Source organism: Rutilus rutilus (genome assembly GCF_951802725.1).
Source record: "Rutilus rutilus genome assembly, chromosome: 1".
Lineage (NCBI taxonomy): Eukaryota > Metazoa > Chordata > Actinopteri > Cypriniformes > Leuciscidae > Rutilus > Rutilus rutilus.
Genome location: NC_140209.1, coordinates 20,195,788 through 20,267,876, shown reverse-complemented (window position 1 = coordinate 20,267,876; position 72,089 = coordinate 20,195,788). Strand labels below are relative to the sequence as shown.

At 40.0% G+C, this 72,089-nt stretch overlaps 3 protein-coding genes across 3 annotated transcripts; 1 reads left to right on the top strand and 2 right to left on the bottom strand.

The window, feature by feature from the left end:
* Window positions 1–13,358: 13,358 nt before the first annotated feature.
* Window positions 13,359–70,741, top strand: LOC311292699 (uncharacterized protein). The gene is made up of 2 exons (XM_084412480.1): window positions 13,359–13,522; window positions 69,575–70,741. Exons 1-2 carry the CDS (start codon window positions 13,465–13,467, stop codon window positions 70,279–70,281), a joined length of 765 nt encoding a protein of 254 aa, XP_084268606.1. The 5' UTR covers window positions 13,359–13,464; the 3' UTR covers window positions 70,282–70,741.
* On the bottom strand, window positions 25,209–61,827 carry LOC311292084 (uncharacterized protein). The gene is made up of 4 exons (XM_084411543.1): window positions 61,651–61,827; window positions 60,086–60,373; window positions 32,714–34,262; window positions 25,209–25,681 (listed from the first exon to the last, which is right to left on the bottom strand). The coding sequence occupies exons 2-4, from the start codon at window positions 60,243–60,245 to the stop codon at window positions 25,615–25,617; spliced, it is 1,776 nt and encodes a 591-aa protein (XP_084267669.1). The 5' UTR covers window positions 60,246–60,373; window positions 61,651–61,827; the 3' UTR covers window positions 25,209–25,614.
* Window positions 26,764–29,689, bottom strand: LOC311289718 (uncharacterized protein). Its single transcript, XM_084407949.1, has 6 exons — window positions 29,106–29,689; window positions 28,679–28,734; window positions 28,423–28,487; window positions 28,263–28,322; window positions 28,082–28,179; window positions 26,764–27,895 (listed from the first exon to the last, which is right to left on the bottom strand). The coding sequence occupies exons 1-6, from the start codon at window positions 29,110–29,112 to the stop codon at window positions 27,864–27,866; spliced, it is 318 nt and encodes a 105-aa protein (XP_084264075.1). The 5' UTR covers window positions 29,113–29,689; the 3' UTR covers window positions 26,764–27,863.
* Window positions 70,742–72,089: the final 1,348 nt, after the last annotated feature.

Here is a 72,089-nt window from a genome sequence, read left to right as displayed (position 1 = left end):
AGTATTGTATTTGGACACACAGACATCAATAATCAGCTTGTGATTCTCAACAATGGTGACAATAATAAAGCATGTTGCAGTGCATTCTGGGTGCCACCAATCACAACTCATTCATGGCTCCCATCATGCATTGCGGTATGAATAAATTATGATCTGAATTGTCTTAGTAATTTCCTTTTCCTAATTGAATATTCTTTTTGTCACCATTGTTGAGATTCATACACTCATTCTTGATGTCTGTGTGTGCCTTAATGAAAGATTTTTTTTTTTTTATATATCAGAACAACTTTTAAGAAATCATTTAGATTAAATTGAAAAATTTGGAACTTATTCCGTGGAATCACTGTGATGCTGTAATGATCAATATACATTTAAGTCAGAGATTAGGCTCTAAATGAGTTCAGTGATTCAGATAAAACAATTATCATGTCAAATCATAACCAACACCACCTGTTCAGCTTTTCTCTTTGTTCATCTGACAGTTATAACTCAGATACAACAGCCAAACAACATTTAATGTTAACAGTTTAAGTGTCAAGAGCCCAACTAAAGCCAACGCTAATCACCATAATGGCAACTTGAAAAAAGAGATTTTCTCCTTTGATGATTCTGCTTGTTAACATCAGGTGTCTTCAATAATGCTCAATCATCACTCAATCAATCACTAGATTATCTCATTAACTTTAACACTCTTGAGTGTGGAGCCAAATAAACTCCCAGGAGAGTTAATTTAACACTGGAGTTTTTGCTGTGTGGGTGGAATAAATATATGGCAGGACTTTTACTTTCTGACCCCTGGACTTTCCACCTCTGCCTATATTGCTATTTAATCCTAATCTAATTATGACAAACTATATATCGTTGGAAAGTTCTAAGACTCCTAAATAGATATTTAGGACTGTTTTTTTGTTATAAATTATGTAGGAACAGAAATAGATGAATTTATGACAAGAGTGCACCTCAAAAAATCTACATAATAACAGGAGTTCTGACCTTCGTCACAAAAAGTTGACGCACACACTTTTAATAATTGATATGTTGGTTTTTATGCTAAAATTTCATTAGAAAATATATAATCTAGTATTTGTCAATAAAAAATGATAAAATAATATTATCTTCTAAAAAGTATAATATATATATTATCCTCTAAAATATTATATAATTTTTTTTATCGCTTTTTTTTATTATATTACACATTTTAGTAGTTATCATAAATTAGATATCATTTGAAAGCTTACGATCTCAGAATTCATCCTGTGAAAACTGTTTTGAAATTGGACATTGTGTTACCATAGAAACGGTACTCTAAATTATTTTATCAGGCTCCTCCCCTTTTGGGCATCATTATATTTCATAATTTATGATCAAAATATTTTCTAATCTTGACAAAACACATATTGTCAGAAAGGTCTGAGTCTCAAGGTTCCATATTTTGTGACAGAAGTGTTATTTGGACAGAAATTTATTAATTTGTTGTGGTAGAATGCATACAGTAAAATTCAATGGAATTCAATGACACCCGGTGGCTATTTTTGGTAATACGCCTAAACAAAATCTCATGGGAACTTCATTTTTTGTGATATCAACTTCAAATTTGGAACACAACTTGGTTAGATATATGGCTTTGATTTTATAGTAATTTTTTTGTAAAACATATTTTGTAAAATATATATTTTATATAAAATAAAAATATTAAATAAATTATATTTGATTTAATGTAAATTTAAACTTCCATAACTTTTTCAGACTTTAATTTTTGTAAATGCTTTCACTTCAGCAATAATCTGCTATTTTTTACCTTTAAAACAAGACCAAACTTAGGTCTATACTCCAAAGCATTTTTGAATTACAACCATTTAAGCTTGAATAGTGCATTTTAATGTCCATTCTCAAAAAGGGGGGTGACAGCTAAGGGGTTAAAAAAAAACAAAAAACCTTTTAGGCATTGTTTCTGTATTGAGAACTATTCAATATGTATGGAAGTAAAATAATGTCAAATGTTTTTGAAACAAAAAGCCTGTTGAATTGCACTACTTGAAAAAAAAAAATGCACTGCATTAAGCCTGCTTGCATTTTAATGCATTGTATTTTTAGGGCTTTCATTTTTACGGGCTGAAATTCATCATGGTTGAATATTTAAGCTGTGAATATTTCAATTCAAAACATCTCAAACACATTTTCAGTATTAAAAATTCAATAATCCATATTAATCTTTCATATTTCACTTTCAAAATATTTAAACTGTTTAAAAATACAACCTATAATATTCCACAGGCAATTTTCTTTCTCTTTGCAAATTCGCTTCCACAAATTCAGTGGTTCAAATTCGACAGAAAATTCTATGTTGAGTTCCAGGGAAAAAAAACAGCTTAATGGACTAATACAGTGATATAAAAGACCAAGATTGCACCTTATTTGGGAAGTAGGCTGTAGGCTACTGTAGGCTACAGGCAAGCAGAATATGAACTTAACGAATATGAATTTAACGCGCAAAGTTTAATGCTGAGCATTTCCCATTGATATACTGGCATAAAATCAACACTTGATCAATTAATTCTCTCTCTCTCTCTAGTCATCTGTCAGTTGTGCAGTAACCCATAATCTCCTGAATGAAGTTAAAACCCTGATTTTTTAAATCAAGTGCTTGATGCCGATGCGATCAGTGGTGCGGATTCAGTGTTTTCTCGTGTGGCTCGCGCACACGCCCCACTGTCTTCACTCGGACGCGCGCTTCAATTCGTTGCTGATACTCTCTATTCATTCTGGTGAAATCACAAAAACATAATGCAAACAAACGTGTCCCTGCTTGATATACAACCACTGATGAACATAATCGGTTTTGATGAGAAAAAAAAAAAAAAACTATACGAGTGCGGATTAGAATCCAGAACTTCTGACAAGGTTGGTGAAAGCTCTACCACTGGACCATTAAGGTATATGACATATATTAGGCTGCATCTCATTAAACGACAACTTAAACCCCATGTAGCCTACTATTTAAATCGATTGCTGGACATCATAATGTTATTGTACCTAATATTGATATTGCCAATCCGTATATTCACCAGGCCCACCTATTAATGACGTTCTGTATCTGCCACTGACGTAACATAGGAAAGGTAATGTGGAAGTTAAAATGCTAAAATAAATACTGATAACATATTTTGAGAAATTAAGTGTTTTATATATATATATATATATATATATATATATATATATATATATATATATATATATATATATATATATATATATATATATATAAAATATCCCCCGACCCCCCCAGCATTTACCTAAATGTGCGAATGTCCAATGTCCAATGTGAGTTTGGTTTTTTACATACAGTATATAAACTGGACACAGCGACCCCATAGGTTTCAATGGAGAAAAGTGAAGTCAATTAGAAGCACTCACTTCCTGATGGCTGAGCGTACTGCGCAGACTCAAACTGAGCAACCTGTCTGTCTTCTAGTAGCTGTGCCAAGAGAAATCTGAATCATTTCCTTCCGAAACTTGCAGAGACAGAGAGTGTGAGTACACAGCAAAAAGTCCAGTGTTAAATTAACTCTCCTGGGAGTTTATATGGCTCCAGAGTCAGTGTTAAAATATGAGTGTTAAATTAACACTCAAGAGTGTTAAAGTTAATGAGCTCATTAAGTGATTAATTGAGTGATGATTGAACATTATTGAAGACACCTGATGTTAGCAAGCAAATTCACCAAAGGAGAAAATCTAATTTTTTAAGACACCGTTATGGAGATCAGTGTTTGCTTTAGTTGGGCTCTTGACCCATAAACTTGACCCATAAACCCATAAACATTAGATTGTCTTTGGCTGTTGTATCTGAGTTATAACTGCCAGATGAACAAAGAGAAAGTTGATCAGGTTTTGTTGGTTATGTTTTGACATAATCATAATTTCACTTGAATCACTGATCTCATTTGGAGTCTAATTTCTGACTTAAATGTATATTGTTGATTACAGCATCACTGTGATTCTACAGCATACGATCTTTTTTCTAACTAGTCTAAAGGATTTCTTAAAAGTTGTTCTGATAAAACAAAATTTTTCTTTTAGGCACACACAGACATCAAGAATCAGTGTATGAATCTCAACTATGGTGACAAACAGAATATTCAATTAGGAAACGGAAATTAGTAAGACAATTCAGATCATAATTTATTCATACCGCAATGCATGATGGGAGCCATGAATGAGTTTTGATTGGTGGCACCCATAATGCACTGCAACATGCTTTATTATTGTCACCATTGTTGAGATTGACAGGCTGATTAGTGATGTCAGTATGTCTAAATAAAGTATTTTTATAATAACAAATTTTAAGAGATATTTTGGATTATATTGATAATGATAAAAATCATTTGCTCTAGAATCACAGGCTGCTGTAATCAACAAGATAAATCTGACTCTCTAAATGAGAGTTGATATTCAGGTCAAATTATGATTATCAAATCATAACCAACACCACCTGATTTCTCTTGTTCATCTGAGAGTTATAACTCAGATACAACAGCCAAACAAAACTTAAAGTTAATGCTTTATGGGTCAAGAGCCCAACTAAAGCAAACACTGACCACCATAACGGTGTCTTAAAAAATTAGATTTTCTCCTTTGGTGATTCTGCTTGTTAACATCTGGTGTCTTCAATATTGGTCAATTATCACTCAATGAATCACTTAATGAGCTCATTACCTTTAACACTCTTGAGTGTTAATTTAACACTCATATTTTAACACTGACTCTGGAGCCATATAAACTCCCAGGAGAGTTAATTTAACACTGGACTTTTTGCTGTGTAGGAGGTGTCCATGAGCTAGGAGCAGGAGAAACTTTTGCTAAATATTCTGATGAATTATTTTGTCATTTTGCCTCCACGTCCCTAGCCTGACTACGTCAGACTTCCTACTTCCGCTCAATTTAATTTCGCTTCTGTAGTCAGTCTGAGATAGCAGCCTATCTTTCAGTTTTCCAGCGGCCTTCGGACGGCCGGGCCAATCAACGAACAGAGGGCGGGCTGAGAGCTGTGATGTAGACACTGATTGTACCGTGGATGCGTAGATTTACTTCACATAATCTGCAAAAGTCGTTCACAGCCATGTTCACTCCGGTATTTCGCTCGATGGTTTTGTTTTTGCATCATACATGTGTTTACAGTGGAAGTTAGATGCGGCTGAGCATGTGCATAACACACGCCATAACCAAACGTCATGTGATTGGCTTATGGGTAACCAATGATTTTAAACTTCAGACAAGCGCGAGAGAGAAAACACTTCTCTATTATGCCATTCCAGACTCTGTCTACGAAGCAAAGCGAAGTAGCAGAGTTTGGTATTACCAGGCTACCACGTCCCCCCGATTGCCCGCGAGCCTCTCCTCCTGTCTATACGGTAATATCTCTACTGTGCGACAGAGAGTTGCATGGTTATGACGCAAACGTTAGCCTATTTTTATTATATGTCCAGCAGGGGAATCCTGAAGTATTGAGGGAAACCCCAATAGCCTGCATGCAGCACATTGCCGCAATATAAAGTTAAGGCCAGTAAACAAGCAAGAGAAATATATGTCAACCTAAAATGTAACATTGGATCTGTAGGCTACATCCGCATCGGGGGAATAACATTATAATCTCGTTCACAGTAGAGAAAGATGCATGTAGGCTACACAGGAAAAGTAACCGTGAATACACTGAATTTAACATAAAACAGCCATCATAATCACAAATACACTTACATTACTGTAAATGAGTTTTATGAATGAATGGCTTGCTCTAATCTATTAAAATGCTTTAATTATTAATAAGGGCCGTTCAAGAAACACAAGATCAAGTGAATATCACTGCAAGAAAGAACACATATGTTTGCAGTAAAGCGGAGTAGATTGTACATTTTGAAATGATTCAGGTCAAAATTCTGGTAACACTGTTATAAATTGTAAACCATATATAAAATAAATGTAAAATAAAACCGTTAAAATATTTTAATTTAGTTTGACCTGATGTTGACAATCTATATGAAACCTTCCCTTACTGACCTTTTGTTAAAAAAAAAATCTATAAGTGTTTATGTGCTTGAATGTTTCTAACATGGATGTTCTTCAGCATCACGAATGAATGAAGAATAAACACCAACCTCTTTGTTCTTCAGGATCTTCAGTGTGTTTCATTCTGCAGGGTTCTGGATCACTCATGTTCTCACTGTCCTCTTTAATAAACTCAGTCTTTGCAGTCTTTGCAGATTGTGTGTGCAGTTTCTCTCTGCTGTGGATCCTCTTGTGCCGTTTTAAAACGCTCACTGAAATAAAAGTCTTCTCACACTCAAAGCACATGTACTCTCTCACACCAGTATGAATTCTTTGATGTCTTTGTAAATAATACAGCAGTGAAAAGCTCTTTCCACATACAGAACATGAATGTGGCTTCTCCTTCATATGAACTGCCAAGTGTCTCTTCAGGTCTGATGCCTTAGGGAATTTTTTTTCACATTGATCACATGTGAACGGCTTCTCTCCGGTGTGGATCCTCATGTGTTCTTTAAGGGATGATGATCGACTGAAACTATTCCCACATTGATCACATGTGAACGGCTTCTCTCCAGTGTGAACTTTCATGTGAAGCTCAAGAAGATATTTGTATGTGAAACTCTTTCCACATTGATCACACGTGAACAGCTTCTCTCCAGTGTGAACTCTCATGTGAGCTTTAAGGGATGATGATTGTATGAAACTCTTCCCACATTGATCACATGAGAACGGCTTCTCTCCAGTGTGAACTCTCATGTGACGCTCATGATTATGTTTGCTTGTGAAACTCTTTCCACACTGAGTGCAGGTGAAAGATTTCTTGGCTCTTCTTTTCTTTAAAAATGTATTTTTAGTCTCTGAGCGACTCAAAGGCTTTTCTCCAGGTTTGACATGATGTTCCTCCTCCACTTCACTCAGTTCTTCACACTCCTCCTTCACTTCCATCAGTTCTTCACTCTCCTCCTTCACTTCACTCAGTTCTTCACTCTCCTCCTTCACTTTCATCACGTCTGAAATGAAAGAAAAACATTAATTTTCAAATGTTCTAAATTAGTGATCGACCGATATATCGGTCGGCCAATATATCGGGCCGATATTTGCGGGTTTTACGTGTATCGGCATCGGGCGATAGTTTGAGGCTATCCGTATGCATACGGCAGCTGTTACAAACACTGGCCATAGGATTAAATAATGCAGACGTTGTTCCGTGATTCCGTGATCTTTGTGGGAGTTTTATTCAGCGACCTGGCTGAGGTTTGGACATGTGCTTATAAAAGAAGCAAAGAATGCAGTGCACTCGTTTGTCTAGGCGCTCCTATGCCGTGGTGAGATGAAAACATCTCAACTTTCCAGAATGCCGCAAGCGCAGGCAGGTCATGTGACAAAAAACAACTGACCTTTCCATGACAACATCGAAAGCTCGGCCGAACAGCTGATCATAGCTGGACAGGGCAGGTTTTTATTTCTCATCTCCATAAATATATGTAGTCGTAAAGGGCTAGAAATAAATTAATCCTTACTTCCTTGTCATCATGGAGAGCGCAGTTCATGATTGCATAGCAATGATAGATGCCACGGGAGCGCAAGCGCTTGTAGAAAGGAGAAAGCGGTGCGGCCGTGCTTTCCACACGTTTTTAGACGTGATATGTGAACAGTCCCTAATTCATAATAAACTGAGAATCTATTTGGTTTAAAATCGTTTTTGTTTTGTTTAAAATGAACTAGATTGTAAATAGTTGGTTACTTTTAAAATGAAGAAGAAAAGTACAGTTTGCACTTTATTGTGCTGCTTGCTTGTTGCTACTGTATGTAATAATGTAATTATTTTATTTATGCTTAAATATTTATTTTCAGTATTTTAAGCACTGAACTTTTTTTTTACTTGTTCTACCTCATGTTTTTAATATTTGTCAAATATTGTTTTTTTAAGTTCAATAAATGTTCCCTTTTTAAACTGAGACTTGTAACATTTGTTATCATCATTGTGTCATTTCTATGATGTAAATTTAGTGAGCAAAAGCAGTATCGGCTCCAAATTTCGGCCCAAGAAAATCAGCAGCCCGTATCGGTCATCGGCTAAGGCTGATGAAAAAAAATCGGTATCGGCATCGGGACTAAAAAAATCCATATCGGTCGATCCCGAATCTAATTAATCAAATTAATTCAAAGAGAGAAATATGGAGTGAATGGAGATAAAAATGATCCCAGATGCAACAGACAACTACTATAACATATTACAATAATTTAAGACTTTTTATAAATTAATTATGCATTCCTGAAACTTTCCATGAATGAGGTACACTGATCTTCCAGTTATAAAAAAAAAAAAAAACAATTTAGGCAAAAATCCCATGTTTCTGTATTAAGAACTATATATGTTTAATCAATGACACAATTATCTAACATGATATGAACTTTAAAATACACAATACTGCCATGTTTTGAGACCAACATTTAGATTGATATTTAATTATGTTAAAAACTACTAAAAAGTTTAAATTATTAATTTGATCCAGGTCAAAATTCTGGTAACACGGTTACAAATTGTAAACCATATATAAAATAAATGTAAAATAAAACAGTTAACCTTCCTTTACTAACCTTTTGTTAAAAAAAATCTAAAAGTGAAGAAGTGCTTGAATGTTTCTAACATGAATGTTCTTCAGCATCATGAATGAATGAAGAATAAACACCAACCTCTTTGTTCTTCAGGATCTTCAGTGTGTTTCATTCTGCAGGGTTCTGGATCACTCATATTCTCACTGTCTGCTTTAATAAACTCAGTCTTTGCAGATTTCAGCTCTTCCTGATGCTCTGTGCTCGTCTTCACTTGTAGACTGATGGGAATATTCCAGCATTTATTGGATAATTACAGTGGGAGGAGCTTCACTGATGATGAATTACAGTGGGAGGAGCTTCACCGATGATGAATTGTAGTGTGAGGAGCTAGTAAAATCAAAAAATATATAAGTTACTGAGTTTGTTTTTATGCTCGTGGACAACAGAATAAAATAATGTACATATAAATACTGGTAAGAATAACAGCTGAAAGCATAAACAAATAAAATTGACTACATATAGTTACCAACAAATACCATCAGTCTGTTGGCACCAATGAAATACGTTTTAAGTGGCCATTTACAGGAAATCTGAAGACATCAGCATAATAAACGAGGTGAAAACAGGAACTATTGTCATGAAATAAAGAGTGTTTTCAGCAGATCTGTTAATATTGATGAGCCTCAGACTATCAACACTCATTCAACAAGCCATTCAGGATCATCAGCAGATGAAACACTAAATGAATGAATTGCAATAAAGTAATTAAATCATTAACATGTTACAGATTTTTACAGAAACTGACAATGATCATGCTGGAAAAACCCGCATAGACCAGCATAGCTGGTCATACCAGCAAGACCAGCATATGTTGTGTTTTGGTGCTGGTATGCTTGTGACCAGCATCCAATCACCCGCATCTCATGCTGATGACCAGCAAACCAGCACCAGCATTAGATGCTGGTTACAAACATTGGAAACTATGCTGGTCAACAGTAATATATGTTAAGGATGGTAGCCTGTTCACCAGGGTGGAATGCAGGGTCGAACTACATTGCATTTTGGTATGATGAAAATCATGAAAATACAAGCTTACATTAATATACATTAATACACCCCCTCCTTGAACTGCCACCTTAAAGGTGCTCTAAGTGATGTCACGCGTTTTTTTAGGCCAAAATATTTTTTGTCACATACAGCAAACATCTCCTCACCATCCACTAGCTGCCTGTCCCCTGAACACACTGTAAAAAAAACGCAGTCTCTCTAGACACCACAGGCTCCACAAACAGCAACAAAAACAAACTGGGCTAACCAGCACCATGAAAACATAACAAACTGTTCCAGCCAATAACTGACAAGAATGATTTGGGGGTGGGGTTTGGGGGGTTAGTGCGCGGATGAGGAGGAGGGAGGGTCTAGCTAGCCTCCGTTTTGTTTGACAATACTTCGAACGTCAACAAGAAGTGACACCACCAACATCACTTAGAGCACCTTTAACGTGGTGGAGGGGTTTGAGTACCTGAATGAACCTAGGAGCTATGTTGTCCAGGGCTATATGCCCCTGGTAGGGTCTCCCAAGGCAAACAGGTCCTAGGCGATGGGTCAGACTAAGAGTGGTTCAAAAAACCCTTTATGAGTAAAATTAAATCGAGGACCGTGATGTTGGTGCATGGGGCTCTGGAACCACACTCCTTGAGAGGATGGACTCTTCACCACTCTGGAGTTGCTCATGGTGAGAGGCTGCGGGCTGGTGTGGGTTTGCTTATAGCCCCCCAGCTCAGCCGCCATGTGTTGGAGTTCACCCCGGTGAACGAGAGGGTCGTTTCCCTGCGCCTATGGGCCGAACGGCAGTGCAGAGTACCCGGCCTTCTTGGAGTCTCTGGGAGGGGTGCTGGAAAGTGTTCCGACTGGGGACTCCGTCGTTCTACTGGGGGACTTCAACGCCCACGGGCAACGACAGTGACACCTGGAGGGGCGTGATTGGAAGGAACGGACCCCTGATCTGAACCAGAGAGGTGTTCAGTTATTGGACTTCTGTGCTAGTTACAGTTTGTCCATAACAAACACCATGTTCAAGCATAAGGGTGTCCATCAGTGCACGTGACACCAGGACAACCTAGGCCGGAGGTCGATGATCGACTTTGTGGTCGTTTCATCTGACCTGCGGCCGTATGTCTTGGACACTCGGGTGAAGAGAGGGGCGGAGCTGTCAACTGATCACCACCTGGTGGTGAGTTGGATCCGATGGCAGGGGAGAAGGCTGGACAGACTCGGCAGACCCAAACGTACTGTGAGGGTCTGCTGGGAACGTTTGGCCGAGTCTCCTGTCAGAGAGATCCGGCAGAGCTTCGACCGGATCCTGAGGGAGGCTGGAGATATTGAGTCCGAGTGGACCATGTTCTCCACCTCCATTGTCGAAGTGGTCGCTCGGAGCTGTGGCGTAAGGTCTCCGGTGCCTGTCGAGACGGCAATCCCTGAGAATTCCAGCAATTTGTACAAATAGAGAGTATGTAGGCTATACTATATTTGTTGTAGCCATTAAATAACAGCATTTAGTTTCATATTTGTTCAAATATTATAAAATATTATAATGTTATTTTTCCTTCTATGTTGATTATGAAAAGTGAACACCATGATAGGATGCATCGGGAGACATTGAGAGAAAGAAAGAAAAAAGAAAGCTTTGAGGACTTTGAGTTCGCTCCTAAAGTAGCCATCTGCTGTACTTCAGTTATTGCCTTGTAAATACCTGCAAATATTATATTTAATGTATATTTCGCCTGTTTTGGCATTTTTCACCATTTGGAGATTTATGGCATTTATGCAAGTTTGTTTAGTGTTAGAGCTCCCACTAGTGGATTTTTGGTTGTACTGCAGGTAATTTCTGTAACCATAGCCTACATGTTTATTAATATAGATTTTATTGTGTTTTCTGTTTCAGATAACCACACACACACCCACAAACACACCTATTTGTCATATTAATACCTGTAAACCATCATCATATCCATGTACCTGACTCCTCAATAAATTCTCAAAACTGCACCATTGGAGTTGCCTATTCCTTCTGACCGAGGAAGACTCAGTCGACGAGCAATCCATAATCAGCCTCAGACGCAAATTGTCTCATACAGACGTATTTGGTAACATGGTTATCTTGTTTAACCGTGTATTAAAGTGTAAGTTGCAGGTTAACCACCACAACCAATTAATGTGTATAAAGTGCTCAATATGTATATAAAACATTCCTGTCTTAAAATGCGTAACATTTATTGGGCTTTATTCAAAGGTAGCAAGTTTTCACAGTAACTGGGTGATGACGTCATAAGAGGGAGTAGTAACTCATAGCAATCCATACTCTGCTAGATTCCTACTGTTTGTGGCTTGACTTTTCAAAGCCAAAGTCTTTTCGATGTGTTCCCATTTTTATTTTTACCTTTATCTCTGTTGACATTTATCTTTGGCAGATTACGTTGCATTGAAATGTATTGAACAGATACCTCTAAATACTTATTAACCCTTTAATGAGAACTGATCTAATGGTGATCTAATAATTTTATCGCAATTAATGCAGCTGTGATAAAATCAAACAATGTTAGATTCATATGGACATATAATGGTGTAGTTATTTAGTGTCATTCATGTTTTTGTATTATTGATGTTTTATCCATGCCACATTGTGAGCAATAACAGTATTGTCTTTCAATAGAGCAGTTTTACTGGCTTTTGTCATCTGTCCTGACTCAAATAATGTGTTTCTAACAGCAAACACTCAGAATAAAGTGAGATGATCTGCTGATGATCCTGAATGGCTTGTTGAATGAGTGTTGATAGTCTGAGGCTCATCAATATTAACAGATCTGCTGAAAACACTCTTTATTTCATGACAATAGTTCCTGTTTTCACCTCATTTATTATGCTGATGTCTTCAAATCTCCTGTAAATGGCCACTTAAAGCTCATTTCTACAGAGCCCCTAAAGGGAGATGGTGGAAAATATTTGGGATGGGAGGGAAAAAAGTAAAATCTTTTGCATTTCCTCGCAAAACTTCGGCGTTCCCTCTCAAAGCGTTTACGTTCCTAGCAAATATATTCAGTTGTTACACTCATATGTAAATGAGGCCCTATATTGGCCAGCCGCCCCTGCTGTAGTGTGACCAAATTCAGTTTACACATCAGTGGTCTCCTACTGGCCATACTACAACACTTAGTTTGATAAAATGTGCTTTTGCATATTTTATATTATGACATATGACTTTGTAACACACCAAATTCAGTTTACACATCACTGCTGCTGCCTATTTCAGGCCGGGATGGAAATGCTTAAATATGGTGAAGCCCTTAGTCTCATGTTCACTGCTTAAAACACACGTGTGTATTGATTACATTTGAGGTGTAGGCTATACTGTATGTTCGAGACTGGACTCTGGATTTGCTTGGCTTTGTTACTTGGATAATAAAGTTTATTTTCTGGCATCAAAACCCCAAGACTTCAAGAGGGATTTTTAAAGAAGTGACAATATTTGAATGAAGATGGAGGATGATTGTAGGGTTATGAGTTGAATGAGCATCAGTTACTTAATGATAGACAGACAGATATAAATGCTTAGAAGTGTCATTTAGTATAAAAACAAACTCAGTAACTGATATATTTTTGATTTTGGCAGATCAGCTCCTCCCACACCAATTACATCACCAGTGAAGCTCCTCCCACTGCAAGTCATCATCAGTGAAGCTCCTCCCACTATAATTCTCCAATAAATGCTGGAATATTCCCATCAGTCTACAAGTGAAGACGAGCACAGAGCATCAGGAAGAGCTGAAATCTGTAAAGACTGAGTTTATTAAAGAGGACAGTGAGAACATGAGTGATCCAGAACCCTGCAGAATGAAACACACTGAAGATACTGAAGAACAAAGAGGTTGGTGTTTATTCTTCATTCATTCATGATGCTGAAGAACATTCATGTTAGAAACATTCAAGCACTTCTTCACATTTAGATATGCAGTTAAAAAAATTAAATGAGTACAGATTTTCAACAAATGTAAAGGGAGGAGAAACTTTTTTTTTTTTGATTGTCAGCATCAGATTAAACTAAAAATCAGGTCAAATGATCTCCTTTCTTTTACACTCTTCCCATTTGATTCAGATCTTGGGCCAATTGGGTGGACCTTGCATTTAAGATGTGCCTACTTTCTTCTATCACATCAGGGCTCATTTTATGTTGTATTTTGTGTTATATTTCTCTCTTTGAATTATTTTGATGTACTGACAATGAAATTACACCTTTTTTTCTTTCATTTCAGACCCGATGGAAGAGAACGAGGAGATTGAAGAACTGAGTAAAGTGAAGGAGGAGAGTGAAGAACTGAGTGAAGAGAAGGAGGAGAGTGAAGAGAAGCAGGAGAGTGAAGAGCTAAGTGAAGTGAAGGAGGAGAGTGAAGAACTGATGAAAGTGAAGGAGGAGAGTGAAGAACTGAGTGAAGTGAAGGAGGAGAGTGAAGAACTGATGAAAGTGAAGGAGGAGAGTGAAGAGCTAAGTGAAGTGAAGGAGGAGAGTGAAGAACTGAGTGAAGTGAAGGAAGAGAGTGAAGAACTGAGTGAAGTGAAGGAGGAGAGTGAAGAACTGAGTGAAGTGAAGGAGGAGAGTGAAGAACTGAGTGAAGTGAAGGAGGAGAGTGAAGAACTGAGTGAAGTGAAGGAAGAGAGTGAAGAACTGAGTGAAGTGAAGGAGGAGAGTGAAGAACTGAGTGAAGTGAAGGAGGAGAGTGAAGAACTGAGTGAAGTGAAGGAGGAGAGTGAAGAACTGAGTGAAGTGAAGGAGGAGAGTGAAGAACTGATGGAAGTGAAGGAGGAGTGTGAAGAACTGAGTGAAGTGGAGGAGGAACATCATGTCCAACCTGGAGAAAAACCTTTGAGTCGCTCAAAGACTAAAAAGACATTTTTAAAGAAAAGAAAAGCCAAGAAACCTTTCACCTGCACTCAGTGTGGAAAGAGTTTCTCAAGCAAACAAAATCTTGAGATTCACATGAGAATCCACACTGGAGAGAAGCCGTTCACATGTGATCAGTGTGAAAAGAGATTCTCACAAAAAACAGATCTGACCGAACACAAGAGGATCCACACTGGACAGAAGCCGTTCACATGTGATCAGTGTGGAACGACTTTCACACAGTCAGCACATCTTAAAGTACACATGAAAATCCACACCGGAGAGAAGCTGTTCATATGTGATCAGTGTGAAAAGAGATTCTCAACCAAAAGTAGTCTTGAGCTTCACATGAGGATCCACACTGGAGAGAAGCCGTTCTCATGTGATCAGTGTGGAAAAACATATCTTAGGGCATCACACCTGAAGAGACACCTGACAGTTCATACGAAGGAGAAGCCACATTCATGTTCTGTGTGTGGAAAGAGTTTTTCAGAGCGCCACATGTTACATAAACATGAGAAAATACACACAGGTGTGAGAGAGTACATGTGCTTTAAGTGTGAGAAGACTTTTATTTCAGTGGGCATTTTAAAACGGCATGAGAGAATTCACACTGGAGAAAAACCTTACAAGTGTTCACACTGTGACAAGAGATTCAGGCATTCATCAACTCTGAAAACACATGAGAGGATCCACAGCAGAGAGAAACCTTACAAGTGTTCACACTGTGACAAGAGATTCAGTCATTCATCACATCTGAAAACACATGAGAGGATCCACACTGGAGAAAAACCTTACAAGTGTTCACACTGTGACAAGAGATTCAGTCATTCATCACATCTGAAAACACATGAGAAGATCCACACTAGAGAGAAGCCGCACACGTGTAAGACTTGATTTTCCTGCTAAGCTGAGATAAAACTCACCCTGCAATAAAGTAATAAAACGCACCCTGGACAGAAGATCTCAAAGAAAGAGCACAGGACATTGTCTTGTCCAAACTTTTCTCCTTCCTTATCTCTGCATCCCCTTCTCCCTCCTCCCTTCCTTTCTCCCTGATTCAAGTCACTAAAAGTTCACTATGTATCTTGTGAATATATTGTTTTTCCTTTTCATGTTTGGTATCATTTTAAATGTCTCAGTGCGATTGGTAAAATGGTGGTGTTTGAGTCACTTTTCCCCCTGAAAATACTAGTTAATGTTATCGCTTTGGACTGAAACTTAGTGACTTTGTTCACAAATGGTATAACTACTCCTCAAATGTTTTTTTGTTGTTGACAATTTTCTTTCTTTTTTAGAGGGGGTTTTGTCACCTTGTTACACTTGTGGTCTTACTGGTCAAAATGACTGGCCTAGAATAGCTTATAAATCACTTGTTATGCTATATTATCACCTAATATTGGATTCAATCTTTTTGTTAACTTGTTCTCTTTCAATTAGGACTGTTTTTATATTTCTATTTGCATCTGATTAATCATAGGCCTCATTTATTTGAGAGCCAAAAGATGGTAAAATAGAATGGACATCTACACCCCCACAACAGCGGGGAAGACTGCCAGCTTCCATGGTTATCAAGAACATTCCAGGTCCGACACGATTTGCCATCTCAAGAGTCCACGACATACACTCAGCTTTTGAGCTGTATTTACAACCAATAGAGAAGACTATCCTGGATATGATCAATCTGGAGGGAAGCCGTGTGTTTAGTGAGAAATGGAAACCACTTGATCTTATTGATTTTCATGCTTACAATGGATTGCTAATTTTAGCTGAAGTGTACAGATCAAAGGGAGGCAACTGCCAGTTTATGGAGTACAGAGTGTGGAAGGCCAATATTTCACTCAGGGAAGATTCCACATCATTTCTTGGGTCATTTGTTATGATGACCGTGAAACCAGACCCAGTTGACGTTAGAGGGGCAAATTAGCGGCAATCAGAGATGTGTGGGATAAATGGGAAGAAATTCTGCCTCGTCTTTACAACCCTGGGCCACACATTACAGTGGATGAACGCCTTGTACCATTCAGAGGACGCTGTCCTTTTAGCCAGTACATTCCAAAAAAGCGAGCCAGATATGCCATCAAAGTATGGGCAGCCTGTGATTCCAAGTCCAGCTATGCCTGGAAAATGCAGATTTACACAGGCAAGCCATCAGGTGGAGCACCTGAGAGAAACCAGGGGATGCATGTGGTTCTACAAATGAGTGAAGGGCTGCAAGGTCACTGCATAACCTGTGACAACTTCTTTACATCATACAACCTTGGTGTCGAGCTACTCAAGCGAAAACTGACTTTGATTGGAACAGTGAAAAAAAAAAACCTGAGCTACCCAGAGAGATTCTGAACATGGAGGGCAGAAACGTGCATTCGTTTCTCTGAAAATGCATCAGTAGTTTCCTACTGCCCCAAAAGAAACAAGAATGTCCTTGTGATGAGTACAATGCAGAGATGCATCACTGAGCATCCAGAGACGCGCCTGCCCACCTCGATCACCAGCGGCTGCAGCTTTGGTTGAGTCAGTGCAAGCAGGTCGATCTGGAGTCAGACCCACAGAAAATGAAGGATTGAACACAGATGAACACAGATGGTCCATGTTTCACAACCATACAGGAGAGCAGTGAGGCAGATTGCCCGATAAACAGCAATCTTTGTGTGTAGATGTAGATTAGCATTGCTAAACACTCTTTTCCTCAGTCTCCCGAATGAAGATGCAGCCTGCTTGATCCTGTGTTGAATATATACACATATACACATTTTGTATACACACACACATATGTGTGTGTGTATATATAATAAATAGTTGTGTAGTTAGTATATATATATATATATATATATAATTTATTATCTATACTAATTCTTATTCCTACATATAATATTTGTTCATCTATAATAGTCCTGCATAACTGCATAACCATATTCCTTTAGGCAATATCAGTTCAAATGTTTTTTAGCGCAATTTTCCTACGGACAAAATTGCGATTGTTAACTCATGATTTCTGTTCTGTCTGTGCGCACCAATCTTGCACTTCTATCTCCTCCTCAACCAGACCACCTAGAGACTTCGGGTTTTCGGCATTATGTTAAGGAAGGTCTAATCTCGAAAAAAAAAAAAAAAAAAAACATAAAAAGATTTACTATCTCTTAGTGTTGTGATCCCATGACGTCAGAAAATTGCGCTAAAACACTCACTGAGTTTTTATTACTTGTTTTTCTATATGCTTAGTAGTGTTACCTTTCAATTATTTGATATTATCCAATAAAATGGTGACTTTACATGACGGTTCTGACATGAAATGTTTTAGTATTAAAATTGACTACAAGTCCAACACATACTCGAATCCTTGATATTCGGCTGAGGGGAAAAGATCCCTAATGTAGTTCACTGCACAGGATGTGATCAGGATCCTATTCCTTCTTCCCAAATGCCCCCTCGGCAAAAGACTGAACTGCCGTTACGCTGTTAACCTAAACAGTCTGAGAAAAAGATATAACAAGTTAGCCTAGCCTAGCCCAGTCGCCAATTCATAAAATAGACTGTTACATACCTGCTACTTATGGGGCGCGCCGGTGTCTCAGCTCGGACATCCCTTAGAGATAGCATAGCCACCTCCAACACGTCTCTCTCACCGCACAGCATCTGAAATGAACGGTGCATGGTGATGCAGTTTTCGCCGATTAATAAATGTTCCAGGTTGACCTCTCTGCAACAGATCGATTCCGGTGCAGTGTCCATGCTCCGGCAGCGCCCACACCCACACCCACACCCACACCCACACCTCCCCCCAAACGATCCTGTAATGTAGGTGGAGCCTGAAACTGATCGTCCTCCTTGTGATGGTAGTCAGGTACTACTGGCCTGTCCCTCACAGGCTCAAATGCGTAAACCATGCCATTAAAATTACTAATTTTCGTGTGTATAGGACCTGCAGCTGCCTACATATCTTCGCAGGTCATCAAAATTGCCAGCGTTCTTATACTAACAAATGCATTTTTTGTGCTGCTTAAAAAAAAACTATATTGATATTTTTAATACATTTTTTAGAGTAATTTACTTTTAATAGTCATAAACAACGTCTGTATGCATTTCCCCCGATTGCTCTGCTCTCAGGAGTTCTGGAGAAGGTTCGTCAGGACAGAGTGAATGTTCTTTTGGTAGCTCCGTACTGGCCAAGCCGAGTGTGGTTTTCGAACCTAGTATCACTTCTCATTGGCTCTCCACTGGAGCTGCCGGTCAGGAGGGACCTTCTATCTGTCCAGAAATACTCAACCTGTGGGTCTTGCCTCTGAGGTTGTAGAGACCATACTCAACTAGAGCTTTGTCCATGAGGAAGCTATACGCCCTGAAAAGGAGAGTGTTTACCTCTTGGTGTAATCTAAGACAATGGGATCCAGTTAATTGCACTGTTATTTCAATACTTGAGTTCCTGCAAGATCGTTTTGCTTCATGGTTATCTCCTTCCACACTGAAGGTTTATGTTGCTGCCATTGATGCCTTCACCTTTGATTAGATTAGATTAGATTCAACTTTATTGTCATTACACAAGTACAGGTACAAGGCAACGAAATGCAGTTTAGGTCTAACCAGAAGTGCAATAGCAGCAAGTGCAGGATATACAGTGGTTCATAAGTGCAGAACATGGATATGTACTGAATAAATATAGAGTTGAATACTATTATAAACAAAAATTTACAGATAGATTGTCCTATGAATATAATATACAGATAACTATTACTGTGAACAGAGTTTACAGCTAGATATGTACTGAATATAATAATATACAGATGGCTATTACTATAAACAGAATGTTTACAGATAGATATGTACTGAATATAATATACAGATGGCTGTTACTATAAACAGAATTTTACAGATAGATATGTACTATGAATATATATACAGATGGCTGTTACTATAAACAGAATGTGAGCATAATATACAGATGGCTAATACTATAAACAGAATTTAACAAATAGATATATGTATAAGTTAGGCTAATGAGCAGTATAACAATGGATTTAAAGTAGTGCAAATAAAGTTTGGACAGAAGCTATCCGAGTGAAAGTGCAGTGGAAAGTAATTGCATATTACAGTTAAGGTACGATATTGCAATGTATATATAAACAGTCGGTACTGTAAATAAACAGTCGGCAGTGCAAATTGAGCATATTCCAGTCAAGGTAGTAGTGCAAGATGCATATGTAAACAGTTGTTACTGTAATAACAATCAGCAGTGCAAATGAACATTATAGTATTGCAAATAACAAAATGGAGGCAGGTGTGAGGAGGGAGAGCCGAGTCAATCAGTATATGAGGGGAGTGGGATCAATGAGGGTTAGAGTTTAATAAAGAGACAGCTCTGGGGAAAAAACTGTTCTTTAGTCTGCTGGTCCTGGTCCGGAGGCACCTGAAACGCCTGCCGGAGGGCAGGAGAGAAAACAGTCTGTGGGCTGGGTGAGAGGAGTCCTTAAGGATGCTGCGAGCTCGATGCAGACAGCGTTTCCTCTGGATGTGCTCGATGGCAGGTAGTGGAGTCCCAGTGATGCGCTGGGCGGTTTTCACCACCCGCTGCAGTGCCTTGCGCTCTGCAACAGAACAGCTCCCATACCACACTGTAGCACAGTTGGTCAGGATGCTTTCTATTGCACAGCGATAGAAGTTCACCAGGATAGTGGAGGAAAGCTGATTCTTCCTCAGTGTCCTCAGGAAGAAAAGGCGCTGGTGAGCCTTCTTGACCAGGCTGGAGGTGTTGGTTGTCCAGGTCATGTCCGCCGAGATGTGGATCCCCAGGAACTTGAAACTGGAGACACGCTCAACAGCCATTCCATTGATGTGGATGGTGTCGTGTGTGCCTCTTGACACTTTCCTGAAGTCCACGATGAGCTCCTTCGTTTTGGTGGTGTTGAGGAGCTGGTTATTTTCGGTGCACCATGTGGCCAGGTGCTTGATCTCCTCCCTGTAGGCAGTCTCATCGTTGTTGCTGATGAGACCAATCACCGTAGTGTCGTCCGCAAACTTGACGATGGAATTAGATCCGTACACAGGTTTGCAGTCGGAGGTGAAGAGGGAGTAGAGGAACGGGCTTAGCACACAGCCCTGTGGTACACCAGTGTTGAGTGTGATGGATGTGGAGCAGTTGGAGCCTGATCGAACATTCTGGGGTCTGTTGGTCAAGAAGTCCAAAATCCAGTTGCACATGGAGGTGTTGAAGCCCAGGTCTCCAAGTTTGGCTATTAACTTAGTTGGGATGACAGTGTTGAATGCTGAGCTGAAGTCAACAAACAGCATGCGTGCATAAGTGTTCTTATTGTCCAGATGTGTGAGCACAGAGTGCAGTGCCATGGAGACTGCATCCTCTGTGCTCCTATTGCTACGGTAGGCAAACTGGTGTGAGTCCAATGTGGATGGTAGAGAGTCTTTTAGGTGTGCCAGGACCAGCCGCTCAAAGCACTTCATTACGATGGGTGTGAGTGCTACAGGGCGGTAGTCATTAAGGCACTTCGGGCTGGAGTGTTTTGGCACTGGCACAATGGAAGTGCATTTAAAGCATGTTGGTACAGCTGCTTGGGCAAGAGACAGGTTGAAAATGTCTGTAAAAACCCCAGCGAGCTGCTCCGCACATGCCCTGAGTACGCGTCCAGGGATGTTGTCTGGTCCAGCAGCCTTGTGCGCGCTGATCCTGCTCAGTGCATTGCAGACATCTGTGGAGGAGAGTGTGATCGGTGGGTGGTCAGCTGAGGATTTGAGCTTGGTGGCAGTTTCTCTGTTGTCTCTTTCAAAGCGAGCATAAAAGTCATTTAGCTCGTTCAGGAAGTTGACATCAGTGGCTGCGGGGGTGGAGTGAGAGGGTTTGTAGTCACTGATGGCCTGAATGCCCTGCCACATGCGCCGAGGGTCAGCGTTGGAAAAGTGTCCCTCTATCTTAAGCTTGTAGCAGTGCTTGGCCTCTTTGATGCCCCTTTTCAGATTTGCTCTGGATGTACTATAGGCTTGTGCATCTCCTGATCTGAAGGCAGTATTGCGTGTCTTCAATAGGAGTCGCACTTCCCTGTTCATCCATGGCTTCTGATTTGGGTATGTGGTGATCTGCTTCTGGGTTGTAACACTGTCAATGGTAGTGGTGCACGATATATCGGCCGCCGATATAATATCGGCCGATATGGTCATTTTTTTACACATCGGTATCGTTCCGATGTCAAAATATGGCCGATGTGAACAGGCCGATATTTAATGTGTGAAGCTGAAGAGGTTGATGTGAGAGAAATACACATTTCATACAGATGACATAAGCAGAGAACAGTCTGTTTTCTTTCATTTTGAATTGTTCTGTTTAAAAATAGAAGTTTCAAGCTTTCTATATATGTCTCAGGTCTGTGAGGCAGGTAGGTTTCGGTTCATTTATGAGACGCGCTCCAGGTTCACGCGCCGTCGCCTCTGTCCTGATTAAATATTTTCTAGTATATTTACTTTTTATTTATTAAATCCAATTCAATTCGTTAATGAAACATTGATCAAAATTAAGATACAATTAGGTTTTGGTTCATTTATGAGACGCGCTCCAGGTTCACGCGCCGTCGCCTCTGTCCTGATTAAATATTTTCTAGTATATATACTTTTTATTTATTAAATCCAATGCAATTCGTTGATGAAACATTGATCAAAATTAAGATACAATTAATACAAAACGAAATTAAATTTAAAGACAGGCTTTGTGCTTTCTGCTTGAGGTCTCTGTGAAAGTTTTAAAGCAGTTTTTAAGTGCCGAGAGCGCTCACGTCCGTAACATTGTTAATGCAGTCCAGTGCGACTTATGTTTTTTTCCTCCTCATGACACATTTTTGACTGATCGTTTTTTGACTCGTAGATATTTGAATATATTGCTTGATATATGATACCCATTCGAATTTGATTTTTCTCAAAAGTGACAGCGCGTGTGATTTGTGGATTCTGATAAGCGCGAGTGGAGAAACAGGCGTTTATTTATTCATTCTCAGTGTTGAGAAACGTAGCCTTCATGTGTTATTGTGTTAATAATAACTAAAGTAGCCTACCTAATTATGTTACATATTTAGTTTGTATGAAAACTATCGCGTTCGTTACTTATGGATTAAAAAAGTAGGCTACCGGTGCTGCGCGAGCTCTCTCTCACAAACACGGACGCGCGCACATAGAGAGAGAAGATAATTGTAAAATGAAAACGGGCTAAGCAGAAAGCACTATTTTTCATGTGTTATTGTGTTAATAATAACTAAAGTAGCCTACCTAATTATGTTACATATTTAGTTTGTATGAAAACCATCGCGTTCGTTACTTATGGATTAAAAAAGTAGGCTACCGGTGCTGCGCGAGCTCTCTCTCACAAACACGGACGCGCGCACATAGAGAGAGAAGATAATTGTAAAATGAAAACGGGCTAAGTTTAAATTTTGTTCTTGCTTGTTTGTTTTTTTCTGTCAAAATGTCAGAAAGCATTTTGTATTATCCATCCGTGTTTTTAAAATTCGTTAAATGACGGACGTTTTACTGTTAACACAGCCCATATGTCGGATTCGTCTTATAGCCTACTTGTTATTATTTTTAGAATAAGTGATTCGTTATGCTATTATTGGACTCCTGTCTATTCATTGTCAACTGTTTTCTATAAATATGTTTGTATTGGCTAACATTTATTCAGCTGCGTGTCCTGTTTAAAATGTGCAATGTTCAAACGCAAAGACAGTCACAAGAAGCCCTTTTCCCTGTGGTATTTTTTAGAATAATATTTGGATATTGGAATAATAAATGAAGTAGCCTATCTTAATTGTACACATGTTCCTGTTTTTTTTGTTTTTTTTTACTGTTTTCTAAGGGTTTCTTCATTTTAGACAAGTTGACCAGCACACATTATATGCAATGCAATGTGTGTATGTGTGACATATTTTGCACACAGGTAAAGATGCCCAATATCAGTCATTTCTAAAGTAAAAAAAATGTGTTTTGGAAAATAGCTCTTTATTTGATAATCATTAAAATTTGTTTTCTATACAGAGATATCGACATCGGTAAATATCGGTATCGGCCATAACAGCAATATTAATATCGGTTATCGGTATCGGCCACAATTTTCACATCGGTGCATCCCTAGTCAATGGTGGTATTAATATAATCCAGTACAGAGGAGGTGTAGCAGTCAATGTCCGTGTGAGAGCCACTGGTGGCTTGAGAAGCAAACATACTCCAGTCTGTGTGTAGAAACCTTTCCTGGAGTGAGAAATCTGCCCCCGCAGGCCACACCTTGATGGTCTTCACTGATGGCTTCACGCGATTGATCAGAGGTGCATATTTGGGGGTGAGGAACAAAGAAAGGTGATCTGACTGTCCCAAGTGGGGGAGGGGTGTCGCGACGTAAGCTTCAGCCATGTTTGTGTAAACATGGTCTAAGGTTTTGTTTCCTCTGGTGTGACAGGAAACATGCTGGTGAAATTTCGGTAGCACTGACTTTAAGTTTGAATGATTAAAATCACCCGCAACAATAAACGCAGCTTCCGGGTGAACGGTCTGTTGTTTACTGATGGCTGCGTGAAGTTCTTTCATAGCAAACTTGGCATCAGCATCCGGGGGAATATAGGCTGCAGTTATAATAGTGGAAGTGAACTCCCGCGGTAGATAAAACGGTCTACATTTAACCATGAGAAACTCAAGGTTAGCTGAACAATGTCTCCCAACAATAGCAGAGTTTGTGCACCAAGCTTTGTTAATGTAAATGCACAATCCACCACCTCTGGTCTTACCGGAGCCATCTAATGTTCTATCCGCCCGGAATGTATGGCGTCCCGCTAGCTCAATAGCGTTGTCCGGTATTCCGCTGTTTAACCATGTTTCCGTGAAAATTAGAACATTACAGTTCAAAAGTCTCTTGCTGTATGTGATGTTGAGTCGAATCTCCTCCATTTTGTTCAACAGCGACCGTACATTGGCAAGGAAAATGCTGGGTAAAGAGAGCCGGTGTGGTGTTAGCTTTAGCTTAGCTCTTAGTCCTCCGCGCTTCCCCCGCCTTTGTTTACGATCTCGCCGGCGCCTGCGAGCACTTCCGCCCGGCCGGGCAGAGTGCATAGCCTCGGGTGATCTGGCGATCTCAGGAAGGAGTCGAAGGTTGTCCATAAAACTGTCGGAAATTCGCAAACCAATATCCAAAAGCTCACCTTGGGTGTACGATGTTAAGGCACAACTGTTCTGGACGAACAGACCCGAAATGAGCAAGAAAAATACTGCTAAATTACAGAATCTGGAGAGACCGCGAGCCTCGCGATGTACTCGCGCCGCCATCTTGGATCTTTGGCCTCTAGAGCTCATTCTACTCTGGGTACAAGGCCCTAATTTCTGGGGTGTCCTTTCAAGAAGCATTCCAAATCGTATTATGTTATATAGTTTGAAAGTAATCAGTTTTTTATTGTGAATAAAAATTAAATAAATGATTTAAATAATACTTTGACATTTTCTAAGTAGAACTCATTTTTGATATTTCACAACACTGTTATTTACAATAACTTGCTGAAAGAACTATTGTTTAAAATAGATAAAAGGCTTGAGACTTGACTTGGACTTAGCATTTAGGGACCTGTGAACATGTCTGCTGCATATCAAGGGTGAAACAGTTAATAATGTAGACAGACAGCAATCTCATTCAATGTCAGTCATGTGTGGTGAAATATCATTTATTAGGTTTCTAAAAGCTGTATTGATAAAAATGTACAATAACAATGAGTTGGTGATACAATGAGCAATGAATTTTTTGAAGCAAATACATTTTCTGGTGGTCTTTCAGTTCATCGTCTGTAGTGAAGGACTTCCCTGCACTGAAACACACACCGCCGGGTCTTTTCTGCTGTTATATTATAAATTAATCTTCTCCTTTGTGTGAATCTTCAGGTGTTTGTTCAGGTCTGAAGCCCAACGAAACTGTTTACCGCACTGACCACAGTTAAATGGTCTCTCTTTATAATGAGAAGCTGATGTGATTTCAGAGCGAAAGCCTGAGCCGCTTCTTCCCAGTGTGAACTCTCATGTGAATCTTCAGCCTGGAGCTTCTTCATGAGAAGCGTTTTTTACACTGAGGGCAGGAGACAGATTTGTTGGCTTCTGCTTTTCCTTTCTTCTTCACGTCCATCAGGTCTAAAAGAAACATTAAATCAAGTTGGATTTCAAATGAGAGACAAATGTGAAATGAAATGCGAAGCCCAAAGTCAAGATCACTGATGAGGTCAATAGTCATTTTAATCCCATCATATCTGGTCAACAACTGCTGTGCACGATTATGATCTATTTTAATATCATTACAATAATTTGTGTTATAAATCCTTAGTTCGGTCATGAAACTCCAGATGGCGCATGCCTGACATGTAAACTGTAAGCAATCACATCATTTCCAACACCTTTCTAACATTAAAGGAGAACTCCGGTCAAATTTTAACATTGAGCTAATTTTTTTGTAAATTTGGACTTGGAGTGCTGTCAATACAGAGAACAACGACAGAAATCGGTGTTGCCTACACCGTGTTATCCTCTTTGTAAAATTTGCACCCTGTTGACCTTAATGGGGCAAGTTTTAAACCTGCTGTTAGCCTCTTAACATCCCTGATGTGTCATTACAAGTGCACAGCTAATGTGAGTCATTCCTTCAGAGTGCCAGTATACCTGTATTTTCTTCCTGTTTTCTTCCTGTTTGCACAGGTATGTGCGCTGGCTGAAATAACATAATTTTTATTAATATCTTTCACATCTACTACAGTCAGATTCACCTGTGATCACTCTGAAGGAATCACTCACATTAGCTGTGCACTTGTAATGACACAAAGATGTTAAGAGGCTAAAAGCAGGTTTAAAACTTGCCCCATTGAAGTCAAAAGGGGCAAATTTTAAAAAGAGGATAACATGGTGTAGGCAACACCGATTTTTGTCATTGTTCTCTGTATTGACAGCACTCCAAATTTACAAAAAAATGAGCTCAATGTTAAAATTGACCGGAGTTCTCCTTTAACAGAGGAAGAATCTGGAAGCTTCTCGTCTCTGTATTCTTAAGCACCAGAGCAAATACAAAAACATGAACTGCTGTTAGAAAACATGAAAATACTGTTTGACGTTTTATCTTCACCATAATAAGTAATGTCAGAAAGAGAAAGTTGCACAGCGCTGCTTATACTGCTTTGTTTCTGCTTGTTTTGACTACTGTCACCTACATCTAGCCTCCTACACTGTTAGACTTTTCAAGGGTTTTTTACAGTAACTTACTGGCAACACTGTTGCCAGTAAGTTACTGTAATTAAGAGTTACAGTACCAAACCATATTTCAGTTTTGTGTAATACAGTGCATTACTGTAAAAACGAAGCTAATCAGTACAGTGCATTACTGTAAAAACGAAGCTAATCAGTACACTACTGTAATTATTTTTATTTGTACTAAATATAAATTAGATTTGATAATTTTGATATATGATTAATTTTATTTTTATCCTACATAAGTACTACTTTCATACAAACCAATTAGACAAAATTATTACAAAATAATTTTTTTTTATTTAAAACATTTCATATACATCACAAAATAAACATGCCAATGCTGGAAATGATGTGTGAAATTTACACATTAATGGGTGAGTTTAGAGACAACATTTTTTGTGTTAATTTTAACTCATTCATTGTGTTAATGATTTTAACAAAGTAAATATGTCAGAGAGGTTAACACAAAGATGTGTAAACGTGTTAAATTAACACATTATGTGCTGTCCTTCACTGCAAACATTTTTGAAAACATACATAAAACCATAAACAAAACATAAGCATTTGACTAAATGAATGTAGAGTCATTGGTTGTTTAGCTTATACAAGTATTATAATGAAATATCAACCATTACATTCATAAAACTGCAGAATATAAATACATTTTTAAGCATTCAAAAAGGAAATGTCCAACACAGGACAAAACACAGTTCTTTTCACAATACAAGACACATAACCCCACCTTAAAAATAATTTCACTTATTTCCAAAAATTAGTTGGATTCATGTACACTGGTGGCCAAAAGAAGTATTTAAGTGTCGTAATGTTTTTGAAAGAAGTCTCTTTGATGCTCAAGAAACATTTCTTATTATTATCAATGTCTGACTGTCTACTCCATCTTTTCTACAGCATAGGAGTAAAAGTCATCATCAAAATAATCTTTAAAAAGCCAACAGAATGTTTTTGTCCACCTTTGTGAATAAATGAACTTCTCCAAAGATTGGTTCCTGTTCAGAACTTGATTGACAACATCAGAGTGTTCCCTGGTCTGCATGCGTGCCCACAAACACAAATGTACTCAGTCCTTCAGAGGAGATCCCAGTTCCAACACTATGAGAGTGAGAGAGTGAGAGAGAGAAAATATTAGTGTCACATTATTTTTAACCTCCTTTTTTGTTAATTTTTATTATAATTTTCACAAAAACTTAAGAATATATATTTGTAAACAGCTTTTGTCAATAAATAGCATACAAAAGAACTAAATAAAATTATGCCAGATTAAATTTTAATACTTACAAATCCTCAATTCTGTCCAAAAATGCTGAGATCCATAGAAAGAACGACTGAAATCGATGATTTTAGCCCATTTCAGCTTGTCTGCAGTGAAGGAGTACCTGTTTGAGACAAATACACAGTAAGATACATGCAAGAAATCACTGTGTGATGATCGTTCTCCTTCCTACAGTAGTTAACCCACATGTGTGCTGATATTAGGACCTTCCTAGTCAGGTGGAACTGCAATGGTAGAGTCTTCTGGCTAATAAAATATCAAAATAATGCAAAAACATAAACTTAAGTTGTTTAGAATGCTAGATTTGGTATGAATGAATTAGTGAGAGTTTTACTGCAGTGCTTACCTGGATACATTTAATCTGGTGAGACTGAACAAAGACAATGGTCCATCTTCTGATTGGTTCATTTGCTGTGTAATAAAGTTAGACATAAGGCAAAGGTCACTTATTTGATATAAAGTTAGACAATTTTATAGAGATTTTATAAGATATTGTAAGCTACCTAGTCTGCACCAGTGGCTCAAAAGCTATTCTCACATAGCGTATTGCTAATCATTTCAGCAAACTTATCTCAAAATATATCACAAATGGGCTGGCCTACCTCTGGAATCTTGCTAGAAGTCACTGGCGTGAATTGGCGCTTTGTTGCAGTTGCCTCTAAACACAAAAATGGAAGTAAATATTAAATTCCATTAAAAAATATATATAATATGGTATAGTTTGCAACCTAATGCTAAAACTATAAAGGTTCTCATTAGTAGGCCAACATTAGGCTAAACAGAATTTCACATTAGTTTATCCTATAGTTTATTCACATTTATTGTTAATGTAAACGCGTTGCTCGTTGTCATATTTTAACTCGACAATTCAATAATCTAACAAAGTGTGTAAAATGAAACGTTAGCTCAGTTTACCATGGTAGTTCGTTACCGCCATGTTGACGACGAGTAACAGGTAACGTTAAAACATAGGTTAAACTGGGCACAATACTGTCAACACACGCAGAAGTTTATTTAATTTTTTTTTACCTTGCATGCTGATGTCTCTCTCGGTGAAGTGAATTCCGTCTCTTCCTCGGGCCAGACACGAACGTCGCGATCCAACAAAAGACAGACCCCATTACCTACACTGGATGCTCTGACGCGACACGACAAATCCCAGACAGTCAGTGTAGTGCATAGATAGACTGTAAAAAATAGGTGTAGTGATGCGCCGCGGCAGTTATATTTCTGACGTAGTCCGATACGAGTCCAAGCGCTCGCGCTATTTCTGACAAGGGATAAACAGGTTTGCATTTAAAGGTCCGGTCGCTTCAAGTGTCCAATATAGACAGCCTCTGGCTATTATAGCGTTGTAGACACGCGGTGTAAGGCAAAAATTAGGAAATAAAAAGCACGATGGAATGGTGCCAGCCAGAGAGGCAGTTACGTCAAATACAGTAGTATACAGCAAATTTAAAAAATACAGTAAGTCTCTGTATGTGGTGTTAGACGTCACAGAAAATTCCCATGATGCAATGGGAATCACAGTTATTTACTGTAAAGAGAAATAGCAGTATAATACTGGGGGATTTAAAGTAAATAACTGTAGAAATTACAGAAAAGTCTAACAGTGTACTGTCAGAGAGTGATTTTGCATTGCTCTGAATGTTCCGGGTTACTTGACTGTAACCCTGTTCTCTGAAAAAAGCGGAACGAGATGCTGCACTGCTTAGCGCATTGGGAAAGTCTTTAATTGTGACCAGCTGTGAATATTGTGTGTAACACCTCAACAGAATTGACCCTGAGGTAATATAGCCTCGGTCGTTGACGTCATCGGCGCGCACCCGCAACACAAGGCTATAAATAGATGAGCCGGCATCATCAGGATACTTAGGAAATCTCGCCATAGACATTAGGATTCTAGGAAAAGGGCCTAGACATTAGCTTGTGATGTCGACTCAAGGACATGAGAGCCCGGAGTGGCATGAAAATCCAAACTATAAAATCTTATGAATGTGTGCGGAGAGGACCAGCCTGCCGCATCACAAACATGTTGTGCCAGAGCATTAGAGGAGGCGACCTCCCTGGTGGAGTGAGCCCTTATACCCAATGGCAAAGCTTAACATGCACGCCTCATAGGCAAGAGCAATAACATCCCTGACCCAATGTGACAAGGTCTGCTTGGTGGCAGCCGCTTTGTTACGGCCCCCATAACAGACGAACAGTTGCTCTGACTTACGCCACTGGCTAGTGCAGTGGACGTAGGTCTGAAGAGCATGGACTGGACACAGTCTGTGAGATCTCTCCTGCTCCGGCGGTGTGAACGGCAGAGGGCAGAAGGTCTCAAGAGTAACCAGATGTACAGTCAAGAAAGGAACCTTAGGCAGGTAGTCAGGATGGGGATGAAAAATCACTTTCACTATTTCTGGTGCAAAGTCAAAGCAGTATGGCGAGACTGACAGAGCCTACATATCCCTGATTCTTTTTAAAGAAGTTATAGCCATAAGAAAAAATATCTTTAGGGTCAGAAGTTTGTCAGACGCTGATTCTAGAGCTTCAAAGGGGTCTCAACCAGACCCTTTAGAACTATAGCTAAGTCCCATGAAGGGATCTTGGCTCTTACGGGAGGCCTCAGTCGTCTGTCGGCCACATAAATCCTGAGAGTGACGGGGCATGTGCCTGTTGATAATTTTTCCAGCAGGAAGTCCAGAACTGAAGCAATCTGGCAGTTGACCGGATCTGCATTATGTACAACACACCACCTTTCAAAGACACCCCATTTGTTGGCATAACTCTTTCTAGTGGAAGGAAGCCCTAGCATTTAGAATGGTCTCAATAACGTCAGGTGAAAACCCAGTATCCCTCAGTTGGTACCCATCAGGGGCCAAATATGAAGGTTCCACAGGTCGGGCCTGGGATGGAATATCGTGCCCTCCAACTGAGACAGAAGGCCCCTCCTCTCGCCCATGGCGAACCGTCGAGGAGATATATTATCTCCAAGAACCACCCTCTGTTCGGCCAATGCAGCGCTATCAGTAAGAGGCAAGACCCTTGATGGCAAACCCTGGCTAGAAATCCTGGGAGCATAGAAACTGGAGGAAATGCATACAGGCGCATTTTGGGCCATGTGTGTGTCATCGTGCCACTGTGTTGTCCCCCCGCACTAAGACATGAAAGCCTCTCAACTGAAGGAGAAAGTATTTCAGGGCCAGAACTACATATTCCATCAACTTGAGGCAACTGTTTTGCCAATCAAGATGATGGCTCCCCAGGTCCCTTGGGCAGGACGACCACTTAAGACCATTACCCAGCCCGACAGGGACGTAAAAATGACTAAAGGCCATTCCACACTGAGTCAGAAATTTTCGTATGCGTTTGTGTTCATCAGCCTTAAAATTCGGCATGCACAGAAACCTTGCATACTGAGTCCGATGCGTATTTATTAAACCTTTGCGGGAAAAAAAACGCAAAAAATACTAAATGAATCGTCAAGCAGTGAGGATGATTTTGTTGCCCTCTTTCATCTTAAAAAGACAAAAAGAAAGAGGAAATATTGGGTCCATCCAATCCTGAGATTGCGCCGAGAGGAAGGAGAGTTTCACCTCCTTATCAAGGAGTTGCAAAAATGATCCCGAGCGATTCAAAATGTACCTCCGAATGTCAGTGGAACAGTTTGATGCTTAGCTAGCGATACTGGAGCCACATATTAAATAAAAAAAAAGACCAATTTCCGTGAACCAATCGATCCTGAACAGAGACTGGCAGTATGTCTAAGGTATGGAGACACACACAGACACACACACACACACATATGGCCGGCGGAAGCGTTGGGTAGACAGAACAGCCAAATAATACCCAATAATTATTATACCCAAATAATACATGATTAGTAATCGAATTGGCTGCTCAATCACACCTTAATCAATCCGAAATTTCGATCTGGTTGAAAGGGGAGGTTTAGGCCTAGGTTTTTTCATTGTCTTTGTAATCTGCATTTTGTTTTTCATACAGTACTTTGTGCTGCGAGACAAAGTGTATCAACTTGTCAGATGCCATTCTGGATTTTGTCGTTCGCTTGTACGGTGGCTCTAAATTGTCAAAAAAAACCTCTCAAAATACTGGCTGTGGATGCCAACATTTTCACCATTCAAATTTGAAATGTCTAATATGCATCTTACAAGACGTCATTGACCGAGGCTATATTACCTCCGGGTCAATTCTATTGATGTGTTACACACAATATTCACAGCCAGTCACAATTAAAGACGTTCTCAATGCGCTTAGCAGCGCAACATCGATTGTAGTTTTTGAAAGGGAACAGACAAATCACGTCAAAAACTGACTGATTGTTTTATATCACAAATTTATGTTGGGTTGAACACGAGTTAATAGAAGCCAATAAAACAACAAAATGTCAGTTTCTCATCGTGGCTGTTTAGAAACTAATGAATGAATGAGGCATTTATATAGCGCAACTATTTACTACTGTACACACCAAGTGCTTTACAATTACATCAGGTGTCGGCCTCATTCACGACCTGGATGATTCAACAGCAGCCACTGTGAAACAGCGCCAACTATAGGTGGAGATATTTGACTGACTAACTTACACAGAAGAGATTTTGTTGCTCAGCACATAAAGATGAACTACTTACTGTGATCTCAGACTGTGGTGATGTGGTTTCTGCACTGTATGGATCTTCATGTGTCTCTTCAGCTGACTTTTAATAGAGAAACTCTTCCCACACTGATCACACGTGTGCGGCTTATCTCCAGTGTGGATCCTCTCATGTGTTTTCAGATGTTCTGATCGATTGAATCTCTTGTCACAGTGTGAACACTTGTAAGGTTTTTCTCCGCTGTGGATCCTCTCATGTGTTTTCAGATTTGATGGCTGACTGAATCTCTTGTCACAGTGTGAACACTTGTAAGGTTTTTCTCCAGTGTGAATTCTCTGGTGCAGTTTTAAACATTGCGCTGTAGTAAAAGTATTCTCACACTCAAAGCACATATACTCTCTCACACCAGTATGAGTTTTCTGATGTCTTTGTAAACTTTGCAGCTGTGAAAAACTCTTTCCACATTCAGAACATAAATGTGGCTTCTCCTTTGTATGAACTGTCAGGTGTGTCTTCAGGTTTGATGCCAAAAGAAACGTCTTGCCACATTGATCACTTGTGAACGGCTTCTCGCCGGTGTGAACTCTCATGTGAATCTCCCGATTTTGTTTGCTTGTGAATCTCTTTCCACACTGGTCACATGAGAACGGCTTCTCTCCAGTGTGAACTCTCATGTGTCTTTTAAGGTGTGTTGATCGGCCGAATATCTTCCCACATTGCTTGCATGAGAACGGCTTCTCTCCAGTGTGAACTCTCATGTGACTCTCAAGACCATGTTTGTATGTGAAACTCTTTCCACACTGATCACACGTGTGTGGCTTCTCTCCAGTGTGGATCCTCTCATGTGATTTCAGATGTGCTGACTGACTGAATCTCTTGTCACACTGTAAACACTTGTAAGGTTTTTCTCCAGTGTGAATTCTCTGGTGCAACAGCTTCTCTCCGGTGTGGATCTTCATGTGAATCTCCCGATTTTGTTTGTATGTGAAACTCTTTCCACACTGTTCACATGAGAACGGCTTCTCTCCAGTGTGAACTCTCATGTGACGCTCAAGATTTTGTTTGTTTGATAAACTTTTTCCACATTGATCACATGTGAATGGGTTCTCTCCAGTGTGAACTCTCATGTGAATCTCAAGCTTATGTTTGGCTGTGAAACTTTTTCCACATTGATCACATGTGAACGGCTTCTCTCCAGTGTGAACTCTCATGTGAATCTCCCGATTTTGTTTGCTTGTGAAACTCTTTGCACACTGATCACATGAGAACGGCTTCTCTCCGGTGTGAACTCTCATGTGACTTTTAAGATAATCTTTTCTTGAGAAACTCTTTCCACACTGATCACATGAGAACGGCTTCTCTCCGGTGTGGATCTTCGTGTGAATCTCAAGACTATGTTTGGCTGTGAAACTTAAAAATGTATTTTTAGTCTTTGAGCGACTCAAAGGTTTTTCTCCAGGTTTGACATGATGTTCCTCCTCCACTTCACTCAGTTCTTCACTCTTCTCCTTCACTTCACTCAGTTCTTCACTCTCCTCCTTCACTTCACTCAGTTCTTCACTCTCCTCCTTCACTTCAATCAGGTCTGAAATGAAAGAAAAAAAAAAGTTTAATTTCATTTTCAGTACATAAAAATTCAAAGAGAGAAATATGATTATAAAATTAAAGGGCATAAACTGAGCCCTAAAATATTCCCATCATTTTGATGAGTTTTTATGAATTATTCATGTCCCTGAAAATCTCCATGAATGAGGAACATTGTGACGGAGAGGCAGAGACGGTCGGATCCATTTGCAGACATTTATTACAGAAGATAACAAACTCAAAAGAAGACAAGGGCAATCCAGAATCGTAGTAAAACAAGCAGTGGTCAGAGGCAGGCAGCAAAGGTTCACAAACTAGTTCAGAGTGCAAGTTCAAATACACCAGATCAAGTCAAAATAGCAAGGGATACAAACTGAGACAGAGTTTTGGTAAAACAAGACTTCACAAATGAGAACAGAACAGAACAGTCCAGATAAAGGGGAGCTGAGGGTGCACAGGTGAAACTGATGAAATCATAATGAGGTGATGAGGGAAATGCAGTCCTAGTATGCAGGAGAGAGGGACCTAGTGAGACCAGGAGGAGGCGCTGTCGTGCGTTCCGTGACAAACATAGATCTTCCAATTATTACTTTTAAAACATCATAGGCACAAATCCCATGTTTCAATCAAGAGAACTATTAAAATATTTGTTTAATAATACATGATGTTTTATTAACAAGGTTCGGGAGGAGCACGTTCAGATAATTAACACAAGTGGAGAGTAGGGCTGAACGATTAATTGCATTTGCGATAATATCGCGATACGAGAAAACGCGATTTTCTAACCGCAACTAGCGCGATTACAAGGTGGTCACGTGACGCGAGCGAAAGAGTGGAGAACTCGGCTGCATCAACTTTTCATGCTGCCCTTTAACCTGTAGCGCAATGGCATCTGGCTCGACGGAACCGTCAGAAACTGACACAGCTGAGACTTTAATCTCGAAGAGGAACAGCACGTCGGTGGTGTGGAACTATTTTGGTTTCAAAAAAGATGATGTTGCGCAGCGTCAGGTGTTGTGCAGAGCATGCCGTGCTCCCGTTGCTACTTCACGCGGTAACACTACAAACTTGTTCCAGCATTTAAAAAAAATACCACAAACCAATGTATGACAGTTGTATGACCAAAATGCCAAGCACCAGTGCGCCAGACAAGCCAAATACCTCAAGACAGGGATCCCTGACCGAAATGTTTGAAAGTGTCACTCCGTATGAACGCAATTCAAAACGGCACGGGGAAATCACTCGGGTAATAACCGAGTTCATAGCCAAAGATATGATGCCTCTCAGCACGGTGACCAAGTCTGGGTTCGTGACATTGATAAATACGCTTGATAAACGGTACAGTATACCTTCCCGTACATACTTCAGTCAGACTGCCATACCGGAGCTGTACAAAAAGTGCAAAGAGAAAGTCGCCGCGGAGCTTAAAACGGTGGAGTTTTTTGCTAGCACTACTGATATGTGGTCAAGCCGCACAGCTGAGCCTTACCAGAGTCTTACAGTACATTTTATTGATGAAGATTTCAACCTCAGAGCTCGCTGCCTACAAACTACCTACTTCCCAGACGACCACACAGGGGAAAATATTGCAGCCGGCCTGAGAGAAGGGCTTGCCAGCTGGGATCTCCATGAGGAGAATCACGTCTGCATCACGACGGACAACGCGTCAAATATGGTGCTGGCTGCGCGGCTTAACGAATGGACGAGGCTCCAGTGTTTTGGGCACAGATTGCATCTTGCCATTGGTAAGTTATCATGTCGTGCGTGTGTGTGTGTGTGTGTGTGCGCAAAAGAGAGAGAGAGAGATGCGTTATCATGTCGTGTGTGTGTGCAAAAGAGAGAGAGATGCGTTGATTAGTAATTAGGAAGCTGAATATACAAATATACAAATTTATGTTGAGTTGTGAAAGCGGATGGGATTAAATAAATTCATACTTTCTCCCACTCCTTTTCTAATATGTAAATTGAAATATTATGTTTTAATTTAATGTGCTTATATATCTGTCTGTGGTGGAATGTAGGGCGATACGTCCGCAATAATTAATGCGATATGGCTCAGCTTGTCAGTTAACTACGGCTCTTTGTAGTGAATGCCGCTCAATCTGAAAGCAGGTGATGGCGATTTACTACTAATCAAGGAGCCGGCTTTACTGACGAGATGCGCATAACAATCTCACGATTTAAATCACCCAGCCCTAAATGCCCACCTGCATTTATTTTCTTTGTTTGTTTTTTACATGTTCGAAATAAACACACACACACACACACACACACACACACACAAACTGTGTGTGTGTGTGTGTGAGAGAGAGAGAGAGAGAGAGAGAGAGAGAGAGAGAGAGAGAGAGAGAGAGGACAGGGGTGTGGATGTGGATGTGTGTATTTCAGAATTACAGAGAATGTGAGTGTGTAATAGTTGATAGCCTTGTATCACAAAACTCTAATTGTGTGTAATACACTACTTTTTATTTCTTTCAGAAAATGCACTCAAAGATGACAGAGTGTCAAGGGCAACAGCACTGTGCAGGAAGCTGGTGGGGCACTTTTCCCACAGTTGGAAGAAGAAGGCAGCACTGACGGAGGCACAGAGGGAGCTCAAACTCCCTGAGCACAACCTCATAACGGAGTGCCCAACAAGATGGGGATCTAAAGAAATGATGATTGCCAGAGTGCTTGAACAGGCCAAAGCCATTTCTCAGGTAATGTCTGGAGATCGATATGCACGCTCCCTCATCCCAACCTGGCAGGATATTGATGTATTGGAGTCAATTCACAAGGCACTCCATCCTCTACTGGAGTTTACTGATGCTCTTTCTGGAGAGGAGTATGTGAGCATCTCCTACCTCAAGCCAGTTCTCCACCTTTTTGCCACATCAGTCCTGGCTGAAGATGCTGAGGACACTGATCTGACTAAATCAATAAAAACCAAAGTCCTAGCATACCTCGATAACAAATATGGAGACCCAAACATCCAGGAGCTTTTGGATGTTGCCTGTTTCCTGGACCCTAGGTTCAAAATACAGTACATCAGTACTGACAACATCCCTGCAATCAAGACCCGACTGAAGACAGAGATGGTAGAATTAGCACAACGTACATATCATCGGGTAAATGATAATTATGTATTTCACAAAAACACAATTTTTCTGTAAAATCTAACTGGAAAACTAATGGCTGTTGTTTTCATCTAATAGGAGAAGAGGGGCCCGTTCTTCGTACGTTGCTTAAAACATCCGAGATCAAATGAGACATCCAAGATGATATCATCGTGCTAATCATGATCTGGCTAACTCGGTTCTTCGAACACACTTGCCGGATATGATTAGTATCGCTGGATTGAGTTATCTGAGATAATTGCGCGTTCATGCGCTGGTTAAAAGGGGATATGTATCGATAGTAGAAACATTGATCAGCAACGCTGCTATTGGCTGCTCAGCGTGGGCGTGGCCAAAGAGTGCGCACAGTTTTTTCTCCTCAGCAGAGCAAGAACTAATAGTCAAAGTTTATTCGGAATTTTAATGTTTAATTAAAACGCCAAGGAACACCTCAAAGTCTGCAAAAGCCAGGAGAGAGGGCTGGCAAAAAGTAGCAGACAATTTAAATCCCTTAGAAGTGGCCATGTTAGATGTTTTTTATCACTTATTAGCCTATATGTTTGTATTTTAATAATTGCATAATTACTTTGTTCATTGTAATGTCAGAGTCACCACACTAGAACATGGGAACAAATAAAAGTGAAGTACAAAAATATTCTACATAATGGTAATTTTTTGATATATAGTCTCTTTTATAAAAGGCACTGTTAAATAAATGGTTGTCTGATTATAAAAGCAACCAAGAAAAAGGCTGAGAAAAGAAAAGAAAAGATCTTAGTAGCCTACCCTGTAAAATAATTTTTGCTGCATTAAATTAAGGCCGTATAGTCATTTCAACTGTTAAATTTTGAGTGATGAATTGCTTTGACTTGTGAAAGTGAAAACTGATAAACTTATGTTAATGTAAAAATATTAACACTTGTATCTGTTCCCAAGAAAGTGGTGGCTGAAATATGTGCAGTAAGTGGACATTTTCTAACTTTCCAAAATAAATAAAGTATAAGACTTTGTAATGTCCATTTGTTTCCATTGCACTGGACAGTGAATAAACCCTCTCAGATAACTGTCATATGGAGGAGTTAGCCTACCTGCAAGTGCATAAATAACTTTACTTAATATATACTTGTATGCTTTATGGCTGCAATATAAGTTGCAGGATTCCACATCTACAGAAAGGCCTACAGAAGAGTCTGCACAGACAGAGGAGACATAGGCCTACAGGTGGGCAGTGTATAGCCAACTTTTCCTTTTTATTTGTTGCATGAGGCATGTGTCTAATATCTCTTGTTGCAGGCACTTGACCACTGGCTTTTCTTTACAAAGCACAATTGAAATAAAACTCAAGGAACTAAGCATATTTGTCTTTTATTAAACATTTAATGAAAAGTGTGTTTTTTTGGCAATGTTGTGTAATATGGCACATGCAACAATGTCACAGACCCTGTCAGGTGTGCAACCCTCAGACTTTTCAGACACTGAAATCTTCCCTTTAGTTAGCCAAATTGTGTGCCCTTGTCCTGGAGCTGCATTGTAACTGGTTTGGGTCAGGGAATGGGGTCATACAACACCTGTCTGCAGGCAGGAACATGTCATAATCACCTATAAAAAAAATGCAGTTCTGTTAGGATCAGCTAACAGAGTTAGCTATCAGCTAAGTGTATGTAATACAGTGAGCTTGCTATTTAATTGCGGAACTTTCCTTACCACTTTCAAATAATGTGCATAAATGTGAATCTCTGAAAATGCTTAAAGTGTGTATGTCAGGTTAATTTTTTTTTTTAGATATATTAAATAATGTTTAGATGTCTGAGTGAAAATGTAATTATCATTAAAATGATTACTGTAATTGCCCTACAATAAGCTTTATAGCCATTTCTGTCAAGATCATATTTTTAAAACACAGCTGAGCTGTGACGTCAGAAGAGGGAGACGTTCCAAAAAAGTTCTATTGAAGTATGGAGAGTTTTGAGTCTGAGGAGATCCAAAATCCCCCTCAAACCTACGATGGCCCACAGCCATACAATTTTGAGCCTCCCAGGCGTGAGACGGATGAGGAGCCAAACAGAAATTTAAATAATTCCTATCGAAGAAACATAAATATCTGCTGTGAAGAGAATATTGATTGATTTTGATTTAGAATTTGATATAAAAATCGGGTAGGTCAAATCGATTCATATTTTCAAAAAATCGATTTTTTTTTTTAATTCTCCCCCTCTTCAGTATAGCGTAGTACAATATACATTTTGCATTCGCCAAATATTCCTTCAGGTTTTCCGTAGCACGCTCCTTTCCCTGCGGCGCAGCCCTCGATGCTTCACAACATCACGACAAAAAGACTAGCATGTTTAATTTTTTAACGATCCTCCACGACGACGGCGCGCAAGTGGGTGAGTGAGAGAGAGAGAGTGTGTGTGTGTGTGTTAGTGCGTGAAGGCTATGTGAGTGAGCTTGTGTATGTGCGAATGAATGAGTGTGAGACGGGTCGAACCAGGCATAAGAGTTACCTTACGCTGAAGCTCCGTGGCTATAATGAACAGGCTGCTATGTCAAGATTGCTATGCTGGAATATGTTGGTTTGTTTGTGTGTGTGTGTGTGTGTGTGTGTGTGTGTGTGTGTGTGTGTGTGTGTGTGTGAGTGTGAGTGTGAGAGAGAGAGAGAGAGAGAGAGAGAGAGAGAGAGAGAGAGAGAGAGAGAGAGAGAGAGAGAGAGAGAGAGAGAGAGAGAGAGAGATATCGCGGGCGCGATCGAACAGTGGAAACAAAAACATTCTCCGTTTTGTTCAGGACATCATTCAAACTGCAAAGTGTTTACTTATATTTGTGTACAAACTCGCAATAAAACAAAACATTCTGCTTGCACAATTACTTAATTTCATTATTATTAATTATCTGCTTTTTGTGAAAAAGTGGATCTGTGACCGGTTTTAACGGTGTTTTTGCACCCAGCACAAACGCAGTAATTCATCGTGAAAATACGCCTGCGTATAACTGTTATCTAAATAACTAACTAACTAAATAAATGTCCTAATCACTAATTCTCTCGCTCTATCACTCGTACAATTATCAACACAGCTCACAAACTTCAACTCTGAACTGGGGAGACGTCTCCCTCTTATGACGTCAAGCGATTCGTTTGGGGGGAGGAGCAGTTTTAAGCGAGTACTGAAAATAACGAACTTTTTCATCTTATATTCTGCCTTTAGGTATCGAAAAACATAAAAAACAATACATCAACTTGTCAAACGTGTATTTCCCCTAACTATTTTGTGTTCATCTAAAAAAATTTTTTAACCTGACATACACACTTTAAGTCATGCACAGATCCTGGCCATTTTGCTTTCACATTTGTGATATGGAAGATTTTAGTCAACTGCCTTTTTTATATATATATACAGTGAGGAAAATAAGTATTTAAACACCCTGCTATTTTGCAAGTTCTCCCACTTAGAAATCATGGAGGGGTCTGAAATTGTCATCGTAGGTGCATGTCCACTGTGAGAAACATAATCCCCCCAAAAAAATCCAGAAATCACAATATATGATTTTTTAACTATTTATTTGTATGATACAGCTGCAAATAAGTATTTGAACACCTGTCTATCAGCTAGAATTCTGACCCTCAAAGACCTGTTAGTCTGCCTTTAAAATGTCCACCTCCACTCCATTTATTATCCTAAATTAGATGCACCTGTTTGAGGTCGTTAGCTGCATAAAGACACCTGTCCACCCCATACAATCAGTAAGAATCCAACTACTAACATGGCCAAGACCAAAGAGCTGTCCAAAGACACTAGAGACAAAATTGTACACCTCCACAAGGCTGGAAAGGGCTACGGGGAAATTGCCAAGCAGCTTGGTGAAAAAAGGTCCACTGTTGGAGCAATCATTAGAAAATGGAAGAAGCTAAACATGACTGTCAATCTCCCTCGGACTGGGGCTCCATGCAAGATCTCACCTCGTGGGGTCTCAATGATCCTAAGAAAGGTGAGAAATCAGCCCAGAACTACACGGGAGGAGCTGGTCAATGACCTGAAAAGAGCTGGGACCACCGTTTCCAAGGTTACTGTTGGTAATACACTAAGACGTCATGGTTTGAAATCATGCATGGCACAGAAGGTTCCCCTGCTTAAACCAGCACATGTCAAGGCCCGTCTTAAGTTTGCCAATGACCATTTGGATGATCCAGAGGAGTCATGGGAGAAAGTCATGTGGTCAGATGAGACCAAAATAGAACTTTTTGGTCATAATTCCACTAAACGTGTTTGGAGGAAGAAGAATGATGAGTACCATCCCAAGAACACCATCCCTACTGTGAAGCATGGGGGTGGTAGCATCATGCTTTGGGGGGGGGGTTTCTGCACATGGGACAGGGCGACTGCACTGTATTAAGGAGAGGATGACCGGGGCCATGTATTGCGAGATTTTGGGGAACAACCTCCTTCCCTCAGTTAGAGCATTGAAGATGGGTCGAGGTTGGGTCTTCCAACATGACAATGACCCGAAGCACACAGCCAGGATAACCAAGGAGTGGCTCTGTAAGAAGCATATCAAGGTTCTGGCATGGCCTAGCCAGTCTCCAGACCTAAACCCAATAGAGAATCTTTGGAGGGAGCTCAAACTCTGTGTTTCTCAGCGACAGCCCAGAAACCTGACTGATCTAGAGAAGATCTGTGTGGAGGAGTGGGCCAAAATCCCTCCTGCAGTGTGTGCAAACCTGGTGAAAAACCACAGGAAATGTTTGACCTCTGTAATTGCAAACAAAGGCTACTGTACCAAATATTAACATTGATTTTCTCAGGTGTTCAAATACTTATTTGCAGCTGTATCATACAAATAAATAGTTAAAAAATCATACATTGTGATTTCTGGATTTTTTATTTTAGATTATGTCTCTCACAGTGGACATGCACCTATGATGACAATTTCAGACCCCTCCATGATTTTCAAGTGGGAGAACTTGCAAAATAGTAGGGTGTTCAAATACTTATTTTCCTCACTGTATATAATATTACTAATCTGGAATATTAAGAATCACAATAGTAACTGGGCTGCACATTTACATTTTGAACCTCCTTTCTGTTCACATAATCCCCTTCATTGAGGCCTTGATGGCAGTCTATAGCCTATAGTCTACCAATAACGTTAGTGAAGCCTGAGTGACATATACTGTAATCGGCATGGTCATGATTGCATGATCTTCATAAAAAATTATGATAGCCTAAAAAAAAAAAATCCTTTAAAAAAAAGGCTTTACAACATTGGGTCTAAAGTGGCTTGGAAATGCCACAAAAAAAAACTAAAACTGTTTTTTAAACCTAAAAGCGCCAGTTTAACTCCGAATGACACGACAGACAGCACTTTCCATCAAGTTCTCCGCATCTCCAATAGTGTAAAGGAAAGAGCCACTCGCAAATAATCTTAGGGCAATGCAAACAGTTTGTGCTGTAGTTAAATCCCGACTCCGACAAATCGAAAATAAATGTGCGTTTCCAACAAATGAATAATGTAAACGACAATCTCACGAGTCACGAGAAAAAAATATCTCAGAAAGTGCACTATCGCGCTGCGCTGGACTTCCCGTATCCGCTTATAAAGCCGCAGTCTAATCCTGTTAACATGAAATAAGCCTGCTCCCGAGCAGGTTTAAGATTGCGCACCTGTTGCTATGACAGCAAGTCCAGGATGAGCGTCGAAGAACCAAACAATCCAAGATCATGCCAAATCGCCAACAATCAAATCCAGCTAACTGAGTTAGCGACGTACGAAGAACGGGCCCGAGGTCTCGTACTGAAACTGTTCAGATGCCTCAAAGTGCACAGCCCTTGGGGGAAAAGGCGAAGAGGTCTCTTGGCAGTTTTTTCAAGACCAGTGCAGCCCCTCCTTCTTTGCCTGTAAAACTTGAAGATGTCGCAGACATCCAAGATGACATCCAAAAGATCCAAGATGGCGGCGCGAGTACATCGCGAGGCTCGCGGTCTCTCCAGATTCTGTAATTTAGCAGTATTTTTCTTGCTCATTTCGGGTCTGTTCGTCCAGAACAGTTGTGCCTTAACATCGTACACCCAAGGTGAGCTTTTGGATATTGGTTTGCGAATTTCCGACAGTTTTATGGACAACCTTCGACTCCTTCCTGAGATCGCCAGATCACCCGAGGCTATGCACTCTGCCCGGCCGGGCGGAAGTGCTCGCAGGCGCCGGCGAGATCGTAAACAAAGGCGGGGGAAGCGCGGAGGACTAAGAGCTAAGCTAAAGCTAACACCACACCGGCTCTCTTTACCCAGCATTTTCCTTGCCAATGTACGGTCGCTGTTGAACAAAATGGAGGAGATTCGACTCAACATCACATACAGCAAGAGACTTTTGAACTGTAATGTTCTAATTTTCACGGAAACATGGTTAAACAGCGGAATACCGGACAACGCTATTGAGCTAGCGGGACGCCATACATTCCGGGCGGATAGAACATTAGATGGCTCCGGTAAGACCAGAGGTGGTGGATTGTGCATTTACATTAACAAAGCTTGGTGCACAAACTCTGCTATTGTTGGGAGACATTGTTCAGCTAACCTTGAGTTTCTCATGGTTAAATGTAGACCGTTTTATCTACCGCGGGAGTTCACTTCCACTATTATAACTGCAGCCTATATTCCCCCGGATGCTGATGCCAAGTTTGCTATGAAAGAACTTCACGCAGCCATCAGTAAACAACAGACCGTTCACCCGGAAGCTGCGTTTATTGTTGCGGGTGATTTTAATCATTCAAACTTAAAGTCAGTGCTACCGAAATTTCACCAGCATGTTTCCTGTCACACCAGAGGAAACAAAACCTTAGACCATGTTTACACAAACATGGCTGAAGCTTACGTCGCGACACCCCTCCCCCACTTGGGACAGTCAGATCACCTTTCTTTGTTCCTCACCCCCAAATATGCACCTCTGATCAATCGCGTGAAGCCATCAGTGAAGACCATCAAGGTGTGGCCTGCGGGGGCAGATTTCTCACTCCAGGAAAGGTTTCTACACACAGACTGGAGTATGTTTGCTTCTCAAGCCACCAGTGGCTCTCACACGGACATTGACTGCTACACCTCCTCTGTACTGGATTATATTAATACCACCATTGACAGTGTTACAACCCAGAAGCAGATCACCACATACCCAAATCAGAAGCCATGGATGAACAGGGAAGTGCGACTCCTATTGAAGACACGCAATACTGCCTTCAGATCAGGAGATGCACAAGCCTATAGTACATCCAGAGCAAATCTGAAAAGGGGCATCAAAGAGGCCAAGCACTGCTACAAGCTTAAGATAGAGGGACACTTTTCCAACGCTGACCCTCGGCGCATGTGGCAGGGCATTCAGGCCATCAGTGACTACAAACCCTCTCACTCCACCCCCGCAGCCACTGATGTCAACTTCCTGAACGAGCTAAATGACTTTTATGCTCGCTTTGAAAGAGACAACAGAGAAACTGCCACCAAGCTCAAATCCTCAGCTGACCACCCACCGATCACACTCTCCTCCACAGATGTCTGCAATGCACTGAGCAGGATCAGCGCGCACAAGGCTGCTGGACCAGACAACATCCCTGGACGCGTACTCAGGGCATGTGCGGAGCAGCTCGCTGGGGTTTTTACAGACATTTTCAACCTGTCTCTTGCCCAAGCAGCTGTACCAACATGCTTTAAATGCACTTCCATTGTGCCAGTGCCAAAACACTCCAGCCCGAAGTGCCTTAATGACTACCGCCCTGTAGCACTCACACCCATCGTAATGAAGTGCTTTGAGCGGCTGGTCCTGGCACACCTAAAAGACTCTCTACCATCCACATTGGACTCACACCAGTTTGCCTACCGTAGCAATAGGAGCACAGAGGATGCAGTCTCCATGGCACTGCACTCTGTGCTCACACATCTGGACAATAAGAACACTTATGCACGCATGCTGTTTGTTGACTTCAGCTCAGCATTCAACACTGTCATCCCAACTAAGTTAATAGCCAAACTTGGAGACCTGGGCTTCAACACCTCCATGTGCAACTGGATTTTGGACTTCTTGACCAACAGACCCCAGAATGTTCGATCAGGCTCCAACTGCTCCACATCCATCACACTCAACACTGGTGTACCACAGGGCTGTGTGCTAAGCCCGTTCCTCTACTCCCTCTTCACCTCCGACTGCAAGCCTGTGTACGGATCTAATTCCATCGTCAAGTTTGCGGACGACACTACGGTGATTGGTCTCATCAGCAACAACGATGAGACTGCCTACAGGGAGGAGATCAAGCACCTGGCCACATGGTGCACCGAAAATAACCAGCTCCTCAACACCACCAAAACGAAGGAGCTCATCGTGGACTTCAGGAAAGTGTCAAGAGGCACACACGACACCATCCACATCAATGGAATGGCTGTTGAGCGTGTCTCCAGTTTCAAGTTCCTGGGGACCCACATCTCGGCGGACATGACCTGGACAACCAACACCTCCAGCCTGGTCAAGAAGGCTCACCAGCGCCTTTTCTTCCTGAGGACACTGAGGAAGAATCAGCTTTCCTCCACTATCCTGGTGAACTTCTATCGCTGTGCAATAGAAAGCATCCTGACCAACTGTGCTACAGTGTGGTATGGGAGCTGTTCTGTTGCAGAGCGCAAGGCACTGCAGCGGGTGGTGAAAACCGCCCAGCGCATCACTGGGACTCCACTACCTGCCATCGAGCACATCCAGAGGAAACGCTGTCTGCATCGAGCTCGCAGCATCCTTAAGGACTCCTCTCACCCAGCCCACAGACTGTTTTCTCTCCTGCCCTCCGGCAGGCGTTTCAGGTGCCTCCGGACCAGGACCAGCAGACTAAAGAACAGTTTTTTCCCCAGAGCTGTCTCTTTATTAAACTCTAACCCTCATTGATCCCACTCCCCTCATATACTGATTGACTCGGCTCTCCCTCCTCACACCTGCCTCCATTTTGTTATTTGCAATACTATAATGTTCATTTGCACTGCTGATTGTTATTACAGTAACAACTGTTTACATATGCATCTTGCACTACTACCTTGACTGGAATATGCTCAATTTGCACTGCCGACTGTTTATTTACAGTACCGACTGTTTATATATACATTGCAATATCGTACCTTAACTGTAATATGCAATTACTTTCCACTGCACTTTCACTCGGATAGCTTCTGTCCAAACTTTATTTGCACTACTTTAAATCCATTGTTATACTGCTCATTAGCCTAACTTATACATATATCTATTTGTTAAATTCTGTTTATAGTATTAGCCATCTGTATATTATGCTCACATTCTGTTTATAGTAACAGCCATCTGTATATATATTCATAGTACATATCTATCTGTAAAATTCTGTTTATAGTAACAGCCATCTGTATATTATATTCAGTACATATCTATCTGTAAACATTCTGTTTATAGTAATAGCCATCTGTATATTATTATATTCAGTACATATCTAGCTGTAAACTCTGTTCACAGTAATAGTTATCTGTATATTATATTCATAGGACAATCTATCTGTAAATTTTTGTTTATAATAGTATTCAACTCTATATTTATTCAGTACATATCCATGTTCTGCACTTATGAACCACTGTATATCCTGCACTTGCTGCTATTGCACTTCTGGTTAGACCTAAACTGCATTTCGTTGCCTTGTACCTGTACTTGTGTAATGACAATAAAGTTGAATCTAATCTAATCTAATCTAAAGAGGCAGAGGTAAACAATTACCTGATGACTCCTGCCATTGATGGAGAAGATGATCCCTTGGCTTGGTGGAGGGTGCATAAGATCAGCTACCCACAGTTGTCCACCATGGCCCGCAAGTATCTTTGTGTACCTGCCACAAGCGCTCCCTCAGAGCGTCTTTTTAGCACAGGAGGGAATATTGTGACTTGCACTCGCTCATCCTTGAAGCCAGCAAAAGTCAATATTCTGGTTTTCTTAGCAAAAAACCTGTGAGCCACTGAGAACAAAACTGTTGGATCATTATGGCTGGCAGTGCTATACTCGTAGTGAACTTTAGTCTGTGTGGTGTTATTGTTGTGTACTTGAGATAAGTGAGGTTGATCTATTCTATATTATAATATTCAAATTGTTTTTTTATTGTCTAATTTAAAAGTGCATTTCTCAGTTTTTTTATTTATAACTTTATTTACTTTGATTTTACAAAATATTTTCAAAGCAAATTCTATGTTTCAGTTGTGTGAAATGTTACTGACTTGGGAGCAGTATATATATATATAATATATATAATTAAAAAAATTTTTTTTTATAAGAAAATTTTGCACACAGTGTTTTTTGTTTACAAAGTGCATGCCTTTGTTTAAATTACTTAAATGCACAGTGGCAAAGCCACAGATGTTTCTGTAATGAGCAGTTAAATAAAAATTTCATTTATTTCAAGTCATACATGATTTAATTTAATTCTAACAAATAGGCCCAGCCTATGGGAAAGAACATTTTACATTAAATGTATCTAATATTGTGTTAGTAATTATTTAAATCATTTTGTTGGAAAAAAGGGATAAAAAATAATAATAAAAAAAAAAAAAATAAAATAAAATAAAAAATCGCATATTAAATCGCAATTGCAATATTGGGAAAAAAAAAAAAAAAAAAAAAATTCGCAATTAGATTATTTTCCCAAATCGTTCAGCCTTAGTGGAGAGCACTCAGCAATCAATGGTAAGAGGTGTATATATACACTCAGCAGTCTCACCTCATTCCATTGACAGTTTTTGCAGCATCCCTCCACCACCCCTTCTCCACGCTTCTAGCCCTACGTTTACATGGACACAATCGGAATGAAATCAATCCGATTGATGAATCTGAACAAGGTGTTTACATGAATGATAAATAAAGTCATCGGGTTGATGCACGCGTTTATATGTCACGAGTTTCAAAACGGATCTGATGTTTTGACATGCGCACACTGCACGAATATACAGTTTCCCGCTTTTCACGCATAAATATTCTCCTCTATTGGTTCTTTATTTGTTTTAAACAGCAGACGTAATATTAATTCGTCTCTGGTCATAATTTAGAGCATATTAACCGTTTTGCCGTGCTGCTTATTGATCACACAGTAAAAATGCCCCTCCCCGCAGCCAAAACCAGTCGTCTGTGGATGAGAATCCAAAACAAGCACTGGTGGGATGTTGTCCTGCTTCACTTCACAGACGCGCGAGTGAAATGAGAATTTTAGAATGACGGGAAACTTATTAATATGACACTTTATTCAACAGGAAGAACAGCTCCTTCCGGGCGTCATACGTCATTTCGCTAGTTAACGTCATTGCACATGCGCAGTCCTTTCAGTTTCGGTTTTCAATCCGATCAAGTGTTTACATGTTCTCTCGATCGGATTACAAAAGGAATAAACCACCCCTTTCAATCCGATCGAAATTTCATTCGGATCGAGCTCAATCGGATCGATTAAGGTGTTTACATGAAGGTTTTTTAGTCCGATTGAGCCGTCAATCTGATTTTAAGTGTCCATGTACACGCAGCTACTTACATACGGGGGGGGGAGAGCTCGGAGCCCTCCCTCTGGACAGCACGCCAAATACGCATTAAACTTTACCCCTTCAAATTATATGTAAGTGTGAACTCGTGAAACTTATCTAATGTAATAAAAACATTAAACATATACAACAGTGCCATAATGTTTTCAATTCAAGAACTGTTTTTCTTTCTCATCTTAACTGTCTTTTGTTATAACAGATGACATCATAAACAGCAGGAGATTTAATAGGCTAAATACAAAATTATTTATTTTGAAATGAACAATGTTTTGTAAAACACCGCTCTTCCATTCCGATTACAGCATCAAACAGATTCTCCCCACTCAGCGAAACACCCACTAAGAATCCTGTTGATTGTGCCCAAGTTATTGCTGATTCTATTACACGTAACGTGAAAATAGAGACACCAGCCACCATAGTCACATGTTTGCCGGGAGCCAGAGCGCCTGACTTCAAAGCAAATTTAAAAGTGCTGGCTAATGCTAATCGTAAATTCTCTAAGATCATTATTCATGTCGGCACTAATGATGTTCGACTCCGCAAGTCGTAGATCACAAAAATGAAAGGAGTCATGACTCATGACCTGTAATTTTCACTTTTCCACGAGAAAAAATGTATGTTATGATTGCCTAACGATTATACACTGGCCGAGAAGCCGATATTTAAAAGTAAAGCGTTTGTTTACCCCTGGGTTCGTCAACCAGCCCACGTGCACGCGCACTCAAATACGTGATGTTAATTTCTGAATATACCATATATGGACACGGCAGACCTATGCTGCAGGAAGCCCGCCCTGCCCCCTCCCCCTCATATTCAGTCGAGCGGCGCCATTAGTGAAAGTCAAGTCAAGTATGCTTTATTGTCAGTTCTTCCACATGTACAGTACATACATACAGAGAATTGAAATTACAGTACTCTAAGACCCATGGTGCATACAGATAACATTAACAATAAAACCTAAAAATCTAGATCTAGATCTGCAACTATCTAATAAATAATTTTTAGTGTTATCCATATCCACAACCATATCTGCTTGCTTCTGTCTCACACACACACACACACACACACACACACACACACACACACCACCACTTGAACCTTACGAGAAACAAATACTCACGTGCGTTTTGCGAAGAGCGTTTGAGCATGCGGCTGTGGGCGACTCCGTCTACGTGGTTAAATGCATAAATGTACTTGCATCTCAAAATGCTTTTATGACGCGAAATTAATGTGACACAGTCAGTTAATCTTAAGTTATTAAACAGACAGGACAAACCACATCTTATAATTTCAAAAGAGATGAAAACGTTCAGACAGCCTACTCTTAAATAGGCTACTGAAAGCACTGAAGAATTTTTTTTTTCCCCTCTTTGTTATTTGTTTTGAAGCTATATTTGTTAAAATTATTAACATGTAATTGTATTAATTTCATTTTTAAATGTGTAATTATTATAAGTAGGCCTATTTATAATTATGTAATTAAATACTTGAAGTTTTATTAATCAGATAAATTCAAGAAAAAAAAAATGTATCGGCTCATGAGGTGCCTAAAGATTCCCTTCCCTAATTTACAATGATTTAGTGCTTGTTTTTGTTGAATAATAGAAAAAAAGAGTTTAAAAAAAAAAAAAAAAAACGCAATTAGATTATTTTCCAAAATCGTCCAGCCCTACTCTCCACAGGGCACCGTTGATGGTTAGAGTAGCATGCTGAGTGTGCGCTCCACTGAAGTAAACAACAATCTCCTTCGTCTTGTCCACGTTCAGAGAGAGATTGTTGTCACTGCACCACCTGGCCAGGCGGCTCACCTCGCTCCTGTAGTTTGTCTCATCTTTGTTACTAATGAGACCCACCACAGTCGTGTCATCCGCAAACTTAATAAGGAGGTTGGAATTATGTGACGGTGTGCAGTCGTGGGTCAGCAGAGTGAAGAGGAGGGGACTTAACACACATCCTTGGGGGCCCCCAGTGTTCAGAATGATGGTACTGGAAGTGTTACTGCCGACCCGTACTGCCTGAGGTCTTCCAGTTAGAAAGTCCAGCAGCCAGTTACACAGTGAAGTGCTGAGCCCCAGCTGAACCAGTTTGTGAATGAGCTGTTGAGGGATGATAGTGTTAAATGCGGAACTGAAGTCTACAAACAGCATTCTGACGTATGAGTCCTTTTTGTCTAGATGTGTGAGTGCTGAGTGGACGACAGTTGTGATGGCATCATCGGTCGAGCGATTTGACTGATATGCAAACTGAAAAGGGTCCAGGGAGGGGGGAAGGGCAGACGTGATATGGTGCATGACTAGCCGTTCGAAGCACTTCATAATAATAGGAGTAAGTGCAACTGGACGGTAGTCATTAAAGCAAGATGGAAACGGCTTCTTGGGAACTGGAATGATGGTGGTAGCTTTGAAGCATGTAGGGACAACAGCCTGACTTAATGAGATGTTAAAGATGTCCGTGAAGACATCAGTAAGTTCTGCTGCACAGTCTCTCAATACACGCCCAGGAATATTATCAGGACCCGAAGCTTTGCGTGCATTGATCTTTCTAAATGATCTCCTCACGCTGTCTGGGGTCAGCGTCATCATCTGGTCGCTGGGAGGAGATGGAATCTTCTGTGCAGTGGAGTTGTTTTGTATCTCAAAGCGAGCGAAGAAGACGTTCACCTCGTTCAGCAGAGAGATGTTACGGTCACAGGTCCGCGGTGGGGGCTTGTAATCCGTAATGTACTGTATCCCCTGCCATAGACTCCGAGTGTCTCTGCTGTCACTGAATTGATGTGCTATTCTCCTGGAGGACTGTCTCTTAGCATCTCTGATGCCACGGGACAGGTTGGCCCTGGCTGTTCTCAGACCCACCTCATCTCCAGCTCTGAAGGCAGCATTCCGTATCTTCAGGAGTCTGTAGACCTCCCCTGTCATCCACGGCTTCTGGTTGGCCCGGACAGTGATGGTCTTTGTGACTGTTACATCATCAATACACTTGTTGATGTAGGCAGTGACAGTCTTTGAGTACTCTTGGAGGTCTATGGTGTTATTGTATGTGGCAGCCTGCTTAAACATATTCCAGTCAGTGGTGTCAAAACAGTCTTGAACAGCTTCTGACGACCCTTCCGGCCACACTTGTATCTGTTTCTAAACTGGTTTAGTGACTCTAATGAGCGGTCCATATGCAGGCATTAGCATAACTGTGATGTGGTCTGATGCACCAAGGTGGGGGAGGGGGAGGGCTCTGTAGGCTCCTCTCTGAGTGGTGTAAACAAAGTCTAAAATGTTATTACCTCGTGTTGGAAAGTTAATGTGTTGGTGTATTTTTGGAAACACACTCTTTAAGTCTGCATGGTTAAAATCCCCAGCTATGATGAGAAAAGCATCAGGGTGGGCTGTCTGCTGCTCACTGATGTGCTGGTACAGTTCATATAGTGCATCGTTCCTGTTGCTGTTGTTGTTGTTCGGTGGAATGTAAACAGAAACGAGCAGTATAGCAGTATATTCCCTCGGCAGGTAGAACGACCGGCACTTAACCCTTTCGCACGTACGATCACACCGGTGTGATCAGTCTAGGCTGGTCCCTGGAGCGTACGATCACACCAGTGTGATTAGAACGGTCAGTGCATCACGTGATCAACTGCTAAATTCAAATGTGCTTTCGCGCGTTGGCTGGCGCTGAGCCAGAGACAGGCGAGCTCAGAGCTGTCATATATCACAACTTTTCAGTGTTTTCAACCACATAATGTTTATTTTAGATTTCAGACATATAAGTACTAAAAAAACAATACATTTAGAGTTTGTAAAATACACACTAATGTCAAAGGAAGAGGCAATAATAATCCTTTTGATTATAATTAGACACGTTTTATTCATATCAGATACATATTGTGTAAATAACTTTAAAGTTTACTCTATTCTTCTCCCAGTTCACCAGCCACTTACTTTTATGTATTTCGGGAGAAGTGGATGAATTCACGTGTTGTATAAAATCCAACAGATCCGATTCTCTGAACTACGTCTGCGTCACAAACTAAGATGGCGGCGCCCATCGCGCATACAGCTGAACTAACGCGATCATTATAAAGGTGTTTAAACAACAAAACACTTCCACTTGCATATATTTGACAATTGGAATATCAGATATTTCATGCCATATCTAACAAATTTGTGAATATTTTGAATAAAAAAGGAAAAATGGCATAAAAGCAGATCATCATTCATTCAGCTCTGTTGTTGCTGCGGTGCGTCACGTGACAAGCAATGACGCGCGTCACCATGGAAACCATAAAGTGACACATTCTAAATAACGGTCGCCTTGAAAAACTCACGCTGGGGGGTCAGCCAGAATATTTTAAACTTACGTGTGAAAGGGTTAATAATCATGAACTCCACCAGAGGTGAACAATGTTTACAGATCACAACAGCATCGTGGCACCATGCATCATTGATGTAAACACAGACCACCGCAGCGGGTTTTTCCTCCCGGGACGAGAACTCTGTTTGCTCGATAGCATATCAGCTGATCGAGCTGAATAGCGCCGTCTGGAACGCTGTTGCTAAGCCATGTTTCCGTTAACACAAAAACACAGCAATCTCTTACAGTCTTCTGGGTTGAACGTAATAGTCGGATATTGTCCAGTTTATTGTCCAAAGAGCGTACGTTAGCCAGTAAGATGGTAGGTATGGCTGGCTTGTGTGGATTGGCCATTAGCCTAGCCCAGATACCTCCGCGTTTGCCCCTTTTCTGCTTCCTCTGACGCCGCTTGTGTCGCCTCCACTGTGGGCAAGATGCACTAGTGGGGGTCGGTGATCTGTAGGCCTCCGGAGCAGACCGAGTTCTCGCAGCTTTTCTGCGTACGCGGAGTTAAACTCTAAAAATGTGGTTCTGCCGACTTCTAACAGAAACTCACGGCTGTATACGCGCTTAAATTCAAATTGACGCGATGAAGACGTACAAAAACACTGCGACTCACAAGACAAAAGACACGAAAACACCATTCTATCGGGAGCAAGAGAAGCCGCTGCGTGTGGACGCGCAGCCAACGCAAAAGTGTCCGATTCGAAGTACGCACTCGACCGTGAAAGATGCAGAAACGTGGTGCACACGTGAGTTGCTCTGTTGTTGACTGCCGCGGCCAGGTCGGGTTCATTCGCAACTTGCGCCATGATGTCATTTTGGAATGATATGCTGAAGCGTTACCTGCAGTGTCAACCCCCCCTCCTTCCTGCCACCAATCAACGCGCCCCTCATTTGCATTATTACAATGACCGTCCACGACAGATGGTATCTCGCGAGACAATAATGCCTTCAGAAATAAGGGTCAGAGGAGCTCTGTGTTTATTTATTTTTCCACTTTTCTTTTTTAGAAGGGCCTGAAAGACTATAATAGAGCGTGGGAATCCAAGGTAATACTAGGTTATGACTCCTTCAACATTAAAGAGGTGTGTGAACTTGCAAGTACGATGTCAAGCACTGTAATTTGCTCTGGCCCCCGTCCTATTTGCAGGAGTGATGAGATAGTTAGTAGATTGTCCTCACTCAATGTCTGACTGTCGCGGTGGTGTCCGCAAAATAAAATAGAATTCATAGATAAATGGAAAAGTTTTTGGGGCAGACCTGACCTTTTGAAAAGAGCTGGTATTCATCCCTCCTGGGATGGTGCTGCTCTTCTCTCTAGTAATATGGCACATAGTCTTAGAGCTCAAACATGACAATCTGGGGCTCAGGTCAGGAAGCAGACAGACTGGCTAAACCGACTGTCTGCTAGCGGCCTCGCGTCACCCAGGTCAGATAAATCCCATCACATAGAGCCTCTTTCACCTAGATATCATCATATAGAGACTGTGTCTGTTCCCCGAATTAGGACATACAAAAAACTCCTAAACCCATTCAAGGGTAAAAATGTAATTGATGTTCAACAAATAAAAAACAGCTATAATACAGATGAACAAATGATAAAGCTCGGGTTGCTGAATATTCGATCCCTTACTTCAAAAGCACTCATTGTTAATGATATGATTACAGACTATAATCTAGATGTGCTGTGTTGACAGAAACCTGGCTAAAACTAGACAACTATATTACTTTAAATGAGTCTACCCCTCAAGATTACTATTATAAACATGAACCTTGTCTCTAAGGCAAGGGGGAGGTGTTGCTGTAATTTATAGTAATATCTTCAGAATTACTGAATTATAATTTGTTTGAAGTGTTGTTGCTAAATGTAACACTAGTGTAAATGATAAATCACGTTTAACATTTGTGCTGGCTACTGTATACAGGCCACCATAAAGATTTTAATCAAAGCATTTGCTGATTTTCTATCAGAGTTAGTAGTGGCTGCAGATAAAGTCCTAATTGTTGGTGATTGTAAGCTGGCTATGATTAAACCACTTGTTAAAAAAACACAACTTGATCCTACAGAATTAGTCAATTACAGGCCGATCTCGAATCTACCTTTTCTGTCAAAGATATTAGAAAAGGCAGTATCCTCACAACTGTGTTCCTTTCTTGAAAGAAATGATATGTGAGGATTTCAAGTCAGGATTTAGACCGTACCATAGTACCGAGACAGCTCTCATTAGAGTCACAAATGATTTGCTCCTATCATCCGATCGTGGTTGTATCTCTCTATTAGTGTTACTCGATCTTAGTGCTGCATTTGACACTATTGACCACGTTATTTTAAATAGACTCAAATTATGTTGGCATTAGTGGAATAGCATAATGGTTTATATCATACTGGTTTATATAACATGGTTTAGAGGTCTTTAGAATCGCGTGGAAAGACAGTATGTCACATTATAAAAAGGCCCTAAAAGCAGCCAGGGCTGAGCATCTCCGCAAACTAATAGAAAATAACCAAAATAATCCAAGGTTTTTATTTACCACCGTGGCTAGACTAACAAATAAACAGACATTACCTGAGCGAAATATACTGTTACAGTTTAGTAGTAATGATTTTATGAATTTCTTCACTGAGAAAATAGAAAGTATCAGAAACACAATTGTAAATGTACAATCTTTAATGATGTCTTATGATTCAGCCTCAATTATCACCCCGCAAGAACAATTACAGTGCTTTACAACTATAGGACAGGAAGAGCTAAATAAACGTATCATTGCATCTAAACCAACAACATGTTTATTAGATCCTATACCAACTAAACTACTGAAAGAAGTGTTACCTGTAGTGGAAGAGCCTCTCCTCAATATTATTAACTCATCTTTATCTTTAGGTCATGTTCCAAGAATATTCAAGTTGGCAGTTATAAAACCTCTCATTAAGAAACCACAATTAGATCATAATAATCTAGCAAATTATAGACCCATTTCAAATCTTCCATTTATGTACCGTAAAACTTCAAATAATAGCCCGGGCTTCTATTTACCCAAATCGCCGAACTGCACCGGCTTGTATTTGAGACAGGCGTCTATAAGAGACAGGCCTTTAATTTAGTGTTGAGATGTTCAAGCATGACAGGAGGTTACCACATTATATTATGTTTTCTTTATAATTAATTCGAATGTGTTTAACAAATCATTTAATGTAAGAAATGTCTTTGCAATGGACAGCAATGGGCAGAACACAAGTTACCGCTAAAATCCATCGAGCATATGAACTTGAGCATATGAAATGTATTTTGCCCGAAACACATCAACAAGAAAGAATGAAGGCTACCCTGTAAAACAACTGCAATCATGTGATAGAAAATTACTCTATTCATCACTATCATCATCCCCGCAATCCTCAATTACAAGTTCATTGGCGAATTCCTCCTCCACGTCGCTCTCCTCCACTTCTCCCTCTCCAGCCTCCGCTAACTCTGCCTGCCTTGCTTGCACTAACAGCTCCCGCCCAGATGCGCACGGCTCTCCCTCTTTGAAACAATGGATAAGGTGATCCTCGCTTCCATCAGAAGCTACTGTCAGGCCACATACCTAAGGATAACATCCCGAAGTTAATGAAATATATTATCTCCTCTTTCTCCCTCACATACACACACATGCGCGCGGGCGAATAGTGATGAGTCGTTCATGAACGGTTGCGTCTGTCACGTGAAATCTAATCAAAACATGGAACAGACGATCTGATGGGTTTTATAAGATCATATACAACCCGATACTAAAAAACAGACCAGGCCTCTATTTGAGACCGGCCTTTATTTACCCAAACCTGTCGTCACACCAGGCGTTTAAAAGAGACAGGCGTCTATTTGGGACTCGGCTTTTATTTGAAGTTTTACGGTATAAAATACAAGAAAAAGTTGTGTCCGCTCAATTCTGTTCTTTCTTGCAAGAAAATGATATCTATGAAAATGATATCTATGATGCAACGATGTGTGTGGCTATGTTGAGAGACTAGTATCGGGGGCTAATCAGTCTGAGCTTAGGCACAATCTTTAATACAACGAACAAAATAGCGATTTTTGCAGGCAATGCAGATTATATTTTAAGACTTAACGATTGTAGTCCTTTGTCAGTGAGTGAGTGGGTGAGTGTGTGTGTGTGTGTGTGTGTGTGTGTCACGGCAGCCCCCGCTGCTCGTTGAGCACAGTAACTGCAGGGTGTTATGTGCTTTTGAGTCTCCAAACACCACAAAAGTCTCCAATAACACCAGTGAAAGTGGCTAGATTTGTCGCTAGTCGCTTTTGACAAAAAAAGTATTTTTCAATCATCCTGTAGCCTACTCGCGCCCCCCCGGGAGAGTGTCCGCGGGCCCTACCGGTTGAGAACCACTGAATTAATGTTAACAAATCAAACCATATTGTAAAGTGTTTCAAACAAATAATTTACTCAGAACACCAATAAGAACGTAAGTGTGCTTACCCCCTTTTTTTAGTAAGAGTAAACCTACATGGTTAGCAAGATTTAGCCTTAAAAAATTACAGTATTTACAATTGAATTTTATTTGAGACTATTAGTTAAAATAAACTTTTTAATGCTACTTTTTTCTACTTTTTAATACTGATATGATTATATACCAAAATAATTACTAGGTCTAGTAAAGAAGGATTTTATCCAGAGGTAAAAATCACAGCTTTTTTTTTAAAAGAGGGCAAGAAAGGATGACTGTGTCTGTCGGCCACCACCGAAGACCATTTTTGACCCAGAAAAAACCCTGGTCAGGCTTACTTATTTGATGTATTAGAGAAATCGAATACAAAGGCGAGCCCCCAAATAACTGCTCGACCACAGATAAAGAAGTTTGGTGTCTAGTGATGCAGAGTCATTCTCCTCCTCACTGGAGTGTGTTTGAAATCTGAGGAGAGACGCAGACTCTTCTGGTTAGTGTGTTCTTTGGTGACAGGAAAACCAATAAATAGGTTATGTTTACATCACTGTCAGCCATTCTGGGATTCAAGCTTATTTACTTAATACACTTTACTGTTCATTAGGGCTGGGTAAAAAATATTGATTTCTCGATTTTAATCAATTCTCATTTTTACGAACCGATTTCGATTCTTAAATCCCAAGAATCGATTAGTCTATCCTGTTTTCAGTTGATGAATGAACAAAACATTGTAGCGCACATCCCATCCAATGAATCGCCATAATCTTTAGTCTTTGTTACTTTTGGTGTGAAACAAAGTCTAAGGTTTGAAATTACGTCCATTTTATTACAAAATGCAAAAAATATAAACCGTTTTGGCGCTGTTTAATGTGGCGTGACAGAAGCACACGTGAACTGATCATCTCCTAATAATATTCTTTAATCTCAGTTACAGCTCAAAATAATCATGAATGGACATCTGAAGGTGTGTTAAAACATAGTAAAACTCAACTAAACATGTCTCATGGAATAGCTGAATTAGTGTTTCAACCACGGAAAGATGTCTTGTAAACAATATGTCATGTAACATCACATTTACCTCAGAAAAACCATATTCCACCCTCCATCACACTCTAGGTCGATTGAAGACGCCTTATATTTTGATCAAACTTGAAAAAAAATAGACTTTCTCTTCACCGGCCCAGTGCATCATTCTCTAAAATCTGGAAGCCCTTTTTAGCACATACAGACTCTGCCATCTTTAATATGTGTCTGAATAACCCTTTCCATTCCAGCTAGTACTTTGTAATTTTACATTGATGTTTAGAATTCAGTTTTAAGTGCACTTAATACTTTGTTGGTCTGTCTCAGTATTTCTGTTTTCCAGTGTTATCTGCTGATGAGAATGTATTTATATTTATTTTAATACTTCCTTTTTTTTACTTTTTCACCTTTACATTTTTTGTTATTATTATTATTATTTATTTATACCCATTTATTTATTTATTTGTTTGGTTGTTATTTTCTTTAAACCTTGTATATATCATAAAAATTATAAATCATACAAAAACAAAACCATATTCATAGACCATAACTCGTTATTCAGCTAGAAAAATGTATTCTAGAGGAGCATTTTGATAATTATATGCATCACATTACATATGCATTATCATTTTTAATGTTCGATATTTAATGCATGTTTTAATAAATCAGTAAAGTTTTTGTGACAGCCACCATTTAAATGTGTATATTTAAAGGTAGAAATATGATTATGCAATTGTAAAGTTAGTAGGCTATAACTTTATTATTATAAAAAACATCCTTGAATGTAATTTAAGTGTTTGTATACAAATCAGTAGGCCTAAATGTTAACCTTCAATATTAAAGTAGTGTAGTACCAACTGACTCCCATGTGTAGTTTACAGCATTATTTGAGAGATTTTCTTTCCCTGAGAACATTTGCCATGTACTTTATCTCAGTATATCCAAAACAATCGATATCGAATCGCAAGCTTGTGAATAGAAATCTAATCGAAAATTGAGAACTGTCAAAATGTTTGGTAACATGGTTGCAAAAAATGTGAGCCAGTTAAAATTGTAAAATAAAACAGCTAAAATATTTAGATGGACCTGATATTGACAATCAATATAACAGATTCTCAAACCTCCCTTTACTGACCATTTGTTGTAAACAAACAAGTTTGTACCATTTCCCATAGTGATAATTATATTTAGTTTGACCTGATGTTGACAATCAATATGAATAGTTCTCAAACTTCGCTTTACTGACCATTTTTGAAAACCCCAAATTAAACCATTTCATTTCATAGTTTATCTTTTTATCTAAAACTGATGAAGTGTTTGAGTCTTTCTAACATAAATGTTCTTCAGCATCATGAATGAACGAAGAATAAACACCAACCTCTTTGTTCTTCAGGATCTTCAGTGTGTTTCATTCTGCAGGGTTCTGGATCACTCATGTTCTCACTTTCCTCTTTAATAAACTCAGTCTTTACAGATATCAGCTCTTCCTGATGCATTGTGCTCGTCTTCACTTGTAGCTGATGGGAATATTCCAGCATTTATTGGATAATTGCAGTGGGAGGAGCTTCACTGATGATGAATTTCACTGTAGGAGGAGCTTCACTGATGATGTGATTGATGTGGGAGGGGCTTCACTGATGATGTGACTGCAGTGGGAGGAGCTGATCTGCAAAAATCAAAGTTATCAGTTACGGAGTTTGTTTTAATACTAAATTACATTTAAGCATTTATGTCTTTATCTCTTTATAGAAACCAACAATTACTCTTAGTATATTCACACTAATGAAATGAGCTTCAAGTGTCAATTTACAGGAAATCTGAAGACATCAGCATAATAAATGAGGTGAAAACAGGAACTATTGTCATGAAATAAAGAGTGTTTTCAGCAGATCTGTTAATATTGATGAGCCTCAGACTATCAACACTCATTCAACAAGCCATTCAGGATCATCAGCAGATCATCTCACTTTATTCTGAGTGTTTGCTGTTAGAAACACATTATTTGAGTCAGGATACATGATAAAAGCCTATAAAACTGCTCTATTAAAAGATAAAACTGTTATTTTCTCAATATGACATGGATAAAACATCAATAATAAAAAGACAAACACTAATGTCACTCATCTTCAAACACTACAGCAACATAACTATGAACTGAAACATGGTTTGCTTTTATTTATTTATTTATATAAATACATTGTAATTAGGCTAGATCTCTAACACATAACAATTTTTATGTGCAGAAACTGACAATCATCATGATTTATCAAGCGACGAGAATACTTTTTTTAAGCAAATCATTTTTGAATGAACTAACCCTTTAATTGTTCAGTTGAGGTTTATTTGTGTTCTCTATTATCAAGTCTCTTATTTCACTACACTGTGGCTGCACTTAGTGCTTTTAAAGGACTAACGTTACTTATATTGAGTATAAGTTACTGTTGCACTTTTCGGCTAAATAATGTATTACTGTCAAAATACTCTAGTTCACTGTATGTATTTGTTCATGTTTTATCAGTCTGAAACACGGCATAAAATAATTATATCATGGCTACAGGTAACGTTACATTAAACATGGTTCTGTGTTTACTTTCTTTACTGAGGTAAACCATGTTAGTCTCGTAATGTGCTCATATTGTGACGACAGATATTTGGCTACATTTGTTGTGTGTGTGTGTGTGTGTGTGTGAGAGTGAGTGAGTGAGTGAGAGAGAGTGAGAGAGAGAGAGAGAGAGAGAGAGAGAGAGAGGGGGGGGATCAAATAATCCCTTCGAGGATTGTAATGTTGAGTTTAAACGATTGTATGTAACGTTACTCAATTGTATTTGCGTGTTGTAACATAAACAGTAGCATTAGCATAAGCAGTAGCATTTACAAATCACCGCGTATATAAAAAGTATCTAAAAAGTATGAGACATCTACACAAAAAAAAACATACGTTACCTCTCTGAAACGTCCTGTAACAGCCGTTCGTGCACAAGATCTGCTCGATTCCTCTCAAATAATATTCTCTAAATCTGATTCAGACTGAAATTGATAAGGCAATATTGACGCCTGTGTTTATAATACACCGGAGCACATGCAACTGCTGTTATGGCATAGCTGTTATGGTAACGGCGTGACGTTTCCGGACAGCGTGAACTAGGCGGTAAGCGAATCACAACACAGACTGGGCCAAGCTGACCAATCAGAGCCCATCGTGTATTTATGAGGGAGAGGCTTCTTATAACCAGGAAATCATCAGACCGTTTTAGGAGAAGGGAAACAGCGGTGCAGAATAAAGGTAAATTATGTGAAAAAACTTTTTTTTTTTTTTTTATTAAGCATTTAATTATCTCTGACTCCAATATAAGTAATCTGACTCCATTAAGTGTGTGTGTCCTGTAGACACAGCAAAATGTGTAAAGACGGGCATACACATGTGCGATTTTCGTCCGATTTTGAGCCGAATTCTGACTCGTGCGACTCTTTTTCGGGTCGGGCCGATTTTCAGCTTTGTCGTGCAGTGTACAGGGGGAAACGAGAGGCGATTAACCTCTCTCCTCTCCCTCTGCCCTACTCAGTGTTTTTTTCCCCACTGCGCCTGCGCGAAAACAGAAGTTTCATCTGCAGCAAAGATTAAAAATAAATAAATAAATAAATAAATAAATAAAAGAGGGAGATCCTAGTTCTTACCTCCAGTTCGTGTTGCAAAATGGATTAACGATTACCCACATCTTCCAAGCCAGCTGCGATGTACACTTTGCCTCTTTTATCAATTTGTTAAAGTCCCTGTAAAGGCAATTCTAAAAAAAAATTCTAAACACATTAGAAATGTTAGAAATGTATTGCTAAAACATATTACAAAGACTGTGAACTGTGAAGTACTGAATTGTCGAGTTAGACCGTTAAACAGTTTTTCACCATTGCTGTGTTCCGGATTTATTGGGCGGGGCTAAAACGGGGGCTCGATGACGCACCGGAGCCCCTGAGCTCCTGGACACGCCCCTACTTGATGACGCACTGGAGCCCCTGACGCTGGCCGCTCCCCTAAATAGAGCACAATCACATCAGTTTGCCGATCGCGAGTTACTGTCAGTACTATTAGTTTCTACAGCCTATAGTTTGCTAGCTAGCTATGCATTCGTCACGGAAATGCATATTACCTGGATGCGATCACGTACAAAACAGATCGGTGTTTGTAAATTGAAAATTTCCGAAAAACGATCACATCAAGAAGAGGTGGATTAATTTTGTGAAGAGCCACCTTGATGGAGAGCTGAGGATCACCGCCAAAATCCGCCTCTGTAGTGATCATTTTACACGGGATAGTTCGTCGGAGACAACTGGGATTCACTGATAATCCACTGTTGCTGGTGAATGGGGGCGAACTGACTATCTCCCGCCTCGGTGTTTATACTCCCGTCGCGCCGACAACTGGTGCCATCATCGGCAGTGCGTGCCCACCTATGAGTGTAAGTTGCCTTGTGTGCTTATGTTATAATTATAGTAGGTAGTCCAGGCTCGAACATGTATGGCTTTGTAAAACTGCTGCTAGGAGCATCCATTCCGGTTGTAGCAGTGACGGCAGCTTTCCCGCGAGTGGGCGTGGTTTCAGCGCAGCTAGTGGACACGCCCCCAGCGTTTGAGAGCAGAGACTACTGCTCATTTTTTCAAGATTTTGATAGCTTATTTTATGTATTTACCGGCTTTTTTTATCATTCAAATTTGGCTGGGTGGCTAATAACACATATTTCTGTGGTGTGACAAACTCAGAACACATACTTAATTTTGACTTTACAGGGACTTTAAACAATGTTTTTGAAATAAAGCTGTTTTTAATTTCCATTGATTTATTATTGCAGTGTTCGGACATATTATAGACTGTTCATAATTGCCTATAATTCATTGTAATCGACCTAAATGTTTTAGTCAATTTCCAAAGAGGAGGAGTACGCTTCTATGTAATATTTTATTATCCTCACAGCAAGTTGGTTATGACGTGATGCGCTATGAAATTATTGCGTGGAAATTTATTTTGAATAGCCTATCAATTTAATAATAAAGTATAGCCTTGGCATTCCCTAATACTACTACTAATAATAATAATTCAATAATACTACTAATAATTTAATACTTAAATTGGAAATGCTAAATCATCTTGATATTGATAGCTGATGCTTAATTGTTTTGACAATATATCTGGATACATGATATAATCTATAGGCGCGACCTGGCACAAGGGTTTATCGCGCTGATTACAGGGATGACATTAGTTACAAAGTGCTCTGAACCTGCCCCAAAAAAATCATCCACATGGCATGCCAGTATTCCTGTCACCTCAGACTGCTCATTCTGCCAATAAAACACTGCAGGATCATTTTACCACCACTGTTCTGCATGAGTTCTTTGACCTTGTTGTACCAGTAGAGGGAAGTTTCTGCAAGTCCATACAAACATTTCTTTAGTTTCCACAATGCATTGTCCACGCCTGCTTCTGGTGGGGGACGAATGTAAATGTCTCTTGAGAGTTCCATTCCCTGCAAAAAGGCAGACTTAATATCCATAGAATTTACTTTCCACTTGTTTTGACAAATAACAGCTAACAGCAGCCTGAGTGACTCTGATGCACATGTGGGAGAATCTTTTTGTAATTCATGAATATTGACTTCTTCAAAACCTCTCGCCACAAGGCAAGCTTTAGGAACAATACCATTAGAAGTTTCCTTCAACGTACAGACCCATCTAGTAGAAATACATTTTTGACCCTTGTGGAGTCAAGTACATTTGTATAGCGCTCAGTTGGGGGCCAGTTCTCCTCTGGCGTTTATGAACTAGAGGTCGGATTTAACTGTAAGATTAAAAGTATTATATGAATGCCTGGCTGAAGAGATGCGTCTTTAATCTAGTTTTAAACTGGGAGAGCGAGTCTGAGCAACGAACAGTATCAGGAAGACTATTCCAGAGCTTTGGAGCCTAATGTGAAAATGCTTTCCCTCCTTTGGTGGATCTGGATATCCTAGGTATGGTATCCTTGTCTGTGACCTCTTCATAAACATTATTATTTTGCCAGTTTTCAATCTCTTGCTGTTTAGCAGCATCAAAAGAGATGTCTTTGGTAATGAGTACATCAGCATCTGTGTTTTCACCTTCAGTGAGAAGATCATCAACATGTGACATGTCTAAAGCTTCCTTTTGACCATTGCTGCCATTTGGTTTAAGATACTGCACATTGTACCAGTTTTTATATTGCCCTTTTGCTTTTCCTGCTCTGCCTAAAACTCTGGCAGTGTGCTTAGTACCATCATCTCTGTTTGTAAATGTCACGGTCTGACCTGTTCACAGTTTGACACCAGTGGAACCCACTATTAGTAGCATCACTCTCTGTCTCATTAGTTTGTCTCACGTCTTCTCTATCATCTGTTTCTGTGTTTTCAGGGATTTGCACGTCTCCATTAACACTCATTTCATCATCTGAATTCTCTGACACATCCGTGTGTATTACGTTTTCATTTTCTTTACTATTTTCAGGAATATCAGGTAGTACAGGTTTATCCTCATCCTGTGCATTAATTTTACCGATAACTTTGACCGATAACTACAGCAGGGCCTTTCCACTCTGGACTGTCTGCTTGTTTGTAGTAGACTCTGTCTCCTGTCTCATTCTTTTCATCTGTAGGCCTGAGCTGCTTTCGTAAAGCTCTTCTTATTCTTTCTGAGCATTCCACCTCTGTGAATGCTCTTCTGGAAGCATGCAATGCTGCTAGGTGCTGTCCTACTCTAGTACTCATAAGCCGCGTTTCCACTGTCGGGCCAGGGCCGGGCCGTGCTAGTGCGTGCCAGGGCCAGTCGCGTTTCCACTGTCACTTCCGGGGCTTGATCGGGGCTTACTCGGGGCCAACGGCCAGGATTTCTGGCCCGTCGAATACCTCTGGCCAAAGCGGGCCAGCTCGGGCTAGAGGAGTGGTAACCAAGAGGAGGAGTTTACCGTTGGGAGACGGCAGCGCCGGATGATTCTGTCAGCATTTAAGACTTAAAAATAAAATAATTTAAATCGCGTTCATGTTTGAATGCCTTCTGTTTGTGATGCAAAAGACCATGCGTGCTAGCCGTTACCATAGTAAACATAGTAAACGCTTGAAGATACGCATAGTAAAAAAAAAAACATAGCGAAGGCTTGAAGAAATCAGACAATCTTAAAGGCTATCACAGTCATGTTTTTATTTTATCTGTCATAGCCTACGTCTCGTCTCTTTAAACCGGACTATCAAAAAATAAAGTAACTTTTTTTTTTCGGGAGCTTCCTCTGTTTCTCTGACTGAAAATATCTGTATGGGAGTCGAGAGAGTGCTAAAGCTCCTCAGGTCGTATGGCATATAGGCTATTTGTAGAAATGATCATTTTTTTCTAAATGTGATGTAAATATGTCCTGTAACTAAGTTACCAGATAAAGAAACAGACGCGACTGAAAAAGTAAGTGTGTCCTCTTTCTTTTGTGAAATAGGCTAGACCTAACGGTAATTTATTTCTGAGTGACTAATGTGCAATTTTTACATAAATTAATTCATTATGATCAATGTATCACTTTTTATTGTAAACCTGTGGTAAAACATCGATGCTTGGGTTTTAAATATTCAAGTAGCTGCTAAACAAAAAAAAAAAAAAAAAGCTAGCAAACGGCCGCTTTTATCGTGTTTGTTTTCAACGCTGTTTCCAGTGATTTCTGATTAGTTTTCTGATAAAACTTCCATTTGTTGGTGAAATGATGGGTTACTGTAACGTTGCTCCAGAGAGACGTGTTACGGGCGTGTTTTAGTGAAGCGCTGTGGAGCTTCTGGCCCGACAGTGGAAACGCATGCCCGGTGCTATTGGCCCGAGGCTATTAGCCCGGCACGGCCCGTTTAAAGCCCTGGCCCGGCCCTGGCCCGACAGTGGAAACGCGGCTATAGAAGTGCTCTCTAAAGCAGGCAGTTTATCAACCAAAACGGAGGGAAGATTAGGACTGTGACCAAACACAAGCTGGTGTGGACTATAACCATGCACATTGATCATACTGTTTGTGGCCATTAGAGCCCAGTCTATTTTGTAGACATCTCTGCTGTGACAACAAGGACTGGGCTTGGTCCTGCTATATCTTTGACATACCTCACAGTCACAGATGATCTCTTGCAGAATAACTGGACAGTCTTTGTCAGTATTTCCAGAGCTGAGGATGAGCCTCTGCTGCTGGTCTGCGCAGGCATGGCCAAACTGCTTGTGAAGCTTTAGGAGAACTTAACGCTTCTCTTTTGTAGACATCTCTGCTGTGACGACAGGACTTCACTTTCATTGGTGTCCGCTTCAGTATTACCATCTTTAATGTCAACACAATAGTGTCCCGAACTAGTGAGCTCAAGAGGCACTGGTTGTTTGAACATGACAACTCTGTCATTCTCCATGTCTAAAACAGTTCCTGCTCTCTTTAGAGACATTTTGCTCAGCAGTAAAGGAATATCAACAGGAACAACTTCCGTTTCAATGTGACATTTTGTTAGTCCGATCTTAGCGGGAAGCTTCACCTTTCTGTTGGAGTGTACCACCATCAATCACCCACGCAATAAAAAACTATATGACATCAAAGGTGTGATCACCTGTAACACAAAGAATGTTATATATTTACTTAAATGCCCGTGCGGCTTGGCCTATGTTGGTAAAACGACCAGGCCACTGAAAATAAGAATCTCAGAACACAGATCAAATATTCGTAACCATGACATCAAAATCCCAGTAGCGGTGCATTTTTCACAAGCCTCTCATAACGTTTCCTCTCTCAGATATTGCGGCATTGAACTTGTGAAACAGCCCTCCCGTGGAGGATATGTAAATTGTCTGTTACTCAAAAGAGAAGCACTCTGGACACTTTAGTTCCAAAAGGGTTGAATGAAGATTTTGCCCTGAGGCCATTTCTGTAAATAACTCCTTTAATTGTGTAAATATTGTAAATGTTGTGTTATCGTTTTGCTGATTTGATAGCAAGAATCTACATTCTTGCTCATCTATCACGACTGCTTACAGTGGTAGAGACATTTTAAAAAAAAAACTTTCTAGGCTATGCTTTAAGCACTGCAGGCCTTCTCTTAGCCACTTAATATATTTTTGTATTCATCATGTGATCATGCATGGCTGTATATATGGAGGTGTGTCTCCCCACTTGTTTTCATGTCTGATGAAGGGCTTGGGCCCGAAACGTTACACGTGGTGAGCAATCATTACAATTGCTAAGGAGCATTTTCTGATGTGCAGACTCATTGTTTACCTTATTGTACCACCTGACCATCACCAAATCTGAAAGGTCTGCAGCTTGAAGATTCTGTTTGCAGCAGTTTGTTTATTTGGCTGTGGCTCAGGTCTTTCATGTAACTATCCAGCCACTTCTCACCACAAACAGTACGTGTGCAATGCATGCAGTGTCAATGATAGCTGATCCCAGTGATTCAGTTAGGAAGATCTCAGAGTCCGTCATGACTTTTGTAAACAGTGTAATGTTACACTCTTCCACATTTTCATCTTCTGCTAGCTTTACTTCATTTCTCTGATGAGGACAGTCTTTGGCCCAATGGTACGTGCTCTGACAAATGACGCATTTTGTTCGCATACCATATTTGTCGAGTGGGTTTGTACCTTGCTGTGGTTGCCGCTGTCTGCTCTGTGACGGGCCGTTGTTCCGTCTGAATTTGTCTGGTGGCCTCTGCTCCGTGAAAAACGCTGCATCTTGAGTCTCGCTGCCGCCGCTTGCTCCACTGGTTTTTCCTCCAAAAATCCGCTTCAACGCTAACTTCATGGATGTGAATGTCAAATGCGTGCATGCTGTAAGTGCTAGCTGCCTACTCTTCTCCTCGAGACAAGCCGTGTCAAGGAGTTTAAACGCTAACACAGCATCAGGCAGTGTCATGTTGTACTTCTTCATGCGGTTGTATCTCTGCTCGAAGTCTATGATGTAGTCCGCCATGGACACCGCACTGTCTTTGGAAATCGAGTCGAAATGAGAGTATGCTTCATAAGCCCGGTCTTTTTCTTCTCTCAAGAATACCGCGTCCAGCTTAGCTAGCAAGGTTTCCATACCGTTGTCTTTGTTCAGATCGTTCGCAGGTATTTCCAAAGCGATCTCTCTGGCTCGCCCCTCGAGCCCCGGCACCACCGTGAGTGCCTGCTTCTTCTTTTCTAAGTCCGTAACAAGTCTCCAAATACTAACTTAATTTTTCCAGCACTCGTATGGTCAGGCTTCGTCAAGCTTAGGCGGTACTCTGTAGTTGGAAACCATCCTCTGCTACCATGAAAAATAGCCAAAGATACAACGTAGTTCCACAGAAAGTTTTATTACTCATCTCACTCACATATGTTTTCACTAAGCTTACATAAGCTTACTTTTGTATTAGTTACTAAATGCTTTGACAATCACAATAACCTTATTGCGATGCTAGTTTTTTTAGTGATGAGTCTAATGCGTCGGCCCTTAATAATTAAAGTTTTTCATAAAATAAATGAAATCTCATTCTAAAAGTTGGTGTCAGAATTTTTTTTTTATGTTAAAATTACGTTAGATAATTGTGTCGTTGATCAACTATATTTAATAGTTCTCACTACAGAAACATGGTATTTGTGTTTTTAATGCTTTGAAAAATAATAATTGGAATATCAATGTACCTCAATCATGAAAAGTTTCAGGGACATATAATTGATTTATAAAAATGCATAAAAGTGGTTGTAATATTTTATAGCTGTTGCCTACTTTTACATCAGGTTGCTATTACATCAGGGCTCACTTTTATGTCTTTTCACTTTATATTTCTCTCTTTCAGTTATGTACTAAAAATGTAACTTCTTTTTCTTTCTTCACATTTCATTTCAGACCTGATGGAAGTGAAGGAGGAGAGTGAAGAACTGAGTGAAGTGAAGGAGAGTGAAGAACTGAGTGAAGTGAAGGAGAGTGAAGAACTGAGTGAAGTGGAGGAGGAACATCATGTCAAACCTGGAGAAAAACCTTTCAGTCGCTCAAAGACTAAAAAGACATTTTTAAAGAAAAGAAGAGCCAAGAAATCTTCCACCTGCACTCAGTGTGGAAAGAGTTTCACAACCAAACAAAATCTTGAGATTCACATGAGAATTCACACCGGAGAGAAGCTGTTCATGTGTGAACACTGTGAAAAGAGATTCACAGACAAAAAATCTCTTGAGATTCACATGAGAGTTCACACTGGAGAGAAGCCGTTCACATGTGATCAGTGCGGGAAGAGTTTCACACAAAAATCAAATCTTAAGGAACACATGAAGATCCACACTGGAGAGAAGCCGTACGCGTGCCATCAATGTGGAAAGACTTTCATAACCAAATGTAATCATGAGCATCACATGAAGATCCACACCGGAGAGAAGCCGTTCACATGTGATCAGTGTGGCAAAACATTTCTTAAGTCATCAAACCTGAAGTCACACCTGACAGTTCATATGAAGGAGAAGCCTCATTCATGTTCTGTTTGTGGAAAGAGCTTTTCACTGCTGCAATCTTTACGCACATCAGAAAACTCATACTGGTGTGAGAGAGTACATGTGCTTTGAGTGTGAAAAGACTTTTATTACAGAAAACTGTTTAAAACTGCACCAGATAATTCACACTGGAGAAAAACCTTACAAGTGTTTACACTGTGACAAGAGATTCAGTCAGTCATCATCTCTGAAAACACATGAGAGGATCCACAGAAGAGAAGCTGCACATGTGTGATCAGTGTGGAAAGAGTTTCTCTTTTAAAATTCACCTGAAGATACACATGAAGATCCATGCAGTGGAGAAACACTTCAACACAGTCTGAGATCACAGTTCATCTTTATGTGCTGAGAAACAAAAGCTGTGTCCCAATTCAGGGGCTGTATCCTCCAAAGGCCGCATTTGAAGGCCGATTGCGTCACAGCGGTGCGAACGAGACCAAGAGGAGGAGCTGATCGAGCTAGTTCGGGAGGACATGAAGTTTCAGAGAGAGATAGAGGAGAGGAGATCACAGGAGAACAGGGAGAGAATTAACATATTGTTTTCTCCTCTTGACAGTTTAAATATACTTTTGCTTATGTGAATTAAAATTAGTAAAATTAAAAATCGTATACACTATTTTTATGCGAGTTATAGTTTATAAATGAAACACAAAATAATTTCTGTGAATTGTTTATTTTTGTATTGCAAGTTATGACTTAAATGTAATAAATAAATTATTCTGTAATTTTCTTGTCAATGAGTTTGTATATTTGATACAAAATAATATGTTCTATACATTTTTACTTACAGTACTTTTTACAACTATTTACAAGATAAGTTACGTTTAAAATACGAAAAACTAAATAAGAGTATAAAATAAATAAAATAAACAGTATACATAAAACAGATTGAAATAAAAAAAAATTCTGTAGACTGTTATTGAGCTGAGCAGGAGATCTGGGATGAGCTGCACAATAGAGACGCTGGTAAAGCCTCAGCCGGAGGGACATCATCTGGGATCAGTGCATATTTACACTGTCCACCAAAAAACTAACAAAATGTATTGACAAATTAACAAATTGTTGCTAGCTGTGTCCCAGGAGTTGTTCAATGGGACAGTCTGGTTTTGTCACCTAGCAACTGGTTACAGCCGTTGTGATGAGCTACCATATGTATTGGACTTTATATAAAACTTATATATAGTTAGATATAGTTACATATAGTAATGACTGCCTAAAAACAAAACAGGGTTAAAAACGTCTCAGTTACTAATGTAACCCTCGTTCCCTGAAGGAATGTGACAACGTAATTGGGATCACTTCAGAAAGCCCTATCATCTTCGAGTGTCTATTATTCCTCACAGCGTAGCAAGACCACGTGAAGTACATGATTCTTATTAAACTTGGTGTGTTTTTTCCAGCTGATGTGGGCGTTGCATGTATTGCCTCAGATCATTTGCGTTTGAATAACGCACGCTCTCCGTGGGCGTGTTCACGTTAAACTCGCTGAGCTATAGTGAGAACGACTGACATCTCTCTTTTCATACAGATGACATAAACTGAGAATCTTTGTTTTTTATATAAATTACTTCAGTTAAAAGAAGAGAATTCCAGCTTCATGCCCGTGTGACTCTATGTCTGCGTGACTGAGTATTCGCTGAGTTAGTTCATTTTCGGACGCGTTTCAGAATGGACTTCACTGACAGAGAGAAGGCAGAACTCGCATCATGTTTATTTTATTTTTATTTGGCAAAAAGCACAACACTTTGTTTTTATAGTGAGTATACACAAAAAAATAGACACTCAAAAAGATCGAATGATGTATAACACTTATATGTAAGATCAAAATTTTGATTCTCTTTTGCACTGATAAGACAGGGGGTTAAGGGTGGAGGGAGACA

What these genes read in the sequence shown, in the direction of transcription:
- LOC311292699 (XM_084412480.1), top strand. Translation starts at nt 13,465, where the DNA reads ATGAGTGATCCAGAACCCTGCAGAATGAAACACACTGAAGATACTGAA. An exon ending in AGATACTGAAGAACAAAGAG is followed by an intron (nt 13,523 to 69,574) that starts GTTGGTGTTTAT and finishes ATTTCATTTCAG; the next exon opens with ACCTGATGGAAGTGAAGGAG.
- LOC311289718 (XM_084407949.1), bottom strand. An exon ending in CTTCTAGCAAGATTCCAGAG is followed by an intron (nt 28,488 to 28,678) that starts GTAGGCCAGCCC and finishes TTTATTACACAG; the next exon opens with CAAATGAACCAATCAGAAGA. An exon ending in GTCCTAATATCAGCACACAT is followed by an intron (nt 28,180 to 28,262) that starts GTGGGTTAACTA and finishes TGTCTCAAACAG; the next exon opens with GTACTCCTTCACTGCAGACA.
- LOC311292084 (XM_084411543.1), bottom strand. Translation starts at nt 60,245, where the DNA reads ATGCTGGAATATTCCCATCAGCTACAAGTGAAGACGAGCACAATGCAT. An exon ending in AGATCCTGAAGAACAAAGAG is followed by an intron (nt 34,263 to 60,085) that starts GTTGGTGTTTAT and finishes CTTTCATTTCAG; the next exon opens with ACCTGATTGAAGTGAAGGAG. An exon ending in CACCACAGTCTGAGATCACA is followed by an intron (nt 25,682 to 32,713) that starts GTAAGTAGTTCA and finishes TGTTTCTTTTAG; the next exon opens with ACCTGATGGACGTGAAGAAG.